Source organism: Curcuma longa, chromosome 15 (genome assembly GCF_044706935.1).
Source record: "Curcuma longa cultivar G26 ecotype Majalengka, Jawa Barat chromosome 15, ITB_CL_G26_1.1, whole genome shotgun sequence".
Taxonomy (NCBI): Eukaryota; Viridiplantae; Streptophyta; class Magnoliopsida; order Zingiberales; family Zingiberaceae; genus Curcuma; species Curcuma longa.
Genome location: NC_133875.1, coordinates 6,697,886 through 6,768,922, shown reverse-complemented (window position 1 = coordinate 6,768,922; position 71,037 = coordinate 6,697,886). Strand labels below are relative to the sequence as shown.

At 36.9% G+C, this 71,037-nt stretch overlaps 6 protein-coding genes, 1 long non-coding RNA gene and 1 pseudogene across 9 annotated transcripts; 3 read left to right on the top strand and 5 right to left on the bottom strand.

Moving 5' to 3' along the window:
• Nucleotides 1-28: 28 nt before the first annotated feature.
• On the bottom strand, nucleotides 29-11,809 carry LOC141846434 (nudix hydrolase 16, mitochondrial-like). 3 transcript variants are annotated; one of them, XR_012603337.1, is made up of 5 exons: nucleotides 11,487-11,809; nucleotides 7,188-7,302; nucleotides 5,154-5,237; nucleotides 828-1,164; nucleotides 29-741 (listed from the first exon to the last, which is right to left on the bottom strand). XR_012603337.1 is itself a non-coding variant. In XM_074734480.1 (5 exons), the coding sequence occupies exons 1-4, from the start codon at nucleotides 11,555-11,557 to the stop codon at nucleotides 883-885; spliced, it is 552 nt and encodes a 183-aa protein (XP_074590581.1). In that variant the 5' UTR covers nucleotides 11,558-11,809; the 3' UTR covers nucleotides 29-741; nucleotides 844-882. The 3 variants fall into 3 exon arrangements, 2 of the variants coding, with proteins under 2 accessions (XP_074590581.1, XP_074590580.1); XM_074734480.1 differs by having other exon boundaries at nucleotides 844-1,164; XM_074734479.1 differs by lacking the exon at nucleotides 29-741 and having other exon boundaries at nucleotides 748-1,164.
• Nucleotides 11,810-15,839: 4,030 nt separating this feature from the next.
• Nucleotides 15,840-20,881, bottom strand: LOC141846639 (cytochrome b-c1 complex subunit Rieske, mitochondrial-like; annotated as a pseudogene).
• A 4,855-nt stretch (nucleotides 20,882-25,736) lies between these two features.
• Nucleotides 25,737-26,930, top strand: LOC141845777 (inactive leucine-rich repeat receptor-like protein kinase CORYNE). The gene has a single exon (XM_074733784.1). It carries the CDS (start codon nucleotides 25,752-25,754, stop codon nucleotides 26,928-26,930), a length of 1,179 nt encoding a protein of 392 aa, XP_074589885.1. The 5' UTR covers nucleotides 25,737-25,751.
• Nucleotides 26,931-27,926: 996 nt separating this feature from the next.
• LOC141845929 (protein DETOXIFICATION 20-like) lies at nucleotides 27,927-40,113 on the top strand. The gene is made up of 9 exons (XM_074733926.1): nucleotides 27,927-28,181; nucleotides 37,383-37,664; nucleotides 38,318-38,859; nucleotides 38,928-39,014; nucleotides 39,096-39,152; nucleotides 39,232-39,470; nucleotides 39,557-39,675; nucleotides 39,772-39,858; nucleotides 39,948-40,113. The coding sequence occupies exons 1-9, from the start codon at nucleotides 27,927-27,929 to the stop codon at nucleotides 40,023-40,025; spliced, it is 1,746 nt and encodes a 581-aa protein (XP_074590027.1). The 3' UTR covers nucleotides 40,026-40,113.
• Nucleotides 40,114-43,850: 3,737 nt separating this feature from the next.
• On the bottom strand, nucleotides 43,851-44,311 carry LOC141846277 (uncharacterized). Its single transcript, XM_074734287.1, has one exon. The coding sequence runs from the start codon at nucleotides 44,182-44,184 to the stop codon at nucleotides 43,972-43,974; it is 213 nt and encodes a 70-aa protein (XP_074590388.1). The 5' UTR covers nucleotides 44,185-44,311; the 3' UTR covers nucleotides 43,851-43,971.
• Nucleotides 44,312-46,025: 1,714 nt separating this feature from the next.
• Nucleotides 46,026-51,883, top strand: LOC141846693 (uncharacterized). Its single transcript, XR_012603352.1, has 3 exons — nucleotides 46,026-46,240; nucleotides 51,287-51,377; nucleotides 51,827-51,883. It is a non-coding gene; the product is annotated as an uncharacterized LOC141846693 (long non-coding RNA).
• On the bottom strand, nucleotides 48,077-52,207 carry LOC141846692 (65-kDa microtubule-associated protein 8). Its single transcript, XM_074734726.1, has 11 exons — nucleotides 52,109-52,207; nucleotides 51,819-52,022; nucleotides 51,495-51,740; nucleotides 51,189-51,407; nucleotides 50,660-50,815; nucleotides 50,433-50,592; nucleotides 50,198-50,349; nucleotides 50,010-50,097; nucleotides 49,873-49,946; nucleotides 48,485-48,559; nucleotides 48,077-48,385 (listed from the first exon to the last, which is right to left on the bottom strand). Exons 1-11 carry the CDS (start codon nucleotides 52,190-52,192, stop codon nucleotides 48,077-48,079), a joined length of 1,767 nt encoding a protein of 588 aa, XP_074590827.1. The 5' UTR covers nucleotides 52,193-52,207.
• Nucleotides 52,208-57,294: 5,087 nt separating this feature from the next.
• On the bottom strand, nucleotides 57,295-67,608 carry LOC141846090 (uridine/cytidine kinase UKL1, chloroplastic-like). The gene is made up of 14 exons (XM_074734073.1): nucleotides 67,391-67,608; nucleotides 67,206-67,297; nucleotides 65,722-65,791; nucleotides 65,455-65,573; nucleotides 64,865-64,961; nucleotides 63,481-63,560; nucleotides 60,807-61,001; nucleotides 60,630-60,713; nucleotides 60,454-60,514; nucleotides 59,375-59,435; nucleotides 58,945-59,038; nucleotides 58,767-58,839; nucleotides 57,601-57,683; nucleotides 57,295-57,535 (listed from the first exon to the last, which is right to left on the bottom strand). Exons 1-14 carry the CDS (start codon nucleotides 67,587-67,589, stop codon nucleotides 57,389-57,391), a joined length of 1,455 nt encoding a protein of 484 aa, XP_074590174.1. The 5' UTR covers nucleotides 67,590-67,608; the 3' UTR covers nucleotides 57,295-57,388.
• Between the last annotated feature and the right edge of the window lie 3,429 nt (nucleotides 67,609-71,037).

Below are 71,037 nucleotides of genomic sequence, written 5' to 3'. Positions count from 1 at the left end.
GTGCTCATCTCACCCCAAATCCCTCAGAATCTGTCCTCAAGTTATGTGAAAGGAGATAAATCACAAAATCAACTTATAACTGACCGTCAAATAACTAGAGGATGGGAAAGGAATTTTTCCTTTGCTCCATTGTAGTAAGTATACCATGCTCTAATCAATTGGACACCCTGTGAGGACAAGACATGATTTATACAATGATCGTAGTAAATGGTCCACGAATGGATTTTGAAGATCGAATCATTTCAGGATCAACATGCAAAGCTTGTACTTGATGTTCAGACTCCATTGGCAGGTGGTACAGAACAGTCCATCAGCATCACAATCAGAGGAGACTTCTGCGCCACTTAATCTGAGAAGTGCAGTACAACAAAACTTGCCATATCTATACAATGATGATTACAGAATCTACCAATCAGTCGCAAATTTCGGCATCGAGAGAAAACTACAAAAGTGAGTTCACAAAGCTGTCCATATACGTTTTCAGATAAGGACAAACTAAGTTGGCAAATGAAATCTGTTGACTCTGCTCCTGAAGGTTAACTCAGCCGACTGCCAATCTGCCTTGTGAAGGTTCGAGTTTGCTGGTCAATGGAGGAGTGTCAGAGCACATTAGCCATGGAACACAAGATTAATACCCGAAGAAGAATTCTTGAAATTATCAAAATTTGGAGTAAATCAACAGACACAATCTTGCTTTCCTCCAAATCCACATACGCTGAGCTTTTGAACACTCTTGTATGGCTGCCAAATTTAAAAATGCATGTATTGGCAATATGGAAGACTAAATTAAAGAAAGTAGCAAAAGGAAAAATGACCATTAGAGAGACTTTAATCCTCAACGACTTTGAACCAATTGGAGCCTGTTTAGGTTTCAGAAAAGGATCAACTTTCATCGTTAGGAGCGGTTTCGGCATCAAGCCTACTTAGGATACTGTCATGCCATTTTGAGAAACCGTCACGGAGAGCAACCCGCATCCAAGGATGCCTACATTGCTCCATAGCTTCAGATAAGGTAACCCATGATTTGTGGCGGGTGCTTTGCTCTGGCCATGATTCGAGCTCCTCCCTCACTTGCATTGCAAAAACAGCCGCTTTGCACAAACCTTCGGGGCTGAATTCATCTTGAAGGGTTTTGCTTTTGAAGAAATAATCCCCCAAAAATGACTGACAAGAAAATGTAAGTTAGCTGCGGAGAAAATAAATAGAAGGAACTAATCATGCATCCAATAAAGAAAGACATGAGAAAGTTTAAGCTTCTCCTACCATATGAGAAGCATCATAATTGAAGAATAGCATTGTTTTCGTTCTTTCTTATGTAAAATTATAGTTTTTCTTCCTTTAAATTTAGGATCTTCAACTCTTCTGTTAGATCTTTCATTTACTTTCCAGAATTACAAGTAGCTAGCATTAGCCAAATGCCCATTTGTATGATAAGATTGTTAGTTGTAATAGCACAAACCAATCAGGCTGTGCCACATAAGATATTCTGAATTATTTAACAAGGCAGAGCAAACCACGTCAATGTTGGTCCCAAGCTCGGATGAAAAAGGGCGAGGGTTGCACGTTATGTTACCAATCAATGTGGACTTTCAAATAAATATTCAATGAATGAATCCATCAAACTATTATGCTAATGGTAGATTATTCCCCGGAAGAAATGCATTGCAGACGTCTTGGCAAGAACCGCTATAACTCCATGAGAACTTGAGTGTAGTATTAAATATACAAAAGTTCGCCTTGCAAGGTTCGATTGTAACATATTGACAAGAATCACTACATCTCCATGAAAACTTGAGTATAATATTAAATATGCAAGAATTCTCACACTATAGGTTAGCTAAGAATAAATATTATTGGAAAATTAGTTGTCTAAGATTTAGAACATGGAATCTAAGAATGCTCACTGGTAAAGCCATGGAGATAGTAGATACGATGATTAAGAGAAGAATTAATATTCTGTGTGTACATGAGATAAAATGGATAGGAGAGAAGATAAAAATAATAGAGAATTTGAGTTTTAAGCTATAGTACACGGGAAAGAATAAAACAAAAAATGGAATAGGTATTATCGTAGATAGTTCGCTAAAGGATAAGTAATAGTAGTTAAAAAGGATATAGGATTATAGCTTTCAAGATAGTGGTAGCAAAATAAACTATTAATGTAATTAGTATATATGCATCTCAAGTAGGAATAGATGCAAACACCAAATCTAAGTTTTGAGACAACCTAGATGAGGTATTATAAAATATTCCATTAAACGATATGATTTTAATAGGAGTCTAATTGGGCATGTCAGAGTGAAAAATGAGGAGTATGATAGGGTGCATGGGGGTTATAGGTTTGAAACAAAAAATGAAGAAAGAAAAACTATATTGGATTTTACAATAGCATATACTAGTAAATACATTTTTCAAGAAAAAAGAACACTTGATCACCTTCAAAAGTGGAAATAATAAGTTGTAAATTAATTTCTTATAGTTAGAAGAAGGATAGAAAGATTTGTAAAGATTGTACGATCATCCTTGGAAAAACTTAACTACCCAACATAGGTTAGTAGTATTGGGTATGCACCTTAAACATAGTATCAATACAAGGCAAATGTGCACGACTCCTAAAATTAAATAGTGGAAGTTAAAGGATGAAAAACAAAACATATTTAGAAAGAGGGCAAGAGAACAAGTATTAGAAGAAATATACGGCGACTCAAATACGATGTAGGATAAGATAAAATTAGAGTTGAAAATAGTAACCAAGAATGTACTCGATGAGTCAACGGGTCGTGCACCACCAAGTAAAGAATCTTGGTGGTGAAATGAAAAAGTACAGAAAAAAGCAAAGAAAAAATAAATAGCCTATAAGGTATTATAGGCTTGTAAGAATAAAAAAAATTTAAAAAGTATACAGTAGCCAAGAAAATAGTGAATCAAGCAAAAAATGAAACCTATGAACACTTATATCAAAAATTGAATATAAAAGAAGGGGAAAATAATATTTACAGAACAGTTAAAGCGAGAGAGAAGAAGATAATAAATCTTATACAAATAAGATGTATTAAAAATGAATGCAATAGAGTACTATTGAATAATGAGAAAATAAAAGGACGATGGAAGAAGTATTTTCATCAACTTTTTAATGAAAGTTTAGGTGAAAAATTTAACTTAGGTAATTTAAGTAGGTCAAAGGAGTATAGAAATTTAAATTTTTATCGTAAAATTCAAACTTCAAAAATAGAATAAGTTTTAAATGGAATACAAAATGGAAAAGTAATTAGATCTAATGATATTCCGATAGAGGTATGGAAGTGCCTAGGAAAATAAGATATTGAATGGTTTACAAAGTTATTCAATTTGATATTGAAAACGAAAAAAATATTTGATTGATGGAGGGTAAGTATTCTAGTTCTCTTATATAATAACAAAGAAGATATACAAGATTGTGCGAATTATAAAAGTATTAAACTAATAAGTCATATCATGAAACTTTAAGAGAAAGTAATAGAAAAAAGACTAAGGAAAGAGACCACGATGATCGAAAATCAATTTTGATTTATGCTTGGAAAGTCGACAACAGAAATTATACACTTCTCAGACAACTAATTAAAAAGCATCGAGAACAGAAGCAAGACTTACACATGGTATTCGTTGAACTAATTAAGGATATGTATGAGGATGTAATGACAAGAGTGAAGACTTCATACAGATTAACTGAAATGTTTCACATAAGAATAGGGTTACATCAAGGATAAGCTCTGAGTCCTATCTTTTTACACTAATTATGGACGAACTCATTGGACACATCTAAGATACGATACCGTGGTGCTTGTTGTTTGCAAATAATATTATTTTGATAGATGAGACCTGCGAAGGAGTAAATGCTAAACTCGAATTATGACAGGAAACACTAGAAGTAAAAAGTTTTAGGCTTAATAGAGTAAAGACAGAATATATGAAATTTAAGTTTAGTAATATTAAACGTAATAAGACAATTGTTAAGATAAAAGATGATGAATTGTTTGTAACTGAGAATTTTAAGTATTTATAATCATGTTTGCAAAAAATGGTAGGATTGAGAAAGATGTCTTACATAGAATACAAGTGGACGGTTGAAATACAAGATAGCATCAAGTGTTCTTTGTGATCGTAAAGTACCTTTAAGGTTAAAAGGAAAGTTTTATAAAATAGCAGTTAGACCTATTATGTTATACGGAACTAAATATTAGGCTATAACCCGAGCACATAAGCAGAAGATGAGAGTTACAGAGATGAGGATGTTAAGGTGGATGTGTGGGCATACAAGGATGAACAAGATAAGAAATGAAAATATTAAAAAGAAATTTAAGATTGCACTTATTGAGGGAAACCTCCGAGAGACATTTTAAAATGGTACAAATATATATGTAGGTGACCAATAGATGCTCCAGTTAAGTGATGTAAAACTATAATAAATGTACATATTAAACGAGAAAAACCAAAGAAGACTTTAACAACAATAAAATAAAATAAAATTTACTTAAATATAAATGATATAGTAGGGGATAGAACTCAATGGCATAGAAGGATTCATATAACCAACCCCATGTAATAAGATGAGGCTTGATTGTTGTTATTGTTGGTGTAGTATTCAACAAGGCAGAGCAAAGAGATGGACTAGATAGAAAGGGCATAAAAATTAAAAGTAGAATTAAAAGACCTAATTATTTGGGGTCAGATGCATGTACATTTATCATCCTAAACTTGTTGCGGACAAACGTCTTGTAGTAAAACTATAAGGAAAAAGAATCGTTTCCTGACCAGACTTCTTAGATCCATAGCACATGACTCATGACATTACTCCAAATTAACTCACCATGTTCCACAACCATTCCTACATTGTCGAGCAATGTTCTTGACAATTAGAAGCAGATTTGCATCCGTAAGCTAATAATGTGCCTTTTAGCTAATGCTATTGGAGATTATGATAATTGTGTTTTTGAAAATTATTGATTATTTTACTCGAAACTGCATATCAAAGAATGTTGATTAAAACCTTGCAACTGTGTACTTCTGAGCGCTGGTATAATGAATGCCAATTAAATTCAATAAAAGTTTTTCCTCTTCCAGATAATAATTCCACTCAAAAATTTAATAAGGACATGGATATATGTTAAATTTACCACTATATCTCCTCTCACTCCTGCTTCTTCAAGAGCCTCCCTTGCGGCTGCCTCTTCAACTGTTTCATCATTCTCCCATCCTCCCTGTGAAAGGAGAAAAAAGATAGAAATCATAAAATAAATGCATATCTACTGAATAGCCATTCATATGGATACAAAAGAAAATTGGACTTTACAAGCATAGAATATTTTAGACAAGACAAAATAAAGATTTGATTGGAAAAAGGCAAGTGATTCTACACAACTCTACATCATAGATACCTCCACAGAGCCTGTATATCCATCACCATATGTGACTTGGTAGAAATCGCTTAATTTAATTTTAATTTCACTGAGCAATAAAATAAAACTTTAGGGTGGGTGCAAAATGAACCATCAGCAGCAAGCTTCAGACTATAAACCAAACAAAACTGAAGATTCATGATTAAGACTGGATATCTGTTTCGTCAATAAAGAAAACTATAGATATATGTTTCACAAATTTAATACGATGTGCATCAGTTTGGTTAAGTTATCTAAGAAGCAACAATTAGAGACATTATCAGGAAAGCAACTAAAGGTATAATGAAGTAAATAAAAGACCTTCAGGGTGCAGCCACTACTATGAATAAGATGCACATCTTCACTTACCAAAAACAAAAATTGTTGTCGATTAGTTTGTTCGACCAAAAAGAAACAGGAAACATATGCCTTCGCATAAGGGTGAGCAAAGAACCAATCCAGTACATAACCAATCTGAACTGACCCAAAATTCTGAACATTTTGCCTTTTGGGTTGAAAAATATAATATATTCTGCTATTGTGGGATTTGGATATCATTATCAAGCAGTGTAGCGGTGCGTTTGTTTTAACTATTTGTAGTTGGCTATGACTCTCCTACTTCATTGAGCTCTATGCAAAACTAATTAATTAATTAATTTATATTGAGTAATGTTTTATTTGATGTCCTTTATTCTTTAGTTTTTATATTTTCCACACTTATAAATTCAACTTTTTGAACATTGGAATCTATTGAACATGTCCATAATATTTCAACCTATTTCCTCCCATGTTAACAACCAGTTACACCTTAGTATTTGTTTATTTTTATCCATTCTAATATTTTCTATATATAATTCATGATACCAATAAACCTAAATCAACCCACGTTTAATAATGTAAATATATCATTTATTGAAAACTTAATTAAATAGATTGTTACCGTTCACCAGTCATTGCTATCTCTAATTAACAAGAGTAATTTATTCCATCAATTAGTACTTATTGTTGAATTCTAAAAACACTAATTGTAGGAAAAGAGTGCTATTAAATTTGAGAAAAAAGTAATTTGGACTTGGATGTTGAATTTTAGTCTTTGATATGCTATTGCATAGTCTGACTAATATGTTTATACTTATGTATGGATTTTAGTTACAGATTTTTTTGACTTTTAATATCAGAATCAAAATTTTGCATCACTGAGCAAATAGTCTTATTGATAGTAAGTGCTTTGGCAATAAACTAAAACCTTGGCGACCAACTTAACCTAACCCAGCCAAAGTTGGATAGAATTTCCTATACTTGGTTTTAGGTTCCAGTAAAATTTTCTTGATCCAAAAAACTTGGATCAAGTCAATTTTTGGAACCAATCCAATCAGACTCCCTTACTCTGTTTTACAAAACTTTGGTAGAACATAATTATGGTACTCGCAATATTAGATAATTGCTAATAAGAATTTGTGAAGCTTTAAAATTAGCTAAAAGAACGGTTTTAAAGATAAATCAATGGGTTGCTTGATCAACGATCACCAGTGTTAAAAGAGAAGTAAAATACAGGAAACCTGATTGTGCTAATTGGTGACCTGGTAAGATCTTTCTTACAACTGAAGTACTAATATAGAATGCTTGGTGCTCTAACAAGAGTGAAGATATATAATTTATGATTATGTTACTAAGCAATATAACTTGTAAATATATAGTAAATTACCTATGCACTAGTTTTATAACATCAAGGAATTCCATATTTTCAAATGCAGTCCACGTGAATTTTCATACCTTTGGAAACAGAAGCCCTGGTCCACTGGGTGAGTTTATCATAAGAACTTCAACCTCCTTGTCAAGTTTATCATATGAAGTATCATCACAGTTCCGATAACGAAATGGAATACACCTACAAATATGTTGCATGTTAGTTCATTGATGGACAGAACTGCATAAAAAATACGTAAATAACCAAAGATCATCACTAATCACACAATTGCAGTCTAGAAAACATGGAAGCTCTATCAAGTACTAACACAAAAACTATCATTACTTCCTACATAGAAATTCATAGAATGATAAGCATATGGTTCGAGTGAAGTTAAGGTTTCTTGCAAGCACACATAACTTTATGAATACAGAATCAACAAGGGGAAAAATGGGGTAAAAAATATGAACCAAAAACGCATGTAATTCTACTATTAAAATAAGCAATGTTCTTTCGTGGTTAAGAAAAAAAGTGAAGTAAATTCACAAAACATGAGGAGAAACGTCTGTAAAATAGAGAAATAAATATTTTTTGAGGACCTATATTCATGATAGATCAAAGAAATTCACTAGTTTCATATAGAGGGTGATAGATCTTTGGAAAAAGGAAGAAACCAGATATCCGTAATTCATGTGCATTTCTCTTCTTCAGAATGATATCGAAATTAACATTTAAATAGTTTGCTGTCTCTAATTCACTCCAATAAATTTTCTTTGATCTTACCTATGACTAGAGTGGCAGCATGCCTATGAAAGTAACGTAAACTCATACCTTTGTCAGACATGAACTTTGAGGTCATTATCTGGTATATTCCTCAAGATCTCCCAATAATGTGTAACTCTAGGTAGTGATGGTGGAACATACTAGGAATAGAAGAAGTTGTCCAACGTGTATATCTTTTTCTTCATTTGTAAAAGCTTGAATTTAAAGGCTTTTATATTAATTAATTTGAAAGGAAGCTCTGTTTACTCTAGCACAAATCTAACTATGCGTGCAATGGTTCTTTGCTAAAGGAATCCCTCATCTTAAGGATAAAATGTTTATATCAATGGATGTATGGAACAAAGTATATGGACTATGGATCTATAGATGCTATGTTCATGTGAGCCTAAATGGTGATCCAATCATATCGATCAATATTACCATGGCACAGTGAACTATTTGCACTAATCTAATGTGCGATCCCATAGAATGAGGGGACAAGGTCCAAGAAGAGAGGAACAACATGGAATAAATGTAACAATCTTGGAAGAATGAGTAAACATCAAACCATCAAATGAGAAGAATAATTCCATGTAGAAACATTCCATAGAATAGGTCAATTTTGAAGACCATAAAAGACAGGAAACTGAATCTTGTAGACCATTGACTTGTAGACCATCAAAGAAGTAATTTAACACCCCCCCCCCCCCCCCCCCCCCCCCTCTCTCTCTCGCACACAACTACACCCCCTTGTGGAAGGTGGCTCCCAAAGAGAAAAAGAAGGTTCCTGCATCCAATCACGAGCCAAACTCGCTGCCGCTTCATCTGTGGACTTGATCCTATGCATGTGCCCCCAATAAAATGATATCAAGGTCAATTTTGAAGTCTACAAAAGACAGGAAACTGAATCTTGTAGACCATCGAAGAAGTAATTTAATCCCCTCTTCTCTCTCGCACACACAGACTGATTTGTTCCACCTCTGTACCAGCAGCACCCTGCCACCTTGCACAACTGAATGCACCTTTCTTCCCTCGGTTCAACTACACCCCTTTGTGGAAGGTGGCTCCCAAAGGGAAAAAGAAGGTTAAGGTTCTTGCATCCAATCATGAGCCAAACTCGCTGCCACTTCGCCTGTGGACTTGATCCTGCATGTGTCCCCAACAAAATGATATCAAGGTCAACTATAGGCAATGACATCCAACAACACCGACAATGGCAAACACACTTGCAGAGGAGTTCTAAAATCAACACTAAGCAATTGTACTAATATGTTAGAGGAAAGTCACACAGCACAGTTCTAAAATGTTAGAGGAAAGTCACACACCACAGTCACCTTATTTAGAACAACATTTCTAGATCATGAACGAGGGATAAAACATAAGAAGCGGGGGGTGGAGGTCAACTATAGGCAATGACATCCAACAACACCGACAATGGCAAACAAACTTGCAGAGGAGTTCTAAAATCAACACTAAGCAATTGTACTAATATGTTAGAGAAAAGTCACACACCACAGTCACCTTATTTAGAACAACATTTCTAGATCATGAACGAGGGATAAAACATAAGGAGGGGGGGGGGGGGGGGGGGGGGGGGGGGGGGGGGGGGGTGGTGTTCTGCCCATCTTTTTTTCATAGAAGGAATTCTAAGAACCATGTCATGCTCTCTTTGGACCCTTGGAAAGGTGAGCAAATTGGGGGATGGCCAAGCTCCACCAGATAGATATGTTAAGGAGTATTTAAGTGAATTTAAGAATCTCCATACCCACGGCTCTTAGGAGGTAGATCATTTTATCTCAAGACTACTTTGAATCTACAAATAGAATTAAAGGTGCATTATCCAAGTCTTCAAGTGTGGCCTGCAAGGATGTGAGGGTCTAAAATGTCTCAATTGATAGAGCCAACCAACAACTGAAGTTCATCACTTGCCATCCAAGCTTAACCAATGTCGAGATGACCAAACAACATGAAATTGCAACCATGAGTGCAAGCAGTTATGAAGAAGCAACAACAGACCAAATAGTTCCTTAATGTCAAATAATGCAAGTGTTAGCTATCATCCGCTCACATCTTGTTTTTGGCATCATTAACTCAAGAAGCACAAACAACTTTATCATTACACATCTAGCCAACCAATAGGTGCATCTTGTAGTAGACATGGAATGTATAATACTTGATTTCTTATTCTTCCCCAACTAAAATTTGATGTTATACTAAGAATGAAGTGGTTGAGCATGTTGGATCCCATCCTCTTGAAATTCAATGTCATGACCATGAAAATCACAAAACAAAACACAGAATGTAAGTAAAGCAGGAAGGGATCCAACAACGGAAGCGATCAAAATCTCTGAGGAACAAACAAAAATCAATTTAACAAATGACAACATTAGTAGCAAAGAATGATCACTAACTCCAAGAGTCAAGGAGACCATCATCACCCAAAGAGTCGTCCAAGGAAGAAGCTAAGAAACCAAACAGGTAGCCAAATCTCAAGCTCGAGGACAAGCATGATCTTGATGGATGGGTAGGAAATATGATCCCTGTAGAATCGGAGCGACACAGTCTAAGAAGGGAGGATCGACATAGAACAAGTCTCAAAAGGGTCAACATGGAACAAGTCTCAAAAGAATGAGCAAATATTAAGTTGCTCGATAAGATGAATAATTCCATGCAAAAATATTGATTAATTCCTATCAGGTCCGCATCCATGACATCTAATTCCTATCAAACAAGTATAACTAGACAATTAAAATCAAATCAATCTCATCTTTAGAAGTTGATCTCAGAAAGTGAAAATAATCTCGATTAGGTCTTCATTTCTACCGCAGATTCATCACCGATAGACAATGAATAAAAATGATTCTTCAAATTGGTGACTATTTCAGGATGCCTCTATGCTAACACATCCTCATGCTGGAGGAAACAAAATGGAAGAAGACGAACTTTTGGTTCACTTGATCAGGAACGAATATAATTCCGCAGTGCGATGATATGTGGAGGTGAAAAGCGGCAAACTCTCCCTCCTTCCAAGTCAACTTTTATATGCAAATGTCAAAGCGAATGGGGCATCAATCATGCAGTCACTGTAATGAAATATTATAGATCTAACAAATGCCCTTATTCCACCAAAGCGAAATCACCACTATCATGCTCAACTTCCAAGTTGCAATGTACCATGAGAGAGTAATCAAAATGATCACTTTCGTGCAACAAAACCATCGTATTTCCCAGGTAACACACTAATAAAGAACAGGCACCAAATATCGATCCATACCCGGGCGAAAGCTACATGAGAACTAAAATAAACCCTTTTGGTAAATTTACTGCTCCCCGTATCTCACACAAAACTACAGAGCGACGGATTCGTATTCGCTCAGTGGTTCTAATCTATGATAAGTAGATCAAGCACGCTGGCAAGGAATGCCGAAAGCAACGGGAATCAGATCAATCAGCATATGAAAAATGCAGCGATGAGGCAGCGATGAAGCAAGCAAGCAAGCAAACAAACAAACAAAGTTAAAACTTGGAAACACGAAGACACTCAATTACGAGATCCACAAAAGAAAGCTTCCACTAGAAACACCAAAAAAAGAAATGCGAGGAAGCGTCGTAGGAGGACGAACCCGGCAACAAGGCGACAACCGGCCTCGTATCGCTGCTGATGTCGACCGGTGCGGGCCACCAAATCGCACATGCTCTCTTCCCCTTCCGTGTTCCCTTTCTTCCACACTCTTTCTCAGCGACCCTTGCTCGCCTTTTTTTCTTCCAACCCTGCTGCTGCCTCTTTGTTCGTCTTCTCTAGTAGCGACCCGGAGGGAGGAGGAGACTCCAGATTGGATTGGAATCAGAAGAAGGTCGAGCGACGAGGAGAGGAGGGAAATGGGAAGGGAGAAGCGCAGCCGGGGGAACGGAGTACCGGCGGCAAGGGAGAGGGGAAATGAGTAAAAGCCAGAAATGGCAAGGGGGGTGTGAGCGCAGCGCAGGGGTGTCCTTTTCTGTTTTCTATTTTTGGGTTTGTTTGTGTGGTGAGGACGTGGCTCTCGACCGGCCGTTGGTCAGTGCTCGACCGAGGTGGGGGCGCGCTCCACGGCCGTTGCGTAGAAGAAATAAGGGCATTTTTGGTAATAAATTTTAAAGAAAGAATTAGAATAATTCTTTTTTTAATAATAAATAAATAATTTAATAATATTATTCAAGATATAAAAAGGCCACAAAGCCATTCACATATAGCAAGAAGTAATTATGTCTTGGACATGATTGAGTTGGTTACTACAAAATAAACTTATTAAAGTGAATAAATAACGGTCGAATCTTGACGAAGTCGAAATAATATCTTTTCTGTAATAGTCAACTATAATTTGTCGATTTATCTCCTCAAAGATGATTATATAATTGATGAGACTGCTAAAGTGGCAGATTTCATTTTTTTTTAAGTAGTTATCATGCTTAGAATTTAGAATAATAATAGTATTTGATTCTTGGAATCATTTGATAGGTGTATTATTTTAAGAAACAATCATAATAAGTATAAAATGAAATTGAAGTCTCAAAACTATTTCACACTATATCAAGAACCCTAGATATTAGAGTTAAATACATTTTAAAAGAAATTAAAAATGCAGCTCTTATTTTACAAGCTTAAGCTTGATTTGAGCTATCAAACTTTTAATTCAAACTTATTTAAAATTTTTATATTTTTAAATTTATTTTATTGGTTACTAACTTTCTCATTTTATTCATTAATTATGTGCTCACTATAATAGTTAGGACAATAGAAAATAAAAAGATAAAATATAAAAATAGAATACAAGCACACAACATGTCAATTATTTTACATGTTCAAAACCTTGAGATTCATTCTCTACGATCTAGAGTCCTATCACAATCACTATTATTTTTTTCCTTATCGGACATCATCCAAAGGCAGAGAAATTTTTTTATAAGACCTATTATTACAAACAACACAAACAAAAATACTAAAATATAAATGATAATAAATTCAATGCAAATGAATAATTTTATAAATGAATCTTTGTTTTGCTCACTTTTTTATTGTTAAAGGCTTGGAATGCAGCAATACTTGCTCACGAACCCTCAAGTATTGGTGTATCAAAATTTTCATGAAATCCTCTTTTTATATTGTTAATGATTGAATCTTGCTTATCAATTAGCTGATTTCCTAGAATTCAAATGTTACTCAACGACTTCTTCTAGCTCAACATCTTGATCACTAGTTGATTGCATGTCTCTTTATCAATTGGTAGACCTTCATCAATCAAAGTCAACATCCAATCAACTTTGACCAGTCAAGACTTGACCATTTTCAAACATTCATTCCTCCTTGACAACGACAGAGACAAAAATTTTATAACCTCCGGGTTGATCCCAAGCAGGTTGATCGAAAAAAAGCCCCTAGACTACCTTCCTCTCTTACACACACACATTCTTCCCTGCCACTTTGATGTTATACAGAGATCCTCCTCTTCAAGATTGTCGCCCCCTCCTCCCCCCTCCCCCACATTCCCCCCCCCCCCCCCCCCCCACAGCTAAAGTACGGGTAGGGTAATATGTGGCTCCGCTCTTACTCCTTTTGGACTTTCATTCACATGGCTAATATTTGACACTGCATGACCTGTTAGGACTTCCTAACTTTCATTCACATTATTAAAATTTTAATACCAATATCCTAAATGACAAAACCCTCAATAGGTCATTAAACATATTGTTTATGCCTAAATTACTCAATCAAGGCCAATATTGACTAAATAATGATGTTAACATGTCCAAAGACATTGCTGTATATCGTTATAAAGCGAGAGATTCGAAGTTTTAATTCAGAGGTTGTTGTTATCTTCTTAGAGTAGATCTGAGACTTGTGAGAGTTTGTATTCATAGAATTCTTGCTCGACCACTTATTGACAGTGGGATGCACTGAGAATGCATGAACAGACAAAAGATAAACTTCACTTCTTAATTAGTCTTAATATTCTAAATTAATTGTGTTCTCTATTTTCAATTCTATGTGGTGTAAAATTCAATTATTCATCTTTTATTGTCCATGCACAACATGTTATCATCATCTTCTAGGATATGAGCTCTCCTAGAAGAGTCTATGAGCAACACTCAGGAGGGCTTGAGGACATTTTAACTTTGACAGTCAATGATAGACACAGTGCATCATATACAATTGATCGATCGATCAATCGAACTCACTTGCTCGTCGGGATAGTCATCTATGAGTGAACTCACTCCATCAAGTGCGTTAAGTTTTCAAGTTACATTAACTTTCACAAAGCCATCACACAGTACAAGCTGTGTCAATCCTAGCTACACCAAAACAACTCCTCCTTGGTTTGCACTTTAATTAAGAATCCGATTCTAGCTACATAAAAACACATACTTTGCTCTCAGAGATACTTGTGTCACAGTGTAGGTGTCCTCCCTTTAAGAACCTTTGGAGTGATGAATAATTTACTTGCAAGGAAAGAAGCTTTGAACGCTGCATCGACGCTTTGCCTGTAAATTTCTGAGGCAGAAAACTGGGGGCATCTTTACAACCTTAGCTGCCAAGGCAAACACACTTCATCCTTTACAGCAAAGGCCTCATCACTGCACCTATTTCTCCCTTAGAGCTTCTGATGCAATCTTGGAATTGAACTAATTTAATTGAATCGGCAGCTTTCCATGGCTCCTATAAGTTTCCTGCCAACCCAAGCCATGAAATTTCCAGTCCAAAATAGAGCAATGCACACAAAAAGCATGGCGGATTGGATGAGTTGGGTGTTCGTCATCTCCATCTTAGCGTCCACCCTGCATTTACAAGCCGAACCCGATGATAACTCGTCGCTATGCATCAGCAAGTGTGATACATGCCCAATGATCTGTTCACCGGCATCACCACCTCCTCCTCCTCCATCACCACTGCCGCCACCGCCACTTTCATTACCTCCGCCGCCTGATGATAGTTCCTTTTTATGCATTAGTAAGTGTGAGACGTGTCCTGTGATATGCACACCGCCGCCACCTCCACTATCGCCGCCTCCTGCAATCTATGTTTGGACGAGTCATCCACCTCCATCACCAGCCAAAGAAGCCCATGCACCACCACCAAAATCAGCACCCCAACCGCCGGAGGGAGGACAAAAAGGAGGCCTATCGTACCCATACTACTACTTCTATACTTCAGGAGCTAAGAGATTGTGTGTGCTCCCCGGAATTCTCTTCACGTTTCTCACAGTTGTGATGTCCATGTTTCTTCTGTCCTGAAAAAGGAAGAGTTCGGCTTGTGCTTTCAGTCTATTTATTTATATAGGATTGTAACGATTGTGAGTAGAAAGTTGTCAGTTGTCTAGATACAATTGAAAATGTTCAATTGATTGCCTTCAAAAAAGTTTATGTAATCCAATCTTCTTGGCCATTAGGAATGGATTTACTCATTGGCTAAATGATTCTTGGCACAATTCTCATAATTAAACATGGTAAACTGGACAAAAACATGTACATGAAGAGAAACTTGGGGAAAGTTTCATTTTGTGGCATATATTGAGTTATATCTACTATCAAAAACCCTCACTTTCTTTAAGGTTCCATATCATTCATGAGCCTAACTCCATTAGGCCTGTTTGTGTGCGGTGATATCCATCTACAAGTTAGGCTTAAATCTTAAATACAGATTACAAAATAGACACTATTGAGGGTAAAGAGTACATAGTGCCTGGGAACATATCACAGTATAATGAATTTGAATAAACAGAAACACTTGGATCAAAATGTAGGTGAGATAGCATTCCTCAAGTAAACTACTGTTTGGAAAGGGATTGCCAAGTACTAATGTTATAGTTATTAATCTTAAATACAATCCGAACCTCCAGGGGAAATATATTTATTTGTAATCACTGTCTAGTGTTCTAGCAGAAAAAAATATTGATGGAATTTTAACATAACTGATGGGAAAAGTGAGTAGGCAAACCTGGGACTCAACCGATAAGCAGCTTGTTTTCATCCAAGAAGGTATACTGAGGCACCTCTAGGTTAAACGGCGCAGGACCCTTTCGAATCCAAGAAGGTATACTGAGTCAGCTGGATATCTTTCTCTGTTTGGCGTCTAATAAAAACCAGTTTGCTGCGCCACTTAACAGTCACTGTGGACCTGGTTCTATGCCAGAGAGATTCACTTCCAAAGAAGCTAGAGCAAGGACATCTTTGCTGGGAGACATGCTCAACACAAACTTGAGAATCAGGAGACGAAGATGAAGTAACGAGGCATACACAAATCGCCCACCAGTCAAAACAAAGTACACAAATGCTCGCTTGCTCGGGTCACCTGGGGGGTATCGGCGTCACTCATGGTTGTGTTCATCATAAACAATATTTGCAGTTGGATTCTTAATAGCAGACAGTAGCAGGAAGGTCATATGAACCCAAATCCTGATGCCTATGAACAAGGGACTCAGAAGCGTACCCTACATATTTGTTAGCAGATAGTGCGTTAGGATACAGAAAGCAATGCAAAGTAATATCAATTAAGGACCATCAATAATAATACTACAAGATAACAGAAATCAGTATCAGTTACTAAAAATTGAATAATAACAAAATGTAAGATCCATCTACTGTAGTAGGAAGGAATATCCTAAAGAATATAGAAGGTGAAAACTCTTAATTGAATTTTGCATGTGTGAAAAAAACTCAATAATCCGAAACAAGAAAATATGATCTTGCATCAATGATGAGGAATTATCCTTCAGATACTCAGGTTTAGAGCCATTTCAAGACTGTTCAAATTTAGCCCTCACTTTAAAATTGTTTTACTGATTTAAACATAGTTGATTTTCTTTTGTTTTAGTACTTATGGCCAATGGTTGACAAAATGGCAAGTGTTTAGATGAACCACACCAATTAGGGCTGTAAATGGAAGCTTAATGTTTGGCTTAGGACTTGTTTATGTTAGTTCAACACCTACAAGATCAATTAAATGAATAAACTTGACCTCATTAAACTAAATTAATAAGTTTGAACATGCATGTGCTCAACTCGTTAATGTACGTGATAGAAATTATGAACTATTTATGAACAATGACTATGAAGAAAAGCTTATGAACCATGTTGATTAATAAAAAAACATTTTAAAACTTATGTAAATAAACAAATAAAAGGAAAAAACAATCATACAATTATGCTAACCATCCAAACAAGTTTAACAATGTAAAAGCTTCAATCAATCAAACAAGCTCAAATTAAGAGTTTGATAACATTTAAATGAATCAAACTCAAACCAAGCTCAAGCTCAAGAAACAAAAACCAAGCCAAGCTTGATCAACCATTTGCTTGGTAAATTTTAAAATTGGTTTGGTTTGGCTTGGCTAGATTACTTACCACAACGCTTGATTCGTCTTGACTTGTTTATGACCCTAGACACCAATGACATATTCAATCAATGCATGGCTGGCTGGTAATTATATTCAGACTTATATTCAAATATGCTAACTTGATATGAAAAACAAAAATGTCAAATTTGGATATTAACCATAACTTTTAGCAGATGTGGCATATGATGACCTGCCAAATGTGCCATATGTGATATCCACATAAAGAGGAATAATGTTCTTGTTAACCTAGGCCATAAATGAAATGAAACTCCAAGTTTGTGTACAATTGGAATGAAAACATACATAAATAGATAAACTTAAGCCATTCTACATCAACTGTACAACCATTGAAGTTGATAATGTACTTAAATATAGAAAGTACACCAAAGCTATTTCACACTATAAAATCAAAAAGAGTATTGCTAACTAGGTAGTAGACACCAACACATGGATCATAATAAAGGTGGCATATGGTTCATAGGGCACAAGTTTCAACTGAGAACGAACTCAAAATATTCTCCATAAAAATGAAAATAGAAGTGTAGAAATTTATAAAAATAAATTTTCTACAAACTATAGTGACATTCTAACACAAATACCAGTACCAGATTAGAATGGGCATACAAGGACTTCAGCACAGCAAGCATTCAAGAAGTTAGGCACAACATACTAGTGACATCTTTATCAAACCATTTGTCACATAAAGTATACCAAGTTGTGTTGTAATTAAGCTGCTCAAACTCAACCAACCATTTCCTTGTACCATTTTGATAAGTGGAAGCCTCTCACTGCTTCCTCTGCCTGCCGCCCACTGATACATCAAGTCAGAGTCAGGGAAAGCTCTGCCCACTGCAATCCAACAGCTCTCCATCCCAACCTACGAAATCAGGAATGTGAGGGAGACAAGGGAAAGAATCTGAAACTAGAGAGAAGGGAGGGGATGGACCAATTCTATGGGTCAGATGGATGTGGCTTATTGGAACCAGTTAGGAGTGGAATAGGATGGGGAATTCTCTCCCTCACATTCCTAACCTCGAAATTGTTACGCTGGCTCTGTAAGACAATGGTTGGGATGGCATGCTGCACGACCAACAGATTGGTCGGAAGTGAGTGGAGATTCCCATGGCTGCAGAATGACAACAAACAGAGGAAGCCGCAAGAGACTGTGGCTCTTGTCACAGCGTGAAGCAGAAGTGTTGGAGAGAGTGAGAGGGAAGAAGAGAGTTGTATCACTACGATGTTACTACAAAGTTTGACTCCTCTCCTTTTATAGACTCACAAATTGACACTTTCTAAGGATTTATTCTACTTGTTGAATGATTTTGGCATTTGATTCATTCTTCCAAGACTCATTCCTTCTTGATCCCTCCAAGACTTCCATGTTAATCCCCTTCCAGCTCTGTTGGAGATGGCAATAAACCAAATCCAAGATTATGAATATGGCCTAAACGGACGCAAACAATTCGAACTAGAAAAGAGATTATATCATCATTTTAAGTTCTCAGCGATCATATAAGGAGGTGCTGCATAGCACAAACATTTCAAATTTCTGAATGGGTCAAGTTATTTCAAATAGTAAACTCTGATCAATTTTCTTCTTTAAGGAAAAAATTATTTGGACTCATGCAAGCTTCAGGATTTCTAAATGGGTCAAATTATTTCAAATAGTACACTTTGATCAGTTTGCTTCTTTAAGGAAAATACTGTTAGGATCCATGTGAGCTAGAGGAGAAGGGTGAATAGCTCCGATCGTTTATCGTCTTGATTGTGAACTCATCGTTTGAATGTGTAGTAGAAACCTTAACTCAAACTTGACGCCACATGCACAACTCTAGAATTTTACTTGATATCATCCCCTTCTTAAAATAACTAATTCAAGGCATACTCCTAGCGATCTACCACCACTATAATCTTCTCCTTTTCGGATACCTTCCGGAGATGGAGAACCCTCTTCTTACAACAAATTCTTACAAGAACATAATAAGAAAACAAATACAATTGTAATTTACAATGAAAGTAAACTACTTTGCACGTATCTTGCTTTCAGCACTTTCTTGTTGCTTGAAATTGTCTTTTGTTAATCTGAAAATACACCAGCACTTCATTCTCAAACCTCCAAGAATCGACGATGAAAAACTCCTCGAAACTCTTCTTTTAAAATTTTTAGGTCGGGGTTGATTTCCGCCTATCAATCGACTGATCTTACCCATCATTCGATTGATATTGTTTCCGACACTATTCTTACCGTTGAACGACCTTTTAACCTTCTGATATCTATCGAATTTTATCGATTATTTGAACATCAATCGATTGATATGTCTGATCAATCGATTGATGACAATCAGTTGAATCTCACATTCGAATAAACCTGTTTCTGTTCGACTTTGAACGACATCAATCGATTTATATTGAACATCAATCGATTGATGCCATCAGTCGAGTTTCACTATTGAATCGATAAATTTTTGTTCGATTTCTGATCGACTTCAGTCTACTAATATTTTGATCCGAACCAGAAGTCTTCCTTCTTTTTTCATAGTATCAGTCGATTGATTCCTGTATCAATCAACTGATATCGTATTTTCAACCATTCTAAAGCTAAGAACTTGTCTTGCCTAATATCCGGTTGACCTCAACCTATTAGGACTTCCTTCACTCAACATCTAATTACCCTATGACCTGTCAAGATTTTCCGTTGTCCAACATCTAATCAACTTCAACCTGTCAGAACTTCGTCATTGCCTAATTGACCTCAACCAACTAGGACTTTTCGTTGTCCAATATCCGATCAACCTTGACCTGCCAGGACTTCATCATTGTTAATATTCAGTCACCCTTAATCTGTCGGGACTTCATCATTACCTAACATCTATTTACTCTTAACCTATTACGACTTTATCCATATGCTAAGTGTTTGATCTTCATGATCCACCTGGACTTCACTTCTCGTATCAACTTCTTGTTGGATTTTCGATCATCAAGTATCTGATTAATCATAATCCACTTCGACTTTTCGTTTTATGCCAAGTGTCTGGTCCTCCATGATCCACTTGAACTTCTTCTTGCATTGTCAAACGTCCGGTTAACTGTAATCCACTTGGACTTCTCGTCTCGTCAAGTATCCAGTCAACCTTGACCTACTTAACTCTTATTCACCATCAAATATCCGATCAACTTTGACCTACTTAACATCTAACTAACATATTGATCAAACATTGAAACCCCAACTCGAGTCAACTTGTGCTTGATCAACCTGGTCAACCTTGATCAATAGTCGATTGCACCAATAAAGAATGACCACATATATTCAGTATCAAACTCATTTTATATTTACCCCCGCCGAACAAATCAAAATCTACTTTCAAAGATTTTGAGCCCAGCAAACTACAAATTACACCAATGAGCAGATACAAGGTGTCACTTTTACACGGACGAGGTCAAAAAAAAAAAGATAAAGATAAAACAGGGAGAAAGCTCTCACCTTTCACAAACCCCAAAAAGGGCGATTGAAAGGCCAACCGAGAGGGGAAATCATCGACGGGAGGCAAATCTGCCAATCCGAGAGCAGAACCCTGCGAGAAGAATGAGCAGGCGGCGGTCACCGGCTGGCATCAGACCCCAGATAACCTTCTTCCTGCAAGCCTCAGCATTGCTTCCCACCACCTTCAATTCCTGCGAGGCATCGGAGAGAGGAAAAAGTAATTTTGTCGTCGGATTGGTTTTGTTTTGCATTTTTGAGTTTCTGATAATTTTTAATTTTTTTAATAAAATGTAATTAATGTGTACACTATTTATAATTTCAAAATGAAAACTTATTAAATAGTTTGTTTTAAACAATAATTCAATATTTTGACGTTTAGATTTTTATAAATTTGTAGTTTAAATTAATATTATTATTTTATAGTATTTAATTATAAATTCATGACAAATTTGACTAGATCTCGTTAATAAACAAATATTATAATAAAAAAGAAAATAAAAACAAAAAATGTACTATAACTTCCCTTCAAATGTTTGAGAGACTCTAATAATTGTAGCTTTTCGATTTATCTTTTTACAAATAATCGTGGGGTCGACCGTGTGGAACCGAGATAGCGGATTCTATTTTTTGTTGGATACTCCATCGAGAGTTTTGTTGAGTCGAAAAAAGTAGAGATGCTTTGAGACAGGATTTAAATGTCATTGTGCAAATTTAAGTTTAAGAAGGTGGAAGGGTAAGAGGGATGAAGGTTTGCACCTCTCATGCCTTCGTTGAGGAATCTGTAAATCTCTATCATGTCATTGTTGATTCATTGAGTGATGTTGAAGTTTTTTTTTTATATTTGATTTGCCTCAATCATGTGATTTTAGTGTTTGAAGATGGATTTCTAAGGGAAGACTAATGAATAAGGAAATTCACCTCCAAGAACTCAAGTCAACATTAATATTTTTTAAGAGTTCGAGATAATTATCAGAGCCCCTTCTCGAGACACTTTTTAAGGTTAGTCATTCTTTTCTTGAACCCGTGAGAGCACTAGCACTAATCTTCTTTTAAAATGTTTGGTTCAAATTATCATATATAATTTTGATTATATGATTATTAGATAATCACATAATCAAAATTATGGAGTATAAAATATAATCTAATATTGTTTGGTTCAATTTATTTATTTTGAGAGAATAAAATATAATTAATTTAATATTTACTATATTACTCTTGATTCAATTTATTTTTAGAATAAATTAAATTAAATTAATAATATTAATATTAATGATGATAATAAATTGATAATATATAAAATAAATAAATATAATTTATTTACAATTTTTTAAATTTAAAATAAATATATATATATTAATAAAATAATTTATTAAAATAATTATTTTAATAAAATAATTCATTAAATTAATAAATATAATTTATTACTTTTATTTTTTAAAAATTAAAATAATTTTTTATATATTTTAATAGAATAATTCATTAAAATAATTATTTTACTAAAATAATATGTTAAATTAATAAATATAATTCGTTATTTTTATTTTTTAAATTTATAAGTATTTAAATTAAAATTATTAAATTAATTAACTCGATTTCAATTAGGTTTTAAGGTATATTTCAATTAATTCAGTTTCAAAATCGAAAGATAATCATGAAAAAATTTTGTTAACCTCCGAAATTACAGAAAATCTTAGCTGCATGCTAAAGTAATAGCATTCCATATTTATAATTTATTTGCTGATGTTTTACTGATGTGGCAGTGATACTGCATTATTTGGGAATCGATTCATAACATAAATTAAATAATTAAGATTATCGTTGATAAACTTGGATAGATAATCATGCATGTTATCAACGATAACCCTGAATCAAACACACCCTAAATGCCCTTATTCCCAACGTTCTTTTGAGAAAAAAATTAATAATTTTTAAATCTTAATTGACTTTATCTCTCACTCAATTTGATCATACATAATTTGAATATTAAAATCCTAATGGTACACTATTCAGATAGTTGAAGAACATATATTATTTGTAACATCTAATATACACCTAATTTCAGTCATATCACTAACACATTAAAAGTTGCACATAAATTGAACCAATATGAATTAAAGATGCTACCTTTCCAATATAATGTGAACAACTTTGGAATTGATTCATCTTCATATATTAATTGTTCCTATCTCTTCGTCTCAAGCCAATAACTTATTCATTACTACAAAATTAGCATTAGCAGCTTTATCAAAGTATCAAAAAAAGAAAAAAAAATGCTATAACTTTTGAAAATGTTATCCAAGTTTAATGTTGGGTTTGTATTAGTCTTGTCTAATTTGGTCAACCACAATGAAATAATCTGACAAAAAAATGTACAATTTTTTTAAAAAAATATCTTTGGAAAATATTGCTTAGAATTTATTTATTTATTATTTATATATGCTAATAATTTTTGTGTGTGCGCGCAAGAATTTCATTGATTAAATTTTTTTTTAAATATGATGATATCTTTATAGATAAATTCTAAGAGCATTTTTTGACACTGAAGAAATTCTAATGATAATTTTGCAATTAAAAAATAGTATATATTTTGATATTTATGTATTATATTTTTTCTCAAAAGGGAAAAGAAAGAAAATCGATAATTTATTGAACCACGAAATCAACTTTTCATAATCAAAATGTGTACCCAAATTTCCTATTTATCAAAATATGTACTTATTTTTCATTATACCTCTCCTTCACAAACAATCGACTATTATATGGATAGTCAACTATCAAAAATCTATAACTATAAGGAGTACAATAAACTTAGTTTAAAGTTTTTAAGGTGCCTCAATCTTAATACTCCAATCCATATTTGAGATATGGTTATACTCAGGAAGCTATCAAGAATGCAATGAATTTAATTTAAGGTATCTTAGAATCACTTCAAATCAGAACCATTACACTCTTAAAAGTCTCTTGAGTGTAAGTCTACTTTCAGACTTGGATTTCACAATCTATATTAGGAGTTGTGGATTTTAAAATATTTATAATTTTAAAATAATTTGACACAAGCTCATTAAAGAGCCTAGGCCTATCATACTTACTCACCAATACCACCAAAGGATTATTAAGACTCCTCTAGTTCATGTTAGTGCAATCGATCTCAGGTCAAAGTTGACTAAGTTCAAGTTGACTTGAGTTTGAATTTAGATGTTTGATCAATATGTTAGTTAGATATCAAGTAGGTTAAGGTTGATCGGATATTTGACGGTAATGAAAAGTCCAAGTGAATCATAGAGGATCGAACACTTAATATGAGATGAAAAGTCTAAGTAGGTCATAGAGGATCGGACACTTAGCACAAATAAAAAGTCCAAGTGGATTATAGTTGACCAGACACTTGGTGATGAAGATAATAGAAATACAAGTGAGTCATGGAGGACCGACACTTGACATGCAAGAAGAAGTCTAGATGAATCATGGAGGATCAGACATTTAGCATGAGATAGAAAATCAAAGTGGGATATGGAAGACCAGACACTTGGCATGAGACGAAAAGTTTAAGCGGATCATGATTGACTCGACATTTGGTGACAATGATGAAATCCTGGTTAGTCAAGGTTGATCAGATGCTAGACAACGAGGAAGTCCCAGCAAGTCAAGGTTAATCAAATGTTAGACAATTGAAAATTTTGACAAATTAAGATTGATCGAATATCGGACAAAGAAAATCTTGATAAGTTAAAGTCAATTGGATACTGGACAAGATGAGAATTCAACTTTGATAAGACTGAAATAAAAGTATTTTTTAAATATTAGGTAAATTTTTACAGTCAATTTTGACACAAGCTCATTAGATACATAATAATCTACTGAAGATGAATGAGCAGTGACTGCAAGTTAGGTATGATAGAAAGTTAGATATAATAATCGAAAATAGATATGTATTTTTTAAAATATAAAACTTAGATATGCAATTTAGGTATTAGAGAAAGTTAGCTATGCAATCCAATAAATTATCGAAAATCTTGCCTTTGTTTCACCTCTTTTGAAGTTGATATGCGCTTTGCTCATAATTAATTAAATTGATCTTTTAAGGCTAAGAGAGATAATTAAGCATTTAAAATATTCTTCAATACATAAATGAAAATGATATAGACTTTTAACATATTTGACTCCAATACTAAATATATATTCCTTTTAACTTCTTAAAAACAAGGGCGTTTTTTTCTACGATTTGAATAATTAAGGGTGTCTTTTTTATTTTGTCTAATAAAATTATATCTTTTTATTAAATCTTAAACTATCTTCTACACTTAAATAATTATCAGATGTCATTTTTTAAATAAAATTTAGTTATACATTTTAAAAAATTACCAAATACAAATTACCGCGAGTCAATCGTCGCTGTCTGTCAGAAGGACCGCCAGTTTGTGTCCCAGCTCCAGCTCCGCCAATGGCGAATCCGCGCCCTAATTCCAACGCAGAGGAGCGAGGGAGAGGCAACGCTTAACGCACCTTCATCGTACACAGACGGAAACAGAGTTAACACCAGGCACCATGCGCTCGTTGCCTTGCTGAAAGCCTAGAACAGTGCTTCAAATCGAAGAATTAATTCTCAGCGGCGGCGAAAAAGCAGCGGAATCTGCCATGGCCGCGCGAGAAGAGAAGAAGACGGAGGACAACTTGTAGCAGGCTCACAGGAAACGCAGCTGCGCGCCAACCCATGCCTTTTCTCTTTGAGAATGTTAAAGATGAGATTTTTTTTTTCTCAGGGAGAATGTTAAAGATGAGATTTTTTTTCTTTCTCGGTAAGCATTCGTCTGGTTTTGTTGTTGCCTCGCTTGCCTGCTCGTTTCAAGCAACCTCGTCGCCGGCTTCTTGTTTCGAGCTTGTTGCTTGATTCGCGCTTCGCGGATGGTCTTGTGCGATCTCTGGTTCTGCTTCTCCTCTCTGTGGCTTCGTTTTCCGTCCGAATCAGTGGTAAAAATTCCATCTTGGGGAAGCTCTGTTGTTCTTTTCTGAGTCCTCGCAGTTGTTTTGGTGGTTTCCCCATGGACAGCCAGAGCCCTAGCAAAACCCTCATCTTCCTCGCCTTGTTCGCCATCCAAGCTTTCTCGCAGATCGCGCCCTCCGAGCCCGTCCTCTCGGCGTCGCCGGCGCCTTCTCCGCTTACCGAGGCGCCGCAATTCGCCCGCAATGTCCGCCTTCGCCGGATGATCCTCGGCGCCCTCTTTGGCTCCGTCACCGGCTTCCTCGCCTCCCTCCTCTTCCTCCTCTCCATCCGCCTCCTCCTCCTCTGCTCCTGCCGCGCGCCCGTTCTCCAAGGCCCCGTCGTCTTCTCCCCCGCCATCTCCCCCAAAACCCTCCAGTCCGCTCTCTCCGCCGACGCCCAATTGATCCCCAACGGGAAGTACCGCCGCCTTATCCTCGACGACGCCGGGCTCGCCGTGGCCGCCAAGATGCTCGAGCTGGGGGCCCCCGCCGCGGGCCCGCTGGCGAACTCCGACTCCCACAAGCGCCGAGTGCAGCGCGAGCTGGAACTGCTTGCGAGGGTGAAGCACCGGAACGTGATGAGCCTGATGGCTTACATCCGCGAGCAAGAGCACGTCTGGGTGGTCTACGACCTCATCGCCGGAGGAAGCCTGGAGGAGGCACTCGTGCGGGTGCGCGCGCAGCAGCTGAAGCTTGGCTGGGACGCCAGGCATCGGATCGCGGTCGGCGTGGCGAAAGGGCTGAGGCATCTCCACTTCGAGTGCTCCCAGAGGATTCTGCACCATGGCTTGAAACCATCGAATGTGATGCTCGAGGAAGGGTTTGAGCCAAGACTGGCAGACTTTGGACTGCCGACGCTCGTAAGCTCACGGACGGATGCACCAAGCACTGCTCACTACGCCGCCCCTGAATCTTTCCAAAGTGGCAGGTACACAGACAAGAGTGACATATATAGCTTCGGAATGATCCTCGGCGTGCTTCTCACCGGAAAAGATCCGTCCGATCCGTTCTTCGCCGGAGACACAGGGAGAGGCAGCTTGGGCAGATGGATCAGGCACCTGCAGCAAGCTGGAGATGCGCGAGATGCCTTGGACAGGGCTTTGTTGGGCGAAGAGCTGGAGGAGGAAGAAATGCTGATGGCAATCAGAATTGCCATTGTCTGCGTGTCGGATTTGCCAGCCGACCGACCGTCGAGCGACGAGCTGGTGGCGATGCTTACCCAACTACATGGCTTCTGAAATCGCCCTATCCACTGTGATAGTGATGATCCAGAACCTCTGAATTCCAACGCTGGACGTGTTCTTCTTTAGCTCCTCGTGTATACAATCTGAATGCATTGCCGATGATCAATTGGGAGCTTTGTTTGGTGCTTGGCATTGTAGGGATGCAGAATGCTTGTGTTCTATCATATCTTTCGGTCGATCCACTCTTAGTCATAATTTTTTTTTAGCAACTTTGAGAGATTTCGATTCAAAGTTTTCTCCTTCACTCTAGTTATCGTCTGCCTCAGTTCTCATATGTCTTCATGAGTTCATGGGTACTAAAAAATAAGAGCTTTTCATAGATGATGTATGTTCGGTCAAATACCGTTAATGGTCAAATCATTGATCAACGAACAGGTTAATGTGCACGATCTTTGAATAGTCGTGAGAAGGGATGAAGAGAAAGCACTTTAAAAGAGAGTTAGAATGACACTAGAGATGGATCCCAATTGCGACGTTCAAGTTAGAATTTCGTGAACACTTGAAGAAAATTAGGATTTTGAGTACGCATACCTGTGCCCACAACGGTGGACAACTTTTTAAAGAGATGTTAATATGCTTGTTCTCCGAAATGTACACCTTTATTTAAGGTATGTTTGAGGATACGCGTGATCGTTTATAGTCTGTTTTGAGATACCCCGCTCTCGTAGTCCACATCCTCTGAGATATACGATATTATTTCCTCCTCTTTCTAGAAGAGACAGTTTCGCAGATGAATTGGTCATATAGGCTCAAATCAGGAGTGGACGGGGATAGACTGAGACAGAGCTAAGGTCGACGTCTGAGACCAAGATAGAGTCGAGATATGAATCCGAGATCGAGGTGGAGCCTAGGTCAACGTCCGAAACTGAGATAGAGCCAGGGTATGCATCCGAGATCAAAGTGGAGCTGAGGTCGATACCCGAGATCGAGCTAGAGTTGAAGTTGGAATCCGAGATCGAGGTAGAGCTGAGGTCGTCATCTAAGACTAAGATGGAGTTGAGATTGACGTCCGGGACCAAGATGAAGCCGAGATCAAAATCTGAGATGGAAGTGGAGCTGAGGTTGACATCCAGGATCGAGATGGAGCTGAGGTTGGAATCTGAGACCGAGGTGGAGTTGAGGTTGGCGCCCAAGACTAAAATGGAGTTGAGGTTGACCCTCGAGATCGAAATGGAGCTAACATCGACGTCCGAGATCAAGATGGAACTGAGGTCGACGCTCGAGATCGAGATGTGTTGGTGCAAGGTGCACTAAAATCTTGCCTAGAGTTTCGATGTTTGACAATACACCTAAGTCTGGTCAGTTTGACCAAGGGGTGATCCAAACAGGACTTGATATTTGGATGTGTGGAAGTGAGCGAGAAGACCTAGTCGGTTAGATTAGGCAGTGGAAGTCCTGGTGAGTGAAGCTGGGCAAGGGAAAGTCCTAGTTGTAGGCTAAGCAAAGGGAAGTCCTGATTTGGAGGATCAGGCGGAAGTCTTGGCAGAGTCAAGTGCACCAGGTGAAGTCTGGGCTGGTCTAGGTGACCTAGTCGCAACAGAAGTCTGGGTTGGTCTAGGTGACCGAGTCGCAGCAGAAGTCTGGACTGGTCTGGGTGACCGAGTCGCAGCAGAAGTCTGGGTTGGTTAGAGAGAACCGAACCGCAGCAAAAATCCTAGGGGGCTAGGACAGAGCCGAGCACAAGTCCAACAAGTCTGGAGGACTTGGTTGGCATAAATTCTCCTGAGTGGAGTGGGTAGGGGTGCGTTTCTGGAGTGGAATAGGAGGCGTCAGACTAACCCAGGATTTCGGTAGAAATCCAAAGTTAGACCCACAAGGTAAAGCTAGGTTGGCTTGGTTGTTTTCATGCTTGTTTTGCAAGAACCATAATGCAGGGTCAACTTCAATGGGTCATAACTTTTGACTCAGGACTCGAAACGAGGCACAGTCGGATGCGTTGTGAAGCCCTTTCAGAGATCTACAAAAAAGGTTTCTGGAGTCGACTCAGATTCTGGCTGGAGTCGACTCAGAAGGGCACTTGAGTCGACTCAGAAGGGCACTTGAGTCGACTCGGACAGCAGATAACGAGCAGGATGAAGTTTTATTTGCCACGCAAGCTGGAGTCGACCCAGATAGGCATCTGAGTCGACTCAGGAGCAGTATAAAGCATGTCAGCGTGCAGAAATAATTCATTCAAGCCAAAAACTTTCCTTCTCAACTAGGGGTGTCGTTGAACGCAACCGAGGCCAAACGCTTGCAACCGGGGAAGTTCCAGGAGTGCGGGACGCCCAGGACTTCCGGATCGGCTCTACATAAGTGTTTGCTTTTATTATTGTTGTCTTAATTCTGTCTATTATTTGTATTACTTACACGGACTGTAAGACAGGTTTCTCCGCCTCTGAACAACTTCAGAAAGGAGACCACTAGTGGACGGGCGCCTCCCGAATTAGGCCTTGGACGTACTAATCCTGGGGGTTAGGAACCAAGTAAATCCCGTGGGTCCTTCTGTGTTATTTACTAATTCCGTTGAAAGTGCTTTGTTAGAAAACGAACGAAAAGAAAAAAGGCGACACGCGCTATTCACCCCCTCCTCTAGCGCGTACATCGATCCTACAAGACGGAGCTGAGGTTGGAATCCAAGATCGAGGTGAAGCTGAGGTCAAAATTCAAGACTGAGGTAGAGTTGAGGTCAGCGCCCGAGATCAAGATGGAGCTAAGGTCGGCATGTTGAGACCGAGATGGAGCTAAGATTAATGTCGAGATCGATGTGAGGTAGACTTAACTTCAATTGTTAATGTGTCGAGGTTAAGTCCCCTCGGGGTCTAATCATCGTTCGAAAAGGATATAATCTATCTTGATTTTGATTTTGACAATTCAGCACCTTTCCGAATCTACTGGCTCATGTGGCATCTGAAAGGTTCCACTATATCATCGTACAATAGTTTTGTCTTGATTTCTTTGTGATTTATGATAATATTGCATATATTTATGATGAACTTTATTGCATCATTATTGTGTATTTTTGGGATATTGTTTTTTTACTTATGAGATTGGTCCAACCAATGATTATTTGCTAACATAGAACTAAGTTGATAATTGAGTTGAATTCAATCCAATGGTAAGGGGTAAGATATTTTTTTTTCAAATAATCAAAGTTTAAAATTTATGTAGCATATATGCATGCAGTATTTAAATAATTAGTGATATTGAAATGTCATATCATGAATTATTTTACTTTTTTGATTTACTCGAGTGGAATATGCAATCGAATCGTCCATCTTAAAATTAATATAAACATTCAATTGATATAAAAATATTAAAAATAAATAAGATTTAGTGGGTTGAATTGCCTACGATATGATAGTATACAACCTAGCTCAGTTTAGATTGTGCCTAGTAAAACTGGGATTAGACATTATAGGTTGGGTTGGATGAAAGTGGCCTGGGCTATTAGAGTGGCCTGGGCTATTAGGCTGGGCACAACCTAATTATGAGCCATCTTGAGCACTACATGGATCTTGCCAATGGTCCATGGGTTGAGACTTGTTCACACATTAAAAATATTCAAAAAATAAAAATTTATTTTAAATATATATATATATATATATATATATATAAATATATGATATGTCAAATGATATGTTGCATATCCCGTAAACATCTAATATAAAATATTTTTTTTTTTTTAATTTAGAATTTAATATATAGATTAAAGTAAGTAAAAATTTAAAATATATATATATTTTATTTATATAGGTACTCACAAGGTGTGCAATATAAAATGTGTAGTATATCAAGTCCATATATATATATATATATATATATATATATATATATACTTTATTATTTTATTTAAGAAAAATCTAATCGAGTCATGTGCCGAGCATCAAATTAGGCCATTGTAGAATGGATTAAACATGACCCATGATAATTTGTGCCTAACCTAATGTATCGCCTATTAATCGAGTAGAACGAGAAAGATGACATTTAAAGTGAACTGAGACTTTGGTGCATTCGAGAGATAATAAGTTTCACAAAAGAAGATCTCATGGCAAAAGACATTTGCTAGTAAGTTGAGAGTTAAAAACATTTGTACTTGGATAAGGATGACTTTCTATCTAGGTGAACTCAATCATTCGATGAGTCTAGATGAGTCGTAATTGACGTACCAATTAATTGATGATTGCGTTGACTGTGTAGTAAATTAAAAAACTTACTATGAGTTTATTTTTGTTTGGACAATAACAAATTATCTACGATCAATCGTGTGAGCATTCGAATGTTGACTAGTCAATTAGTTGTTAATAATTAAATGACTAATGTAGGTTGGATGAAACAGAGAATTGAATAATTTATTATAATCCATTGAATTTGCTATGGGCTAATCAACTGATGGTGATTATTAATCGATTAGTGAACTTCAAATGAAATAATCATCGAGGGAAAATACAAAAAGCGATCATGAGCTATCGGAGTCAACTAAAAAACAACTAGTTAATAAATTAATCAATGTTGATTGTCTAACTAATGTAATTGCCAACACACTTTAAGGAAGCATGTTTATAAAACTCCAAGATGTGAATCTAAGAAGTAAATTTAGTAGCTTGTTCGGCTTACAATCTATATAGTAATCAATTAGTTGAGTGCAATTTGATTGTAGTACGGTGTAGTGATAAAATATTTTTTTAAAAAATAAATAAAAAGATCATAGTTTCAATTTTAATAGAGATGAATATTTAAAAAAATGATCTGTGTACATAAGTTGTGTTTCAATTTTTTTTAGTAGATGAATTAAAAGGAAAGATCGTCTATTGTCAGGATTAGTATGATGAAGTGTGGATATTTGAATTATATAAAAAAATAGAAGTAAATACCAATATCTCAAAAAAGTGATCAAATAAAGCTTATGGAGCTTTTAGGGACTTATCATTTTCTTTGTTTCTCATAGATTCAAATTTGCTTAGCTTTTCTGATGGCAAACTTTCAAGTAATGTTTTGAAAACTAAGACTAGATCAGCTTCAGCATTTGCACCCGAGTTGAACCGAGTTGAGTTGCGGGAACAAATCTCGGATAGCTGCAAGAAGCAACTAACATCAATAACTGATTTATGAAAAGAAAATTTGATAAGTTTAGCTTGATTGATTGGATAAAAGGCAGGAAAAAAGTTTTTTTTCTCCTTTAGATAGATGAAGATAATGCTATTGAAATTACAGGTTTAACTTTAGTGCTTTTGTCTCTTCTTGTTGTAGTTGTTGTGGAGTGCAAACTCAGTGTTCTCAATTGAAAGGCTTCTTTTGTAGCAATAAAGTTTCTGTTTTTGAAAAAAAAAATATTTGTTTTCTAAAGATATCTTTTCTAAAAGAAACCAAACACTGCTAATTGTCTATTATATTTTACTTTCTGTGCTGTTTTCTTTTAGAAAAGATATATTTTTCTTTAAAAAGCTAAAAACTCATTATTGTAAAGGACAAAAAATTTATTCTTCCTATATTCTTAAACTTTTATTTTTTAAAAATACTCCAAACAACAGGATTATCCTAACAACACTTATAAATTTCAAATAAATATTTATTCTCATAAGTTATTGTTTATGTCACAGTAAAATCAAGTGAAAACAAGGGTTAGAAATTTGATGGAAACAAGAGAAATGAAAAGGAAAAACAAGTTGGATATTTGAATGGAAATAAGAGAAATGAAAAACAAGGAGACTCCATTGTGAGTATGATTTTAATCTCATCTCATGTTGAAAGTTTTATGGTATTATGGTTAGTTTATAATATATTATAAGTATTAAAGTTGTGAACATATACATGATAAGAAACTCTCTCTCATGCATGATCTTGCAAGAGGTGCACATCTAAAGTTTGGATTATACCGAACCAAGTTGACTCGTATGCAAGCACAACTTGTACAGGTTGAATGTCGGACTGATCGAGATAAAATTTACCCAATTGAATCAACTAACATTTTCCCATCCAAATATGCTTTTTAACTTGCTACTCAAAAGTAACCGATACATTAATATGCAATTAATGGAGAATACATAACTGTCTGAGTGAAATGGACCACCGTTGATGGTCGATGGCTACCGTTTCAACTCGGACAAGTAAAGGTGATAAATGGCCTTTATTCGACCATTTACTACAATAGAGACATAGAACTTCTATATAAAGAGGTCATGACCTTAGCAAGTAGGAGCAAATGCAATAGCAAAGAGATCTTTCCACCTTCATTTTCCTCATCTTCTCTCTGTCGTGTGCTCTGCTTGATGAATCTACATATGATAGCATTCAGATATTGCTCAGTTAGCCATGAATTGCCAATGTTTGGTTGTCTGCGTGGTTTTCCCATTGTATCCTAGGAAACTGATGTTCAAATGTAACCTAGAAGTATAGCCGGAAGGGACAAATCTGTTTTAAAGAAACTATACCAAACATAAGCCTCGACTTTTCCTTTTCTTGACTTGGCGTCTCAAGTTCCCACTTGGACTTAGCAATCAGCGTCGCTCTCCCGATTTAGCTAACTTGGTAGTTGGGCAATGTATCCACTCGGGAGTATTCGGCGACTCGACAACTAGTTTAGGCATTCATCGTCCCAATTCAACAACCTACTCGGGGCGCTAGAACTATTGGTGCAATTGATCTCAGGTCAAGGTTCATCAAACTCGGTTTAACTCAAGTTGGATTTTGATGTTTCATTAATATGTTAGTGTCAGTAGGCCAAGGTTGTCGGATACTTGATGGTGAAGAAAAGTAGGCCAATTTGACGGTTGGATCACGATTGACCGAACATTTGATATGAGATAAAAACTTCAAGAAGTCATGGATGATCGGACAGTTGACACAAAGAAAGAAAGTCAAGTAAGTCCAAACACTTAGTGATTAGAGAAGTCCAAGTGGGTCATAAAGGATTAGACACTTAGCACGAGGTGAAAAGTCTAAGTGGGTCATAGATGATCGGATACTTAATGAGGATGGAAGTCTCAATAGGTTACGGATGACTGAATTTTGGGCAGATGAAGTCCCTACAGGTCAAAGTTGATCGGATATTAAACAACAAAAATACCAGTATGTCACGAATGACTAAATGTTGAGCAGAGAAAGTTCTGGAAAGTTAAGATTAATCAGATACCAAGCAAGATGTGAATTCAACCTTGTAAAGGCTAAAATTATAGTTAGTAATTGATTGGTATGATGTAGCAATCAATTGGTAAACCCTAAACTCGAAATTCTATGTTTGCTGCATGACCAATCAATTGGAACACTCTAAACCCAGAATTTAGGGTTTGGGGTTGGCTATTAATCAATTGGTGTCAAGCAATCGATTGCTCGACTGTAGCCATTGAACAAAAGGCTTCAGAATCAATTGGCTCATTCAATTAGGAGTTTCCAATCAATTAGTGCAATTGATTGGTCAAGCAAAATAGTTGTTCTACAAGTTTAAACAGTTAGATCCAACAAGTCAATCAATTGGTGAGTAAGGCCAATCAATTAGTAGGAGGATTTCAGCTCGATGTCAACCATAGAAAAGGAGGTTTCGTGTAGAGGAGAAGGGGTCGATTCTCGGAGATTCTGAGACGAAGTGGTAGTGCATTTCTAAATCAACAAGAGGTTATTCCAAACAACAAGAAAGCATTCAAAGCAAGATTTCATTTGTAAAGTTATTTTTGCTTTCATTTGTATTCATATTTGTTTTCTTATTGTGTTCTTGTAAGAACAATGTTGTAAGAAGCTTCTTCGCCTTTGGAAGGTATCCGAAAAAGAGAAGTTCATAGTGTTGGGACCTTGCGAGCTAGAGGGGGGTGGAGGTTGAATAGCTCACTTCGTTTCTTTGTTGGGATTTGGCAATGGAAACTTGAAGTGAAGATACATCGCAACACACACAAGTTAACATGTTGATTTTTCTTGGTATTCGCCTCCTTGAGGTGACTAATCCAAGGATCCACTCCGAGCTATCCACCTTCATTAAACCTGCTCCTTTTCTGACCAAAATCGAAGGTAGAGAAACCTTTTTACAGTAAGATTACAATGGTATTACAAGAGAAATAGTAGAAAAAATAAGGAAGAAGAAGACTTTTACCAGGATTTTGAGAGTTTTGCTTCCTTTTCTTCAAAAGATTACTCCAAGTTGAGTGGGAGAACACCAGAGTGCTTGTTGAGCACTTGAGCATGAACACTTAGAAGCTTTAAGTATGAATAACAACCCTACAACAGCTAATTTTCTCCTTTTATATTTGCTCAGCTTTTTTTGAAACCCATTCGATAGATTTTTCTACCAGTTGACTGATTTAGTTAATAACCAAATAACGACTTCTGAATCTTTTAAAATTCTATCTGATTTTATCAATTTTTTAAATATCAATCGAATCGATTTGTCAATCAGTCGACTGACTTGACTGATCAAATGATCAGTCGAATTAATTATCTTGTGTTTGCTTTTGAAATAGAACTAGATGACTGGTTACCCTTATTAGTTGTATCAATTTTCATTTGTTTACTTCTAAAATAGCACCAGTCAATTAATGACCATAATCAGTCGAATCGATTATCTTCTGTTCGCTTCTTAAACAACACCAATCGATTGATGACCCTGATCAGTTGAATTGATTCTCTTTTGTTTGCTTCTAAAATAACACCAATTGACTAATGATCCTGATCAGTCGAATTAATTCACTTTTGTTAGATTCTAAAATTGAATCAATTCAACTAATCTAAATTCTGTCGCTAAATGATATCAACGACCAAAAATATAATGACGGAACAATTCTGTCGCTATTCGATCGTTAATGCCATTTAGCAACCGAATAGTAATGAAAAATTTCGTCGCTAATGTCGAATATTTTCGTAGTGTGAGAGTGGGAACGATGCCAATGGAGGGGAAATTTGATTTATACCTAGTGTCGACTAAAGGAAATGCTGAAGTAGGCGAAGACAGATAAATTAATATGGCCATGAGAAAGGTGACGATGGGCAACAAGATCTTGAGGGTTCATGGAAGGGTGGAGGTGACATGGAGAGTATATTGCAACAACTAAGTGCAATATCATATTCCATATGATAAAAAATTAATATGATATTCCATTTGATGAAAAATTAATATTTATGATCAATTAGTGGAGTAACATCCACTGTTGGATATATCGTTAGACATGATGATTTGAACTATAAATTACTATTTCAGCATTATATTGTGATAAAAGAGGAAATTTTTACTCCAAGAGCCCCTCTAAAAGGCAAAGTATAATAAGTTAATTAAAAAATATATAATGGATAGTGATTATCTAGTGCTGTGGCCTGTGGGATAACAATCCTTTTTGATCACCGATCCTGACTTACCTAATTTAAATGTGTCAGCAAAACTGTTACACGTTACATCAAACCAACTCCCAACTTGGCCTAGACTTTTGAGTACTTGGCATGACTTAGACTCGACATCTGAAGCGCTAGGCAGTTTGAGCCTGTTTCAGCATCTCCGAGTGCTTGAGTGCTCGAGATGTTTAATTGAGAATTATCATTGATAATTTTGATTATCTATCTAAGATTATGAACGATAATTTTGATTATCTGTCCAAAGCGATGAACAATAATCTTATTTGATTCAGATTATGATCGATTCTCAAGTAATGTAGTATCATCGTCATACCAATAAATAGGTTATAATCCAAAAATATAATTAACGATTTTTTTTCATGATTACCCTTTGATTTTAAAACTGAATTAATTGTAATATACTGTAAAACCTAATTGAAACTGAGTTAATTAATTTAATAAATTTTAATTTAAATATTTATAAATTTAAAAGAGATAATTTATTTTAAATTTTAAAAAATAAAATTAACTAATTATATTTATTAATTTAATAAATTATTTTATTAAAATAATTATTTTAAATAATTATTTGATATATATATATATTTATTTATTTTAAATTTTAAAAAATAAAATTAACAAAATATATTTATTAATTTAATAAATTATTTTATTAAAATAATTATTTTAAGAAATTATTTTATTAAAATATATAACTTTATTTTAAATTTAAAAATATATATATTTATTTTTATATATTATCAATTTATTATCATCATTAGTATTATTAATATTAATATTATTGATTTAATTTATTTAAAATAAATTAAATCAAGGATAATATAGTAATATTAAATTTATTATATTTTACTTTTTTCAAATAAATAAATTAACCAAATTATATTAAATTATATTTTATATTCTATAATCTTGATTATATGATTATTTAATAAGCCCAATTGGACAAAGACCATAGGCCATAGGGCACATGAACACGAATAGATGCTGATTGTGCCAACCACAATGGCATTCCACTACAAAAGCTTCTATATATATATTATGGAAATGAGCCACTTCCAATATTCCAAAAGAGAGAGAGAATGTCGATGTGCATAAACGAGTGGCCTTGTTAAATTAAGATAGTGCATGTTCTTGCAGATCAAGATCAAAGTGATGGAGAGTGCAACAGTAGAGAAGGAGGATGTTCAGCTTTCCAACTGCAATAACAAGGTTGAAGGAGGAGGAGAAAGTTTAGTCAGGCAGGTGCTGCAAGAATCAAAGAAGTTGTGGAGGATCGGAGGACCGGCCGTGATCATCAGGCTCTCAACCTTCGGTAGCTTTATTGTGACTCAATCATATATTGGCCATTGCGGCGACACCGAGCTCGCCTCTTATGCTCTTGTTCTATCACTCGTCATCCGACTTTGCCATGGAATTATGGTAATCTATCTATGGAGAAATGCTACGTTGTGCGACGAGGAATCCGCGACTCGTGCGCGACACCCGCGATCCACCGCCGCTACCGCTGCTCTCGCCACGCCGTCCGGCCGCCGCCTCGGGCGCGATCGATGCGCCGCTCGCCGGCGCTCCGTCCGACGTCGGATTCCGGCCGGATAGTGGTCGGAATCCGACGGAATTCGGCCGGAAACAGGGTCGGCAGTGGCAGCGTTGTTTCCGGCCAAATCGCGGTCGGAGACCGGCCGAGGAAGGACCGGCGTCCTCGGCCGGTCTCCGGCCACGATTTTGCCGGAATTCGATCGCGATTTGGTTGGAAACGGCGCGGCCACTATGGACGCGCAGTGGGGGCGGCTGTTTCCGGCCAAATTCGTCGGATTCCGACTGGAATCCGGTGCCGGCCGAAGCGCCGGCGAGTGGCGCATCGATCGCGCCCGAGGCGGCGGCCGGACGGCGCGGCGAGGGCAGCGGTGATTGGATGGCGCGGCGAGGACGGCGGCAGCGGTGGTGGGTGAGGGAGTCACGCACGGGTCGCACACGGGATTGTCGCGCAGCATAGCAATCTCGTCTATCTATGATCTTGATCCTCAAGCGGAATTTATCAGTTTCTATCTCATTGCACATCGTTGAGCTTCTAGGTGGGAATCAGCAGTGCCACAGAGACTCTCTGCGGTCAAGCGTTTGGAGCCAAGAAATACCAAGCAATGGGCATCTACCTCCAGCGGTCGTGGGTAGTCTTCAGCGCCGTGGCCACCCTGCTCCTCCCCTTCTTCCTCTTCGCCTCTCCATTCTTCAAAGCGCTGGGACAGAGCCACGAGCTCTCCGATGCCGCCCGCTCCATCGCCCTCATGTTCATCCCCTACCACTACGCCAGCATCTTCTTCCTTTCCATGCAGATGTTCCTGCAATCCCAGCTCAAGAACTTCGTCATCGCACTGCTGGCCCTGCCCTTCTTCCTCCTCCACTTGCTGCTCTCGTGGGTCGCCGTCGTCAAGCTCAAGTGGGGAGTCGCCGGAGCTACAGCCTCGATGAACGCCTACGGATGGGCTTTGGTCCTCGGCGAGTTCATCTACGTGTGCGGCGGCGGGTGCCCGCGGACCTGGACGGGCTTCAGCAGGGAAGCCTTCCGCGAGCTGATGCCGGTGCTCAAGCTCTCGATGTCTTCTGGCATAATGATCTGGTACGCCAGCTCCCTCCCCCCCCTCGCATGAGGAACACAATTTCTGAGCTGCTTCATGCTGCACGCAGTTTGCAAATATGGTACAACGCCGCCGTCGTGTTCTTGGCAGGGTACATGAAGAACGCCAAGAGTTCCCTCGCCGCTTTGTCTATATGGTAGATTTCATCTCCTATTCGATTGCCCTATCAAATTAAAGGCCCTAACTCACGGCCATGCATGTCCTTCCTCAAATCCAGCATTAATATCTCCACATGGGCGCTGATGATGATGCTAGGCTTGTTGACTGCCACAAGGTGCATATATATACTTTATCCATGGCCTTCTTCTATTTTCAACATCTCATACATGTCTGCTTGCTCTGTTCGCGTCAAGCGTCCGCGTATCGAACGAGCTCGGCAAGGGGAATGCTAAGTCTGCCAAGTTCGCCATCAAGGTCGCGACTCTGAACTCGTCGATCCTCGGCTGCTTCTTCCTCGTTCTGTTCCTCATCATCGGCAAGAGAGTCTCTTACCTCTTCACCGACAGCGAGGAGGTGGCAAAGTACGTGTCCAGCATGCACCTTCTGCTGGTGCTCTCTGTTCTGCCCTTCATGTTTCAGACAATACTTGCAGGTCAGTAGTGTCCCATTAATTTCTTCCACCCAAACGCCAAACTCTGCCATGGCCAGCAATATAATCAATCTCGACATGATCGCCAGGTGCAGCCATTGGTGCTGGCTATCAAAGAGCCGTGGCTTATGTGAACTTACTGTGCTACTACATCATAGGCTTCCCTTTGGGGATCATTCTGGGATTGAAGACCCACTTGCATGTCAAGGTGAGGCATGAATCAAATCGACAAACAGCAACTGTTTACATAAAATGATAGTTTTGGTTCTCTGCTCTGTGATTCACTTGCAATCTTGCATGGCAGGGCATTTGGATTGGAGCTCTATGCGGATCAGCAGTGCAAATACTCATACTTGCCAGAATGACTATCAAAACTGATTGGGAGCAGCAGGTAGAATGGTTTGGCAATCTGAATAAGATTCTTTGTTTTTGTGGTTCTAATAAAATTAGTGCAGTGATGCTCGCCATTTCCTTGAGCAGGTGGAGAATGCAAAAGCAAGGTTAAGCAGGTGGCAAGTGCCATCACAAGGTGAAGAAACTAATGATCGGATGATATAGGCCCAAGGGTTTAATTGGAAGAGGAGTATCACTATTTGATGCATATATTGAAGTAGAATAATAGATACTCTACGTTATTGTTTTCTGAGCAAAAATTAAAAATTTAATAAATAGTCAAATGAGGGTCTTTTTATAAAGATCATCCAATAAGTGTCCCACTATATATTTTGTAATGAGAATATTCTAACTTTCAACACTATTATAGTAACTATCTACAATGTATAATAGTTAGTCGTAATTGTTATAATGTGATAAAATATAATATTTTATTTTAATTGATACGGTGGAGTCTTGTACTGACACGTAGTTGCTGATGGAATATCATGTGGCTATAAAACTGGAATCAATAAGAAAGATTAGAAATATTCAAGAGACAGACAATAAAAAAATCGACACTCCCAGTCATGATGGTAGTTATCCCTAAGGTTTAAGGCCTAACATTTGCACCTACTCACCTACATGTATTAACCTCATCTCGGTCTCAAGTCCTAATCTCAAGTTTCAGTCTCAGCTCTCACTCAGCATCACACATCAACTACATTTCGACCTCGAGTCCCGACCTCGAGCTCCGGTCTCAACACTTACTTGGCATCACGTGGCGACCCTATCTCGGTCTTGAGTCTCGACCTCGAGTTTCAATCTTCAACACTCATTCAGTATAACGTGCCGATCCCATCTCGGTCTCGAGTCTCGATCTCAACACTCACTCTCAGCACTCACATGCCGATCCCATCTTGACCTCGAGTCCTGACCTCGAGCTCCGATCTCAGCACTCACTCGGCATCACGCGCCGACCCCATTTCGATCTCGAATTCCAACCTCAAGCTTCAATCTCAACACTCACTTAACATCACGCGCTCACCTTATTTCGACCTCGAGTCCCGATCTCAGCACTTACTCGACATCACACACTAATCCCATCTTGGCCTCAAGTCCCGATCTTAGCACTCACTCGGCATCACACGCCGACCCTATCTCGGCCTCCAGTCTCGACTTCAAGTTCCGGTCTCAGCACTCACCCGGCATCACATGCCGACCCCATCTTGAAATTGAGTTTCGATCTCAGCACTCACTCGGCATCACACGTTGACCCCATCTCGACCTCGAGTCTCGACCTCGAGTTCCGGTCTTAGTACTCACTCAGCATCACACGCTGACCCCCATCTTGATCTTGAATCTCAGCACTCACTCAACATCACACCTCGAGTTTTGGTCTCGAGCATCTCACACTCACTTGGCATCACACGTCAACGTCCATCTCGACCTCGCGTTTTGGTCTTAGCATTCACTCGGCATCATGCGCTGACCCCATCTTGGCCTCGAATCTTGATCTCGAGCTTCGGATTTCAGCACTCACTCGGCATCACGCGCTGACCCCCTCTCTGCCTCAAGTCTCAACATCAAGTTTCGGTCTCAGCACTCACTTAACATCACGCGCCGACCCCATATCGACCTCGAGTTTCAGTCTCAGCACTCACTCGGCATTACGCGCCGACCCCATCTCGGCCTCGAGTCTCGACATCGAGTTTCAGTCTCAGCACTCAGTCAGAATTATATGACGATCCCATCTTAACCTCGAGTTCCAGTCTTATCACTCACTCGGCATCACACATCGACCCCATCTCGCCATCGAATCTTGACCTCAAATTTCAATCTCAGCACTCACTCGGTGTCACGCACCGACCCCATCTCGACCTCGAGTTTCGGTCTTAGCACTCACTCGGCATCATGCACCGACCCCATCTTGGCCTCGAGTCTCGACCTCGAGTTTGGATCTCAGCACTCACTCAACATCACCCGCCGACCTCCTCTTTGCCTCGAGTCTCGACTTCAAGTTCCGGTCTCAACACTCATTTGACATCACACGCCGATCCCATATCGGTCTCAAGTCTCAACCTCGAGTTCTAGTCTCAGCACTCACTCAGCATCATGCGTCGATCTCATCTCGGCCTCGAGTCTCGACCTCGAGTTTCAATCTCAGCACTCACTCAGCATCACGCACCGACATTATCTTGGCCTCAAGTCTCAACCTTGAGTTCCAGTCTCAGCACTCACTCGATATCACACGCTGACCTCATCTCGGCCTTGAGTCTTGACCTCAAGTTTCAATCTCAGTACTCACTCGGCATCATGCGATGACCCCATCACGGCCTCAGGTCCCAATCTTAGAGCCTACTTAATCTTAGGAATTGATTGGCTAGCGCAATTAGGAGAGCCTAAGATTGTTTCTTCCAAAAAATAGAAAAATATTTCAAAAAGATATGGACGATCATGATCTTTTTAAAAATAGAATGGATATTTTACAATAATATCTTAAACGGATATTAACAATTCTATAAAAAGGTTATACCCATGGACATAGGTATGCATACACATCAACCCTAATTTTCATAAGTCATAAAACTCTTTATGCAAAATCCTAACTTGAGCATCAGAGAGGTTTGTCAAGACCCACCCCCGGCGCCAACTCTCTTTTTGAGTGCTTTTCAGGTCTTTTCATCTCTCTGGGCGACTATCTTCAAGGAACATGCACGTTAACAGTTCGTTGACTAGTGGCTTGATCATCCATAGTGTATTGGCCGAAAAACTAATCAAAATTATTATACATAGACTACTATTATATCAAAATATTCTTTACCAACTTAATAAAATTATTTAAACTCTATCAAAATTATTTTAACTTGTTAAAATTATTTTAAATTTTTTATAACAACTATTAAATAGCTACTATAATATTATAATAGTTATCACAACAATTGTACTAGCTATCTAAAAATTGCTACACAATTATAGTCTCTATCTAGATATTGTACAATAGCTATTCCACTATTATATTACATACTTAGCGGTTGCTAAAAAATTTCAAATTAATTTTAATTAAGTTAAAATTATTTTGATAGAGTTTAAATAATTTTGATTAAATTAAAAAAATATTTTATATAATAATTTTGATTAGAGTGAAACATTATATTTTATAATATTGTAATAATTACAGTGTAAGTAGTTGCAAAAATAAAAATTTTTTGAAATAAAAAAATATTCATGTGAGAATTCGTTAAATGCGAAAGGTTCTTTTCATTTATGTCCTTAATTTTTTAAAAATATTTAATTATCTTATTTTATTTTAAGAAAATTATAAATAAAAAATAAAAACAAAATAGGCACACTCATATGCCCCACCGTTGTACTCCACTTCAATTATTTCCGCTCCTTCCTGTCTCTTTCCCATCATCGCCGACCAGTTTGTCTGTGCTTCTTCTGCTCCGCACTTGTCGGCGTCGCCAGTGATCACCGGATCTGCATCGCGGCCGCCATCAAGGGGGAAACGATAACCGGAAGTGAAACCTCATGGCAGACTGGGCGCCGGTGGTGGTGGGGGTGATTCTGTTCGTTTTGCTCTCGCCTGGGCTCATCTTGGAGGCCCCCGGCACCCACCGCCCGGTGGAGTTCGGAAGCATGCGGACGAACGGAAAGGCCGTCGCCCTCCACACCCTCATCTTCTTCGCCATCTACTCCATCATCATCGTGGCCCTTCGTCTCCATATCTACACCGGCTAATCCCGTCCAACCAACCATCTGCTCCTAGGGTTTTCCAGGTCCTCTTTCAACTCATCTGCAGAGTCTACTTATGTAATAAAAAACCAAAAACTGTTTTTTTTTTAGTTTTCTGGGTAGCAATCGAATGCTTGTTGCCGTGAATTTGCGATCAGATTTCTATGGGCGAAGGCCGAACCTTAGATTTTTCTAGTTCTCCGACGCCCTTTTACTCGCGACGAAGATCCAAATATTACCTTGTGCAAAGGGAATTACAAAATGGAGAAAAGGAAAAAGATTGCTGCTGATTTGTTATGATCAATTTTTGTGAGCTACAACAAACTGGAAACTGGTGAGAAGAAACAAATATTTTTTTGCCCTGTGCGAATTAAGGCGAAGTGCCCATGTTGGATCAAGCGGCATGGATATGGATTCCGATGGCGATGATCAAGATGGTGAAGATGCAGAAGAAGAGGATGCTGTGGACGAGGATGGAGATGCCGCTGGTGCCCATGTTGCCGAACTCCACCACCCGTGTGCGCGCCGGCAGCTGGAAGAGAAGGCCTGGGGAGAGGAGGATGAAGAGGATGGACGCGACGATGACAGGCCCCCAGTCGGTAGACATAGTTTGGATTCAGCTTAGGGGAGGTCTCAGGTGGAATCGAGTTGCATGAGCTTATAAGAAGGTGGTTGCACAAGGAAGAAGGAAGGAAGCATGGACATGCTTAAGGACTAAGATATGCCATGACAGATTTCAGAAGCTAAGGGGAAGAAGGAATTGAGTTGTTTGCTAAATCTAAATCTTAGTTTTAGATTATTAAAACTCATTCTTTTCATTTTTGATAATCTAGATGTGGACTTTGCTACGGTCTTCTATCAATTTACCTATTTAAGTAAATTTAGAGGAAGAAGAGGACAAGGGTTCGAATCTCGCAAGTCAAACAATACCCTTTTCGTCGTGATCAATTGTAGTTTCTTGATTTATCTCATCACAAATAGTCTTGGGGCCGATCATATGGGACCGTTGAGGTGGCGGATTTCACTTTTTGCAGAATAGAGGATAGTGATGCATGCCTTCCACATGAGAACCCTTGCTTGTTAAGGGATTGGGCATCTCCAAATGTGTTTCGCTTGAGTCCCAAGTCATCACATGTTCTTTGATTAGGTTTAGGTATATTGAGTATGTACTATATTTGCCATCCGAGCTCGACTAGATCCAACATTGCTCGAGCTCGCACTCATCCTGATTATGCGGCCGCGCCTTCGATTAGCAATCTCGATCGAGTAGAATGCAACTTAGAGCATCCGCAACGCCATGTTAAAAGGCGTTCAAAAGGCGTTATAACGCCTCGAATGAACGGCGGCCGCGTTGCGGCGCGTTAAAAGTTTTTAACCCGTTCAGAGTCTTGAACGCGTTTTAACGAATGTGGTGGGCTCCATTGATATATTAAATTAATTTTTAATTTATTAAATTAATTTTCAGCTGGTCGACCACCACATGGTGGTCGACCAGTGATCGACCACGAGCTGGTGGTCGATCAGCTGGTCGACCACTTTATCTTTCTGCAACTTGATTTTTCTTGTAGGAATCCTTGATTTCTTGTTCGTCTGGGCGCTTTTACCTTGTTTCTTAACTAATAATCTGCCATTGAGGTTTAAGGAACAAAGCGTTTTTACATTTCTTTTTATTTGGTTTATCAGATTGATGCTTCTAATTAGGTTGTTAACATGACGTGCTTCACAAGAGTAATTTTTTGAGAAAAGATACTCTGTTTTTGTCAGTTTAGGGCGATTATTTCAGAAGTTGAGATCATTCATGTTGACCAGTGGTCCCAGCGCAGCTGGTCGACCACGATGTGGTGGTCGATCAGCTGATCGACCACGAGCTGGTGGTCGATCAGCTGGTCGACCACCACATGGTGGTCGACCAGTGGTCCCCGCGCAGCTGGTTAACGTTATTAACGTTAAATGCGTTGTGGGGTGAAAAATGTAACATATTATAATGCAGATGTGGCAGTGGACCCCAGCGTTCTGATGAGATGGAGGTGTTATAACGTTGCAGATGCTCTTAGGGGTTAGTCCCAATTTGACATTCCTTCACATAGTCGAGATAGTCGAGATTCAATTCCCGTGTAAAGTAACTACGCTGGTAGTGTTAAAAAACCTGAATAAAATCGTCTGTTGGGTAAGGAACCGCTGTGCTTCCGAATTTATTCGAGGAACAAATTGAGAAAAATCATCCACCTCTGGAACTAATTAGACCGAAAGCCCGAATTATCACAAAGATTATTTTCTTATTGATTATTAATTGTCCTTATGATCAAAGGCGTAGTCCTTCCCGATTTCAGGTCATATTTTATGGACGTGAGTTAATCCGCCCCGTTATCCTTAAATCCTAGACCCAGAACCCGTGCCCTTCCCCCTTGAAGATCTCCCGCGAGTCGCGACTGCGGCGCGACTTCGTCGTTGTGAGCCGACGACCTCCGATGGTCGCTCTTCCGTCTCGTGCATCGACCTTTTGCCACTTGGAATTGCTCCTCTTTCTTGCTTGTTAACCGATGGTTCCCTGAACCCACCCTTGATTCTTCGCGGATTGGGCAGCGAATCGCGGTTGTGCAGCCTCCGTCACGTGGTATTTGGTGCCCAGACCAGCGATAGCTTCAATGGAAGGATCTTAACAGGTATTAAGCGAATGCTGATTGGCATATTAGTGCGTTTTTGCTTTGAGCAGCAATCAATAGCTTCAAAAGGAAAAGGAATTTCCAAATACTCAAACGTGGTTAAGAGGCAGGATCCTTGCTTCTAGATATATGCTTGAGGCGAATAATAGCATCATTGAATTTGAAAACTAAGTGATTGTGTTGAGGAGCACTTAGCTATTGGGTTTCATAGAGATTTATACCGTGGATTAATGTTGGAGACCTCCTTGCTTGTTTTTTGAATGCTTTGCTATTTGATATCTTTTAATATTTCAGTTTGTAAATAAATAAATACCTATCAATAAAATATGTTAGTATGTCTGATTCCTTATAGGCTTTATCATATTTATTTAAGATTTGAGGCGTTCAAAAGCGTATAGGTGTTATGGGGCTTGAGGCGTACGACGCAAGGTGAGGCGAACACCTTACTGAAGAAGGACGCTTCATGCTTTGGATATAAATTTTTACAATTCAAACATATTTCTATCTACATATTTCACTAACAAAATTATTATCCATAAAATGTTAAACAATAATGTAAATATAAAATTCACTAATAAAAAATACATTATATACATAATTTAAATTTTTTAAAAAATCTTCATCATCTTTCTCAATCATATCATTATCATCAACACTAGATGTCTCAGATTTATATAACTGAATCTTCATCGATTTTTTCAAGACTGATTTCTTCCTCTTCATTAATAAGTTGACTTGTAGAAGATCTTCGCTTAGTTCCTTTTGATGTAGTTGCCCTTACTTCTTTTAAAGAAGATGAAACTCGAGATCTAAAACTATAGGCATCTTAACTAACTCTAAAAGCTCATGAAACTCGAGATCTAAAACTATAGGCATCTTAACTAACTCTAAAAGCTCGTGCAACTTCACTCCAAGTCAAATTGTTATCATCAAATACTAAATTAGTTTTTTCATCAGTGTTATAATTCAATCACCTCATCAATCATTCATTGCTATCGTCTATCTCATTCAAATAAATAGGATCGACAGTGTCATGCATATCATATCGACGCCTCAAAGCCCAATTATACTAATAAAAACTAAATCATTTAATCTTTTTTCCTTGAACCTATTGCTTCTTTTAGAATGAAGCTTCTCACAAAATAAAAAATTATTTTGATTTTATTTTTGATAATAAATTTATGTAATATTTCCTTAAATATGTATACGTGCATGTTCAAAAACACTCCAGTTTCATTCGTAAGCAAAGAAGTAAGTATCGCATGTATGCTATATAATTAATTAAAAGGACAATTAAAGGTATAAACTAAGCTGTAAAAAGTTTTTTTGGGGTCTGATTTGCATTTATACGTCTCGCTTCAATGGGGCGAAAAAAATCGCTCTTGTCGCCACTCACAAGGTGCTCACTTAAGGCAACTAGACGCAAGAGGCTCACATACTAACGAGCGTCTTTAATAACTATGAGATTTATGTTGGTGAGTAGCTACAAGTTGGGTCTTGTGCATGCATTTTATAATGCCCTTGTCACATGGACCAACAACCGCTATAGGTGATTTCAATGGAATTATTCTGGTAGAAAATGGATCTCATACTGTCCATTAGGGTCAAAAGCCATTTGGATCCTGATAACCCATAATCCAACTCGTGTAATTGCTACTCTATCTTTAAGAACTAGTGAGGTTTTGTTAATTGGCAGGATGTAGCATCAAATATATCTCAACAGTTATTATACTTTGTAACCTTGACTGTTTAACTGAAAACTTTTGCCATTCCTTTCACACATCAAATAATATTGGATGCACAATCTTCGTTAGTATCAAAGAAAGGTTTGTGAATTTAGCCAGAAAATGTTATGGTGATCTTGGATGGCACATCTTGTTTAGTACTAGGGCTGTGCCTATAGTTGATCAGCGTCTTCTGTTTTTGCAACATACTACGCCCTTTGTATACCGTTGCTCCCTGCTTTACTGAATTCTTTATCAAACCTTCACTTTCCTTGATGGTTGCTTGCCTCCTAATTGAATGGGAAGCACTGACAAAACTGTTATTTAAGCTATTGTTTGAAGAACGGCTAGAGCTTGTGTTTGGTCTTGAGAAAAGTGAGTTTTCCTGTCTCGCTGCTAGCTGAATTTGCAATTTCCTATCCTGCAGAGATGATATTGTTTTTTTTTCTCTTTCAGTAAATTCTTCGTGGAGGAGTGACATTATATGTTCATGTATTTATCATACCCCACTATAACTTACCCTTTGCCTTTGTTTTTCCTCCTCGTTTTCCTGCCTCAATAGAATGTACTCTTCAAGCATTGCCAATAGAGGGACCTGCATGATTTCAATGATGAATGACAGTGGATGAAACATTGCATATGCCTCAATTTTTGTTATATTATGAGATATGAGTGATGTGCTATTTGAAGGAAAGTAATAACTCCAGCCATGAGATCCATGTTACTGTCTATTACTTTATGTACCTTACTCAATGTTTCTCACTCTCAGTCCTCTAAAAAAAATTCTTTTACAAATATTTGTCATCATTAATTTATCTTTCCTTGATGACACTTGGTACTTAAATTGGCACACCGTTGAATACATTCTTCTTTCTTTCATTAGCCTATTGTGGTTCATAACACTTAAAATAACAATCAAGGTCTATCTCCCAACATGGATTGTAGCTCGTCAGTTGGCTCAATATAAGATTATATCATTAGAAATTTCTTGGTCATTTTCCTCTATTAATTATGTTAATTTCCTATATCCTCTCTCTACCTTTCACACATTTAATTCTATTTGATTGAACTTGTCTAACTAAAATCTTTTGGTCATCCTTGAACATTTTTGTGCTACCTTAATGTATTTTTCTGACATTCTATTATCTGTTGGGATTATGTTACACTTATTTATTTGCAAAGATTAACATGCTTTGTTTTATTTCTAATAGCAACCTTACACGCTTCTAATTGCTCCATCTTTATTACATGTTTTTTTGTTCTTTATTATCTGCCCGACACATTGGGTCATAAAGCATGACTAGTCATTCTGTTATCTTATATTTATTTTTTTTGGTAATTCCAGTGAGCATATGGTGAATGCATAAAAGTCCAGAAACACTTCTACTATTTAACCATCCCAATCAGTATTCTATGGCTGAGAATTTATTTTCCTCAATCTCTCAGGTTGAGTAATCGATCTGAAATTTCCAAGTTTGTCTCAACAATTCAAATTTCAAATTTGTTTTGACTGAACCATCTTCAATTAACATAATATGAATATCAAATAGGAGATTGTGCATGTTTACCTTGATCCTTAAACACCATTACCTATTGATACTAATCTTTGATCAAGAAAAGCACTGATTTAAATAGTACATTCTTTAGGTTGCTCTGTTTGATGTATTTGAAGCGTGGACATGTTAATTTCTTAATCTTTCTTGTGCATTAATCAAAATAAAAGTACTCAAGCATAATCATTTGTGAGAAATGAAGCAAAGGATAATTTATTGCATTTCTTTTGATACTTTTGTAAGTATCTGTTTGTGTCTTCTTGATAAATGACCTGGGAGGTTTCTTATATGGACTTGGTAGATTTCCTAGTAGAATAAAGATAAACAAGAAAAGAGGTAAATTGTCTTGTCTAACCTCATCAAACAAGAAAGTCTTCTTTCTCTCCTGTTCCCATGTCTTTGTCTTTGCTATCAATAAGTACACCAAAGCTGTATTTTTGTATTTGTAGTTTAGTTTCCATTATAATCATTAGCCATATAGCCAACTCTTACCTGGAATTTTGTTCACAATTGCTCTAGCACATTCTGCACGTTTCAAGTTCTTGTGAGCTCCTCTTCTAACTGAATAACGTTTTTCATCCTGTAAGGACTCATGTTAGAACTAAAATTTTTGTCTATATAATTTAGTGAGATATGATGCTATAGGCATATGAGTTGATGAATTTTTAGATGACCCTGACCCTGCTGTATTCTTCCAACCACTGTTCTTCTTCACATGAAACCATCCATTTTTCGACTTTCTCCATTATTTCCTTCCGGCTGCATGCTTCTTCTTTTGCCTTGGATATATACTCCTCCATTATCACTAGGAGTTCATCATGGTCCATCTCTCCTTTTAATTCAAGGTTTAACCTTTATCAGTTGCCGGAAATATCATAAGAACTTTTAATGATGAATATAACTCAAGAGACATACCAGAAACGATAAGGTTCATGATCTTGTGCATCTCTGCTTCTGAAGGTACCTCCAAGTGTGATTTGTTGCATATTTCTTGAAGTTCACTTTGCTTCTTGAGAAAGAGTTCTTTCATTTTGGTTGACTTTAACTGATCTAGTCTCTCTACTTCAGACTCGATCTGGATTACATTTGCAGTTCATTGTGTTATTTTAAGCTTAAATTTCTGGAATGATGCTTGTTTGTACCTGGTGGATTACGTCAACTGAAAGGCTTCCTGGTCCTAACTCATGATCTACTGAGGCTGATGATGTAAATATATCCATATAAGAGAACTTCTGTCGGTCAACTGATGTGTCCATGAGATTCCACAAGTTTGTCAATGCTTTCCCAAGCTTGTGAAGCTGCGAACTCAGTCAGAACTAATACAGCATATATATGAAGCAAAAAGGTTAAAAGAACAATTAAAGTGGATGGACAAAAACTTACTGCAGCTAACAGATTTAGATAGCTATTATTTAACCTCAAGAACTCGACGAGGATATTTGTCATCAAATAAAGATTGGTTGGTTATAAACTATAATGGATTGGAACTTCAAGTTTTGAAAGTCACACAGGTTAAAATGGAAAGTTTTATGAACAGCAAAATGACCAACTGCATTATCCTGTTGTCAAGGCTCAGTGTTGTGAATTGTAGAAAAAGTAGGTACAGTAGATTTCATGTTATGTATTGCCTGCAATAACTGGATGTTGGAAATTCAGACCATATATATATACCTTTGCCATCCTCTTTTGCTTTTCGTCTTTGAGTTGTTCCACTTTGCTGTTCAATCTCTCTAAAACAGTGTCACTTATGGTCTTTGATTGCCCTCCAGTTGAGCCACCAAGCAAGCTTGGGTGAATGTCACCGATGATTTCTGTCGAATCCATTCCCATTGTTTCCGCAAGGTTCTTCACCACCACCAGGTATTCTTCTACCTTCCTGAGTCTATCGTTCTTTCATAGCGTAAAATTGGTGAGAAGTCAATAGGTTCATAGATGAAGCTAATTAAGCTACCTCCCAAAGGTAGAAAGAAACTGTACCTTTTCCTTATGAAGCCTATGGAGTTCATTTTGGTACTCCTCGAGTTTCTTTATGGAGAGGTCCCCTTCATTCAGCACCACATTGCTATCCTCTTGTTTATCTGCTATTTCAGAAGAAATTCTTTGAATTTGCATTAGAACCTCCTGAAACTGCTTCACCCTCTCTTCTCTCCTTAGTTGCATTTCGTGAAGTGCTGGAGTGATCGCATCGAGCTGTTCCTTTAATGTACCTGTCAATTTTTCGGGCTGCCCCAAGATATATATTCTAGCTATTTTAGTTCAGTTGACGATCAATTATGAGATTTCATTTCATTTAAATCTCACCCTTCCAGGGAATGACCGCTCTCCCAAGGAAAGTAGAAGATTAGTAAACTCAGCTTCTGATTCAGCCAAAGCCTGATGCAGTCGAACTCTCAAGATATTAGCACTGTCAACTTTTCTCCTATAGATATCTATACATTCCTGTTCCAGTTCTAGTAGAATTCTCTCTCTTTCTAGTTGATCTTGTCCCACTTCATCCCAAATGAGCTGTAGTTTTGTGGGAATCCCAGAGACAGTTTAGTAGGAATCAGATGCATGCTGCAAGAATGATGAATCTAACAGAAAGCACATACCTTCAGCTCTTGGAGTAAATATCCGCAAGATGATTCAGGAATTGCTGAGCTTGAAAAACTAGGAAGCGTTCCGAAAGATCCCATCTTGCAAATGTTCAGTGTATCAGAGATATGAATATCCAAGGCAGAAATAAGAACTCTGAATGGAAGAAAAAGAGAACAGTGGGAAGGATGTGGATGGATGGTGAAATTGGATTTGCTTATTGGTTTTGCTTTGAAGACAAGCAGCATAACTGGTAGTTGCTTTGATGAGCTTGGGAAAGCTTGAAGCTTAAAGAAGAAGATGACAACCTCCCTAGCTAGTTCCTCTTTCTCAAGGGTCCATCCTATTTTTCAATCAGTATGTGTAAGTTATTCACTCTCTTTATTCTCTGTGACACAAGGTGTTTTCTCACTGATGATTTCCACATTCCACCTTTTGGAAATGCTGCATTTGGAAGCTTCACCCTGAAGCTGTAGTTGTTGGCAAATCTCGAGTACATGGAATAGCCCTATCAAGTTTATGCACTCTTTTACTTCAAGGAGAGCCATTTTTCAATCATTGTGATCTTTGGAAAATAATTGAAATTCGAAAAGTTTGCTGCATGCAAGAAAGAAATTGCAGTCTGATCACAATCCAGTTGATGTGATGGTAAGCTTAATTTGCTTTCATCATTGTGAAAACTAAGCCTGAACTATTTTATTTTCTGATTAAATTGCATTTCTGTTTATGAAGTTTGATGTCGTCTTCATGTAGGGTGTGGTTTTGCTTTGATGTGGGGTAAGAGAAGTATGAAAATGAAAAGTATATGCAGATAGAACGCTTAAGGATAAGAAGGATAAGGATCGACATTTTAAAAACTGTCGAATCGACGATTCTAAATCGTGGTCTGGTCTAAGCAAAACCCATGGAAGTGTTGTTTCGCTTATGGGACAATCCTTTTCTCTGTAAATCTCCTTTCTTCTTCTCTGTTCACAAAGATGAAATGTAGGATTAGTACAAATAGTTGTTAGTTCTTTGTGGAAGAAAGACTAGACTTATTTTATCTGCTTATTGTTACCATCTTTTTTGTAAAAGGTGGAATTCGTCATCCCAACGGTCTCACACGGTCGGTCCGACGACCATCTGTAAGGAGGTAAATTGAAAAACTACAGTTGATCACGACGGAAGAGGGTATTACTCGGCTTCGTCGAGATTCGAATCCCTGCTTATTGTTACCATTGGTCTTATATAATTGTTCTGATGATATGGATATTCCTTAACACAATAGGCAATCAAAAGGCTCTTGAATGGTTCACTAAATTATGAGAGTCAGGATGTTTAGAAAATGAATTCTTATTTGAAGAGTGCATAATAGCATAGATAATCTCAAACTAACTCATCAATTTGAATTCAATTTAGTTTTTACTTGGGAGGTATTGAGAAGGAATTATAATGGAATAATTATTAGTATAATCATACCTTAAATGGTAGATCATATGGTTGATAAAGGTTTAAATTAGGTTAATTTTGTGTTGTGATGTGTGTTGAGTGTGCAATGCTTGAGAGATTGAACATGGAGATGAAAAAGTTCAAAAAAGTGAGATCAAGACTTGGCAAGTTGCAAAGCTCATGACTAAATGAGGATATGTTGGAAGATTAGAAATCCAAGAGGTTATGGTCGATCAAAAAAGTTTAATAGGTTGCTCAGAAGGTCGAGGACAATTAAGAACTTGATAGGTTGCTCATAACTTGACAAGGTTGAGTTGAAAGACCAAGAGGTTAAATTTGATTAGGAACTTCTTAGGTTGCTTGTGGAGCAAGAAAGTTTGTAACTCAATAAGATTGAGTGGTGCTCACATGATTAAGTAAGTGTTGGTGCAATCGATTTTGAGTCAAGGTCGATCAAGCTTGAGTTGGATTTTGATATTTGATCAATATGTTTGATGGTTAAGTGAAACATCAAGTCGGTCAAGGTTAATTGGATACTTCAAAGTGGAGAAGTTCAAGTGAATCAAAGGTGATCGAACACTTAATAATTAGAAGTCCAATAGGGAGTTGACAAGGGTGAAATCTTGGTGGATCATGGTTGATCAGATACTTAACAGTTGGAAGTTTAACATAAAGTTAGTAAGGATGAAGTCCAAGTGAGTCATGGTTGATCGGACACTTAGCAATGGAAAGTCCAATAAGGAGTTGACAAGGATAAAGCTTAAGTGGGGACATTTAATAATGGTCGAAGTCCTGACAAGTCATGGAGAATCGAATATTAGGTGTGAGAATGGAAGTTTAAACAAGTCAAGGAAGACTGAATGTTTTGCAATTGTGAAATCTTAGCAGGTCAAAATCAATCAAATATTAGGCATGAGACGAGAAGTCTAAATAAATCAAGGAAGATCGGATGTTTGGTAATGGAGAAGTCTTGGCAGGTCAAGATTGATCAGATACTAGATAAAGGAGAAGTCCTGATAGATTAGAGTCAATCGAATACTAGCCAAGGTGAGAATTCAACCTTGGTAAGTGTGAAGCAAAGATATCAGTCAGTCAACTGCTATAGGATTATTAGTCGATTGAAATCAGAGACTTGGCATCGATAATATTGAAGATTTGAAGATATGCTAACTGTGAGAGATTATGGGAGTTATAATCTTGGATTGCTTTTCTAAGTAGAGTGCACCACTACCGTGGGTTCTCAATTATAGTCAGCGTTTTAGCTTGATCTCGAATTAAGTCAAGATCATCGAACAGATCCAATCTTTTGAAGGATTTGAAGGTCATTCTCAATCAATTGAAGTATCGAGTCTACTATAGATGTTTTGTTCGGTAATAGAAAGGTTTTATTTTGGTGCCATTTGATTGGAGGATGAATTAAGTCGACGTTATTGAGCCGACTAAACCATCAATTATTATGAGACAAGATATAAGTTATATTTCTTCTAAAAAATATATATAATAAAAAAATTGATGGCCTCAACATGATTACTTTCTGGATTTATCCTGATGATGATTGATAAAAATTTTGTTATGAGGTCGAGTTTCTCACTTCAAAATTAGTCACTAAATTAAAAAATATTATCAAAAAAATAAAGAAAAAACATAATAATAATCTTGGGTTTGAAATACAATCAAGAGAATATGAATATTTAGTTTCAACTTAATTTCTTAACTTCAATATAATTTTCTATTTATCCTTAGAAAAATTTAATAATTAACCCACTCCAATGGCTCAATAGAACTCAGAACACATTTATTTTATAAGTGTGTTTTTTTTTCTAGCATCAAATTTTATGTAGCTTCGAAAAACTATGAATAAAAAATAAATAAATATCTTGCAAAAAGAAATGCAAAAGAAAAATTAAGAGTTTATTTTGTTTTCTTTTTCAATTAAATATTATTAAGACAGTGTATTAAATTGTATATATTATTTATATTTTAGTGTATAAATGTATTAGATGATTTGGAATAGATTCAATGATATGTAAAAAAAATCTATATATTAAAAAATAATAATAAAATAGTATTTTTAATTCATTTAAGAATGTGAATTCTTTTATACATATAAACTTGTAGGTAATGTTTATGGAATTAGTTTTGAAGTGGATCGACTCGACTAGTTAGATCACTAGTTTGAATTATCAACTTGATTTTTTTTTTGTCATTTGCTAAATAGCCTAATTGCTAAACACTTGGATAATTAATATGTAATAAAAGATTGCAAATACGAAATTTAAAGTTACAATGAAGAACGTCTAGCACCTATTTAACCATCCTTGTTCAATTTATGCATTGCAATCACTTGGTTTATCTTACTCATCGTAATTGGTTCGGTTAGTTCGTTAGATCCTCTTAGTTCATTATCTAGTTTGCTCATCCTATCCGTTTTACCAAGCCCATCTTGCACAGTCCTATTAGATTTTCTAGTTTACGCGGTTTATCTGACTTGTCTAGTTCACTCAACCCATTAGTTGCTATTAATTAATCGACTTACTTTGTTTCACTTGGCTCACTTAACTCGCCCACCTCACTCGTCTTATCCTGCTCAGCTTTTCTATCCTACTTGGTTTTGTCTAGCTCCTTTTGGCTTAGTCGTCTCGCTTAGCCTATTCGATGCATTCGTCTAGCAAATCAATGTTATCCATAACCTGCTCGACCTATCCAACTTGACAACCTACCCGACTCAAGTCACTCATCCTACTCGACCCATCTAGTATACTAACTTATCGAACTTATTTGTATGCTTAACTAGTTCACTCACTTCAACTGAAAGAGCATGGATATATATATATGAGTTCGTGCATGCCCGTAAGTGACACGCGATCCACCGTCCATCACGCGATCGTGCGCCAAATTTAGACCATTCAAATGTGAGAATACATAGTGTTCTGCCCGACCCACCATCCCGCATGCCGCCAGCAACCGCCCGCCGACCTCGGTCCGACGACCGACTGGCAGGAGCCACCTTCCGACCGATCAGGACCTGGACTTCGATCGAATTTTGATCAAAATCAAGCCCGCAATCGGGCACGCGCGCACTGCCAACCGCGATCGGGCTGGAAACCAAATCACGATCGAAGACCGATCGAGGAAGGACCGACATGCTTCCTCGATCGATCTCCGATCACGATTTGGCCAGAATCCGACCTGATCACGGTCAACAGTGGTCACACCATTGCCGGTCACGTGATTTAGCTGTTTCTGACCAAATTACGTCAAATTTCGACCACTATCTAGCTGAAATCCAACGCCGGACGAAGATCCGACGAGCGACGCGTCGATCACGCCTGATCCGATGGCCGGCGGTAGCTGGACGACACGACAAAACCAACGACAATGGCGGTGGATCAGCAATGTCGCTCACAGACACACACAAATCCGTCGCGCAGTATATCAAATCTATACACACACATTGAAAAAGTTGAATGAAATAAGTATTCCATTAGAATAAAAACATGATTATTCCTATGAATCAAACATGTCATAACATTACAAAGTTAACTGATCAAAAGAGTTAAGTTAAACCATATTTAACCAGTAATAGCAACTTACTAATTTTGAGTAAGTTTAATCAAAATAAATAAAAGGAGACCAAACTTTCTCTGTGATTATCTCGTTCTACAGAAGATCTACACCATGCAGACACTACGCATTCGAGACTCGATAGATATATAGCAACTCAAATAAGAATCAAAAGAAATGCAATTGAATTAAAAAAATACTGTATGAATTCATGGCATGTCATATTATTTTATTTTATTTTACTTTGAATAACGAATAGCTCATCAAAAAAACATTTTATGCACTTGGATCAAAAATTGAAGTGTTCATCTATCAGTGCCAAAATAGCGATCGCCAAATTCGCCCAACCCTGGGATAACTCGATAGTCTTCGTTTAGTGAAACATCAATCTCGGAGGTGACGATCTTCAACGACGGAAATCGTTTGCAGACGCAGCGTATTCCCTCAGGTGCCTGTGCGGACAGAATCCAGTAAGATAGAATCCAAGCCTAAAAGAACACAAAATGAAAGATCTCACCGATATCAGGTTAAGAAAAATTATTCGCTTCTCAGGAACTCCTTTCTGTAAAAGGAGTTCTATGGCTTCGTTTGCGGAATTACCTGAGGATTTAACTTGCATCAGGGAAAAGTAAATAGAATGAAAGATGGAACAGAACAAACTCTAGATGTAGAACGGCAAATGTGTCTTCTTATATTTCCTACTATCGAGTTATGGTCATAGCCAGTCAAGAGCTTATATGACTCAAATAGTTGCTTCAAGAGCTAAGATTTGAAGAAGTTACACAAATGTCACTTATATGTGACAATCAAGCCGCCATGCATATCGTCTCGAATTTAGTTTTTCATGAGAGTACAAAGTATATTGAAGTCGACTGTCACTTTGTCAGAAAGAAAATCATATCTGGTGAAATATCTATTAGTTTTGTTAATTCATATGATCAACTAGCAGATATATTCACTAAGTCACTGAGAGATCCTTGAATTAACTATATATGTAACAAGCTGAGTACATATAGTTTATATTCTCTAACTTGAGGGGGAGTGTTAGAATATTTAAGGATATTAGCCTATAAAATATATATATATATATTTTGTATAGAATAGTTGTCCCCGGGGCAATGGTGCCGCGGTAGGACATCCAGGTCGTCACCCAGGCACCCGCGGTTCGATCCCCAGCTATGGCGTATTTGCAAGAATTTTCCTTCAAATGGAGAGCGTAATCAAAGGATGCTGGACGTCTGGGTTGGCTGCTGCGTGCGTTTCCCGATTTACCCTGGTGGTCGGTGGAAAACTTCCGTGCGGCCGGGCCGGTCACTCCAGGGATAGTCAATGAGACTAACTGGGATTATCATTTTTTTTGTATAGAATAGTTCTCTTAAAATAGATCCCTAAATTGGTGTATAAATAGGATCTTGTTTCTTGTAATAAAATAAGATTTCCTATATTATTTTACACCTACATTCTAGTAAATGGCAATTGCATGCATACTAATGTGGTTTTTTCATGGAAAGCTACATCCTCAAACCAACACATCCTTCAAAATTAGTCATTTTTGGTTTCACTGTATATGAAAAATTAAGAGGAGAAATATAAACTATTGATCTTTCCTTGGAAAAGTCAACTAGATATTCTGAAATTTTTTCTAGAGAGAAGGTGAAGTGCACATGAACACATTATACCGACCTGTAGCAAGAACAGGATCTAAAAGTAGCACATGACGTTCATGAATGTCCTTTGGAAGTTTCTCATATATGAGCTGAAGGAAGAAAAATATCTCAATATATCATGCATCATTAACAGAAATATATATCAAGTTATTGGTGACCAACCCTGACTAAGGATCAAATATTTGAATTCCTACCTGCTTTCCGTTGTCTCCATCACGATGGATGAGAATTTTACCAATCTTTATTCCTTTACAGCATGCCCGCAGTGCGTTCTCCATGCTTTCACCACTGCAACCAACCAGGAAAGTTGAAGCTCAATAAACAGAAGGTATTCATTCTGGATATCATTTTTGTCGAAAATATACCCTGCACTTTTCTTAAATTTTAGCCCTCTATAAAAGTGTGATTATAAACTGAACCAAAACAATGAAAATGGATGGAAAATGACAAGGGAACACGGAAACTCAAAAAGTGTAGAAAGTATGGGTTATCAGATTGGCCTTCTGATAATTAAATTAAGAAATGAAATCTTTGCTGAAGTAACATATAAACAGTCCATTTATTTTGCATAGATTTAAGAATCTGCATTCTTAAAACATAAGCAATACCTGAATCAAATCTCACCTTCGAACAATAGACACCCCACAAAGTTTCTTGCAGAAGTTGACACCTGTGTATGTAGATCCTATACCAAAAAAGGCCCAAAATCATGAGTTCACACAAACTTATAATCAATAACAAAATAGCCATTTAAAAGTAGGTCAGCTTGTGTATCTTCAATTAACTCCTGGTTTCAGTGTCATATTTTATCTTAATCTCCACCCGGAGTAAAGCATCTCAACTGGGTATTGCATTATCATCATAATGCATATAGTGATTTGCGTATCTCAACACAACTTGATTTTTTTTGTCTTATTCTCCAACCCAAAAAAGCATACCGTGTGAATTTTTTTTATCTTAATCTCCACACAGAGTGAATCGTTCCAACTGGGTATTGCATTATCATCACAATGCATTTAGCTTACTCATCCAATCAAGATGTTGATCTCCCAGACAACATTACTACTGTACATGTACTGACCAAAATCATGAAACTATAATTCTTTTGCAAGTACCCTGTTTGGCATCTGAACATTCTCTATTTATCTGACCGAAAACAACTTGCAGCTGCAAACCAAGGCAAAGAATCCTCTCTGGCTAAGGATGCGCTATGGACCTATGAAAATAAGGCTCTTTAACAGTGCTATAAATCAAGCATGGAATAAGATGTCCAGCTAAATCTTTTAATCCAAAACTTTCAAGTAGCAATCATCAGTATCCAATCCAAAATAGTCAAATAGGATTAGGATCATTGACAATATGGAAACATGACATGAAGTGCACAGTCGCAACATGGAAACAAACATGAACAATATATGGAAGAATAGTAGGAAAGTGGATAAAATGCAAGCCTTCTAAGCTTAAAATAGGCGTACACCTCTCTTGCCTTACATAAAATCTTATAAGTTCCTGCACGCCATTATGCTTATAGAAATGGTATCCCTAATTCTATAAATCCTCTTTTTAAAACTTCTTATGTATTGCATATCTTGTAGGGTTGATTTAATTTAATGATTTTATCCCATTAGGAATGAACTAAATTGTCAGTGGCAAATAACATACTATAATTTTCAACACAGAACTTGTAAAGCACAAAAAGGCACCTGTTGGTGTGAGCACCTGCTTCTCGGTAAATGGTAAATGACCGAGGCCATGCTCCACAACCTGGAATACTACTTTGTGTTACAACAAAGAGAAGATACTTCTATGATAGGAAAAATTGCATCACAACTGTGACAATCCATAGCTTTAAGAAAAATAGAAAACAAGTTCAGAATACCAGTCTTATGAGCCGATCTGAATAGAAGACAAAATCAGGTGTTGCTATGTCCCTATCACGAATAAGTGTATGCATTCCTCGTATCTGTTAAGATTAGTATTAGAAACCCTAGGAGCTCATTTTCTTATACGTGCATCTAGCTGAATATAACATTTATGCGATCTTTAGAAGTGTTACCTGGAATGTTGACTGAATAACAAATACATTAGAATAGATTTTGCACAAGTCATGTTGACCAAGCTTAGTTCGGATATGCTGTACAATGAGATCTATTGCAACAATGTTATCACCTCCACGTGGTATGATTACATCAGCATACTTCTTTGATGGAAGAATAAAATCATCAAAAGAAGGCTTGACAAACTTCCCGTACTGCAAATCAATGAACATTTGCCAATGTATTATTTAGATCATAAATTGATTATTAAAGCAAAGTTTGCATCATTTTACCAGAGTAGAAAAGGCTCGAGTAGTGTTAAAACCATGAACAAATAGTCATAAATAAATTTAATTCTTTAATTTTCAGGTTCTAATTCTAGTAATAAAGCCTCTGAAACATGATAATGGAATAATCACATATATTTGATAGACTTAAAAAAGATACTCCAATTACCATAGTTTGTATTTTAAGCTTAGGTTGCTAAATAAGTATATGAAAGTGGCAAACATTTCAATGCCACTCATCCACGTAATTATTAATTTAACAATGAATGAGTTAATTTAGTGGTCAAGAACTACATTATAGTACTAAATAACAAAATTATCACCATTTTAAAATAAAAGTTTTGATATAAATATTTATAAAAATGATTTTCTAGAATATTTCAGAATATAAATCTTTTATGAGAAAAAATATTCCTACTTATTAAAAGATAAATTATTAGATTATATCTTTAGCAATAGTAAAAAATATATTTTTTTAACCAACTAATAGTGCTTGAAGGAATATTTTGGGCTCAAGCAATTCCAGTATATATATATATATATAGAGAGAGAGAGAGAGGAGCGCATAAACAAAGATCTAATATAAAATTTTGAATTAATTCAAAGATAGAATTTAATATATGTTAATTTCAGTTGTATATGATTGATTTTTAGCATCTTTGCACATACATTTAAGTTAATTTCATACGTTTATGAATTTTCACTAACGGTATAACTTCTTTTTTTTTTAAACAGTGGTGTTGCAAATATTTTAAATAACAAAACAAGTTTAATAGAATGACCCAATCAAGAAAATGATCATATCTATTCATATGAAAATGTATCAAATTTTTAACTAGAAGCCATGAAATAATGCAGATAATAACTTTAATTTAACCCTTGATATAGGAAAGTCAAGAAAGATAAATCTCTTCAAAATATTTTCCAATAATCAAAACTATACTAAACTAAGCTCATGCATGTAAACATCTGGAGAAGTTCTTCTGAACAAAATTATTAGTTGGAAAGGGAAGACCTCACACAAGGGTGAGATAAGCATAGAAACTTATTTTCCACTATATATACCCCATATTGTCTAAAGTGATATTTTGAATTCCATGTGTAATTAACAGGAACTATTGTCAAAATTTAACTACTTAGTAGGATGCTCTAATCTCAACATGCATGAAATGAAATAATAAAAGGGCAGTCCGGTGCATCAAGCTCTCATCAATAAGGGGTCTTGAGAAAGGGTCTATTATACACAGTCTTACCTTGCATTGCAAGAGACTATTTCCGTGACTCAAACCCGTGACTTCAAGATCACACAGCGGCAACTTTACCATTGCGCCAAGGCTCCCCGTCAAAAGGCATAGGTGAAAAGTATTAAAAGACAATTTTCGAGTAATAGGTAGTTTACCGACTCCCTAGTGCCTAGGTGGTAGGTGAGCACCTAAGAGGTTGACCTTAAAATAATATTAAAAAAGAAATAATTTAATTATTAACATTAATATGTATATAATAATTGTATCAATAAAAATAAATTTACAATTACAAATAATCAAGTCGTAATTGATAAATAATCAGTAATCTCATAAAAACAATAAACTATTTCATATTTCACATTGCAACTAAAAAAATTCAATCACAAATCTAAAAATATTTGACACATGCTAAGATTAAATGATAAAAAATCAATAATACATGAGAAAATAAGATAAGAGAAGAGGAAGAACATACCTAAGGAGAGATAAAAGAAAAAATGATCAAAATTCAATACAAGTCACCAACAACGGGTGAAAAAGGAAAGGTGAAAGTACAAAGTGGGAGGCCCACACAAACAAAGGGGTGCCAAATGGGCTAATAAGAAGAATTAAAATTACTTTCTAATATCAAAGGAGTTAGCAATTTATAAAAAAAAAAAAAAAAAACTTTTTTTAGGCGGTTTTTTTTCTTTAGACCCACCTGGACTTCCTAGGTGGTCCGCTTGGGCCACTTAAAAGGATCGCCACAGAGGGACCACCTAGAGTTAGGTGAAGTGGTGCCTTGCCGAAACCTCTAGGCCACGGCCTTTTAAAACAATGAGAAAGATGTCAACGGAATCATTCTATTTAGCTAAAACAAAAGAGAATATCTAGCAAATAATAATTTGAATATCTGATTTTCAAAAAGGATAGGCAACCCCTGCATCCACCTGCATCATTGTGTTTGATAATCATATACTAGTAAAAAATCAACATAAATATTTCAGTGCATTGCAATGTTTCGAATAATTTATACTGTACCATTAAATAAATGATGCTACAGGAAATAGGCCAGAATGCATGTAGAAAGCAAAGAAGCAAACTATGGGTGTCATGAGAAGAAGTAAAGAAGATAAAATGTAAATTTCCAAGTAAAAAGTTAAATCCCAAATAAAAGGAAGTACCTGCTCAAGAACTGAGTTAACATCTCTGCCTCTCTCAATAGTATCACGCTTTATTCTTCTAGCAAGCCTTATATCAGGATCTAAACAATGCATCGAAGATAAGAGAAGGAAAACTTAGGTATCAAAATAAAATAATGCAGGTAAGTTTACAGATCCACGTCAAAATTTTCCTAGTTTGTTGGACATTGATATTCATCGAACTACAAGTAGGAGATATTAAAGTAATGCTAAACTATAGACAACTGAGGGCCATTTTCAATATAACTTCTTGGTGTCTTTCAATATTCCAGATATAACTAATAAGGGATCTCCAATCCTTAAATTGAAGCTGACCTTAGTTCAAGGTATACAAAGACTTCCAAAGATTTCTTCTAGACAACTGGAAAGGAATAGATCCTTGCACCTGTGGATTAAGACTGCATAGCCCATTACTGTCTACTGACTAGTTAGGCTAGCCAATAGGAATTAAGTGTGGACTTGTCTCGATGTTCTTTCAAAGTTTCTAGGACTCTCATAAAGAATTCTGTACAACAAAAGGGAGTTCATATGCTTGGATATTGCAGTATACCATTCCTAAACGAGAAGATACTGAAGTCATTGATACAAGAAGCTCGAGATTCTGGTCCATAGGCTACCAACAGTATTTAAATTCCTTCAGTAGCTGCTTAGTATTAAAAAAATTGAAAGTCCAAAGTCAAACTAATGATGTCTGGTTATTTAAAAACTCTAGGACTAGTAACATAATGTCATAAGTGAAAAAGGCTAACATAATGCCATAACTGAAAAGGCTGTTGTATTAAAATGTCTAGGAATTATTTTTGCTCTCCTTATATTTCTGCTTGCCTCTACTCTTTTTCCTTATTGCTTCTCTACCCTGCAAGTCTCTCATACTGAATAAACAATACACTTATCCATGATGAACAAGTTACTTGATTGAGACACCTCGACTTTTAATAAACATATTTCCAATAGGAAAGCATATTCATTGAATAAGCAGTGATATTCTACTAAATGCAGCAAAAAGAAAATGACATAATAATATCTTCAATCATAACAAAAAATGGGTAAATTTTACTAGAAGGATCTGGACCTCTAAAGAATCCATAAACCTTTTAATCATTGTATAAACACAATGAACTCTGAGAGTTCTAATTCCTCTAAAATATGTTAATTGTGAAGAAAAAACATTTAAAGAACTTCAAATAGAACTGTGTTCAATAAATCTAAATTGATTAAGGCCGTTGGTCGTGCCACATGAATTGTGGCTCCATGATACAAGAAAATAAACATATAATAAATAGCTGAAAATCAGATCTTTGGATCGGGTTCTTCTGTTTAGAAGCAGTTTCAAGCGCATATGAAATGAAGAAAACAAATTATCTACCTGTGTCAACAAATATCTTCATGTTCATCAAGTCACGAACTCGAGAATCATGAAAAACAAGGATACCCTCCAAAATAATGACATCTGATGCATTTACCTGGGAAACAATGATTGAGTCTGAATATCTAGATATTCCAAGCCAATGGATATTAAAGAACAATGGATTCTTAAACTGACAAATAGCTATTCAATAATTACACAATCATTTAAATGATAATATCCTAAAAATTTAAGTTGGAATTTATGCATAATCTTATACATATTTACAGAATAAGAAGGCAAAAGGAGTCAGATTAAAGCCAAAGCTTCAAATCAAATTAAACCAAATAACAGATCAGGGGTTCAAGAACACAAGATATATGGATTTGGGGCTTGAAAAGGTTTGTACAAAGTGTGTGGCAGTGGTCGGAGTCGACTACTATATAACACATATCTAGTATGAGGCTGCATTAAAGATTTCCATTATAAATATTAAGATCATTAAAATTGTAATGATGGTAAAGCAACATCAAACTTCAAAATACTTTATTTCGGAACAAGCATAATACTTGAATAGCAATAACTAGCATTCTAGTGTAATCTGTAGATACCTTCCTGAAGTTTTCAGGGCAACGCTGGTGCTTCTTAAAATCATAAATGGGAACATTGACAGAATAGCCACTTTTTAGCTTTTTCATGCACTCTAAAAGTTGTTCGGTATCAAAGGCATCTACCAAAAATAAATGAGAAGGTATTAGAAGCTACTATGAAGAGATCATAAATTCCTATAGGTAGAAACATTACCTATGCTTAGTGCTATCTATAAAGTTTGATACAATTAGTATGTGATGAGTAACACAAGATAATAGAATAATTACCAGGATGATCAAAATTGTAGTCCTGGGCATGCTTAGATTCTTCAGCAGTTAGCCCACAATAAAATGAATCCTAAGTCATAAGAATCATAGATTTAGATAACAAGGAAAGCAATGATTAAAATGACCAAGTTCAGATGGTCCTTGCTAGAACATGTATCTTATAATAGACAATGAGGATCCATCATGCACAAGAAGCAAATTTGACTTTCAACATAACAAAGTTCATACAAACTCAAAGAAGAAAGTGGGAAAGATGTGTTCATATTCAACTGCAATACAACCTTGAACATTATCGATAGTTAATTAGAGGGCAGTCCGGTGCATGAAGTTCCCACCAATGTGGGGTCCCGGGGAAGAGTCGGACCACATTGGGTCTATTATATGCAGCCTTATCCTGCATTGCAAGAAATTGTTTCCGCGACTTGAACCTATGACGACAAGGTCACAAGAGGTTGTTTCTGCGACTTTAACCCGTGACCACAAGGTCACATAGTCAGCAACTTTACAGTTGCGCCAAGCCTCCCCTTCACATTTTTTATACTTAATTCCCTCTATTAAAAAAGAAAATGTGTAGGCCATGAAGGCTGGTTCAGCTTTATTAGCATCGTGATGCCTATAGGAATCTCTTTACAATTTGATTGTGGGAAACCATCTCTAGGAGGATGGTGAAGCATGGAAATTCACATGGGGATGCAAAATTTTGTTCTTTCTGGAGTAAAACTTTTCAGGAAATGGATAGAGCAAGTTCTAGCAACACTGTAAGTTAACGTTCAATCTTTGTATGCCAATTCTGTACCATCTCTAGGAGGCTATTAATCTTTATGCAGTCAAAAGTCAATTCTATACTAACTATAAATTCCAGCCCTGCAACTATATATATATATATATATATATAAAGTCTGATGGTAAACATGAATATATCCATCTTGCCTACTGATACAGACTGAGACAAAATAAAATATCCACCTAAATCAAGAGAACAAGAAGGCACTTATTGTAATCTCAACCAATCAGACAATGTGATAATTCTTAAAATTATTAACTATTTCTCACCACAGAAGATGGCAAAGCTTGAACACATCGCAATTAGGATAGGATAACTTCATCATGCCTCAAGTTTGCAGTAAGTAGGAAGAATATACAGTCAAGGGAACTAAAACTTATGAACACTAAAGCAAGAATAAATGCTCCAGAATGTATAATGTATAATGTATACTGTCACCCTCGCAGATGAAATCAAATACAAGACTGACGCGAATACATTAACGTCTCAAATAATGCAAGCCCTAATTTAGAGTCCAATCACGTCGCCGTTGCGGTTCCCCAAACGCTGCTTCGGCAACTATCTGTGCCCACGTGTTTCATATAATGCACGTTCAGAAGACTCTCTCTCTCTCCACACGCACACAAAATAAAGAGCAATATTTGGATTTCACCGAAAGAACAAAGTGATTGTGATGGGGAAAAAAAAAACATTGTTTTACCTGATTCACTAGAACGACGCGGTGATCGTGTAGCTGCTGTATGATCCTGTCGCAGACCGTGGTCTTCCCCGAAGCCGTACCCCCGCAGACCCCTAAACGAAGAAGCAAAGTTAAAGCCAATCATAGAGGAACTATTTAACCGATCCAGATAAGAGGCGTCTTGGGTTATCATTTCAAAAGGTCACCGATGAAAAATGGCTGCTTCAGGGAAACCGCGTCGGCGGCGATGGAAGAGGGGCATTCGGGAGATCGGAGGAGCGATGCCTCGGCGGAAGAAGGCGATGACGGGGCGGAGGAAGACAGGCAGAGGGAGTCCAGGCGGAGGCTGCTGAAGTGAGTCCCGGAGGCCGCCTCGATGGCCTCTTCGATCGACTTCTCCGGCATCTGGCTAGCTGTTTCTCTTTACCCTTTTCCTCCCTCCCTCGCATGTGATTTCTCTGGCCGGTGTTAATGAACAGTATTTATAGGCGTGGCGAATTGTGGGCCTTCATGTGATTGTTCGAATTTGTGCCTCACAGCACCAAATAGAATGTGACATCTCATTTTCCTTCTTTGAATTTCTTTTTCATGTCTCATTAAATAATAAATATTTGCCTTCCTGTGGAACTTAGTACATGGTTCAATCCCCAATTAGAACATACTTTGGTTACTTGTGGAATCTCGACGAAGCAGAAATAATATTTTTTTCTATCATAATTAATTATAATTTTTTTTTATTTCCTCATTTACTTCATAAGACCGACTGTATAAGATCGTTAGGATGACAAATTCTACTTTTTATTGAAGAAAGAGTACTTAATTTGGAAGAGTAAATCTTTAGAAGGATCAACGACTGAAATATCTGGTTCGAAATCTAGATGATTTTATCGTAGATTTTACGATAGTGGAAAGAACTATAGAGGTTGGCTTGTAGTGCAGTACTACAGTATTTTTGAATTTATTTTGATAGTTGATAAAAAAAACTTCTATGAGACAAAGATGATCGTCTTTAAAATAAATTGATTCGAAGAACTGAATACCTAAGTTACAAAAAAAAAGACTAATCTAGCTCTGGCCGACACGATTTAAGTTATATTTAACTAGTGGATCAACTTGTGAAAGAGTGAATCGACCCGAATGAAATCTATCATATGGCGCAGCAAGATGACTTTATATATATATAGGTTGAATTTTGGTTAGACAGATCAAGCCTGCTAGTCAAGTTTTTCATTTTTAATTTTAAATTATGAAAAAAAAAGAGAAAAAAAATCTCAATTTGCGGGCTAACTTGAGCCCACCTATTTAAATCGCGAGGTAGCAGGCGTATAGATTTGTCTTAAAATGAATTAATAAAATTTTAATTTAGTTCATTTAAATTATTTGATGGACTCACCCATCCAATGGACCCAACTCAATGTTTAAAATGCATGGCACAACAAAAGTTATGTTGTATCAAGTTTGGTTTGACCTACAACTCGTTTGGCGAGCGAAGTTAATAAATATTTAAAAATAAATAAAAAATAAAAATTGAGCGTGGAGGATTGATGGAATCGCTAGAATCTTATAAACTCATGACAACAAATGAGTTTATAAGATCAAAAGGAATTTCAAAAGTAGAATTGTAAGGTTTAACGGTAAATTAGTAGTCAAAAATCTTAATCAGAGAGAGGAAGACAATTATTATGGTAAAATTTCTCCATCTCTTTTCAAGGACCATAATAGCTCATTTTTACTTTGAACTACATATCTAATATGAAATAATCAAAAGTTTTTAAGAGAAATATATATTATGTAGATCAAAATAGTCATTTATTTCATAGAGATAGATAATCATCTTTGTATGTTGGGATCATCACTCAGGCATGATTGAGTTGATTACTATGGGACAGACTTGTTCAGTGGACAAAGGTTGAATCTCGACAAAGTCGAGATAATACCCTCGTCGTAATGGTCAACTGTAACTTTCCGATTTACTTTTTCATAAGTAATCATGAAATCGACCGTGTGGGATCGTTGAAGTGGCCGATTTCATCTTTTGCTGCAGTAGGGGTTATCACAACATGATCATATTGATGGTGTTGTTCAAAGATTTCATATCCAATATTGCAAGACTTTCATTCTAAGTCATGTCTTAAGAATGATATTGAAAAAAGCAAATTCATGAAGAATGCATCAATTCTAGTGTTGTTGGCACATCTAAGTTGGTAGTTGGTACAAGATCTTATATTGCTATCTTGTAATTGTGCTAGGACATTATCAATCAAATCCTTGTCACGACTGTTGAAATGTTGCTAAAAGGTTTTGAGATACTTGAAGAAAAGTAGAAAACTATGAGTTAGTGAATGCATTGATGATATAAAATTAACTTTTGGATATTGTCCCAGTCAAAGGGGTGATTGGGTAAGAATTGGTGCACGACTCCGAAGACTCTAATTAAGAAAAGGATCCAAGAACACGAAGAACTCAAAATAAGGATTAGAATAAGATCAAGGCGGACTTTGACGGAGACACTCCGACGTCTAAATTAGTAAGAGATCCTCAAAGAGAGGAAAGTAGAAGGAGAATTAGTAGTTGTGCTTGTGCACATACCTGTGTCTGCGGAAGCAGACTCCTTTTTATATTACCGTTGGGAAGAAAACTTGACCCCTATGTTCAGGTCGTGGAGCTGCCATGTAGACCCACACGCCCTTCTTCGAATCTCACATCACTCCACATCCTTCCTCATTATTGTGAAGATTAATGATTGTATCCAAAGGCATTTGGCATGAATCGAGCTGAGGGAGTCGGGCGTGGCCTAGCTAGGGGAGTCGGACGCAGTCGAGCTGAGAAAATCAAATGCCACTAAGCAAAGGGAATCGGGCGTGACCGAACTGAGACGTGTCTTGACTTAGCACATCTATACCTCAATGCTTGGATTGATCTACTTCAGGTCCACTTTGTCCGAAGTTGGTCTCCTTTCGATTATAACTTAGTTTGACTTTTGACTGATCCGATGACGTCATACGTCAGCTGTCTTTCCCCGCCCCATCGTATATATTTCTCTCTTAGTTGGAGGTGCCATTTCACGGAAAAGTGTGAAACAAATGCCAATGCATGAAGCATCCATTTAAGCCAAGTGATTAAAAAATTTATATCACAACTCTGGGTATGGTTAACTCTAGAGCTTGGCCTTTAAAATCTAATGTGAAAATAACATTATTATATTTCTTTGTTAAGAATTGTTAGCACGGGAAGCACACCATCGAATCTATATTTAATGTATGGTTAAATTTAAAATTCATATGTGTATACTGATAGATGTTGTTAAATGTGCAGGAAACTTGACAAGAGGACAAATACTGATTGGAAATTAGACGGTGCAAGTCCTGATTGAAAATCAGGTAGTGGAAGTCATAGTGAAGCTAGAAAAGTATGAAGTCATGATTGAAAACTAGACAATTGACTAAGTCCTAGTGAAACTACGTAAGTGCAAAGTCTTTGTTAGGAATCAAATAGTTAGAAATCTTGGTTAGAAATCAAGCAAAAAAGTCCTAATTGAGAACTATAGGCAGAACAAGTTCAAATAGAGGTAGCTAAGAGTTGTAGCTTAACAAAATAAGTTCAAGTAGAGGTTGTTGGAAGTTGTGACTTGGTAGACAAGTCCAAGTGGAGACAGTTAGGAGCAGTATCTTAGCAAATCACACTAGATGGATGAGCTAGTAGTTGAACATCTAGCCAAGGTAAATGCGAGTAAAGCAAAATTAATATCATATTGATTACGTGTATCAAGTGCAGGGAAGCAAAGTTCGACGATTCCATGCTACCAAGAGGGAGCTTGGGCGATTGATTGGAGATAACTTTTAACTATTGGAGT

What these genes read in the sequence shown, in the direction of transcription:
- LOC141846434 (XM_074734480.1), bottom strand. Translation starts at nt 11,557, where the DNA reads ATGTGCGATTTGGTGGCCCGCACCGGTCGACATCAGCAGCGATACGAG. An exon ending in GGTTGTCGCCTTGTTGCCGG is followed by an intron (nt 7,303 to 11,486) that starts GTTCGTCCTCCT and finishes ACATATTTGTAG; the next exon opens with GTGTATTCCATTTCGTTATC. An exon ending in GAGTGAGAGGAGATATAGTG is followed by an intron (nt 1,165 to 5,153) that starts GTAAATTTAACA and finishes TTTTCTTGTCAG; the next exon opens with TCATTTTTGGGGGATTATTT.
- LOC141845777 (XM_074733784.1), top strand. Translation starts at nt 25,752, where the DNA reads ATGGACAGCCAGAGCCCTAGCAAAACCCTCATCTTCCTCGCCTTGTTC.
- LOC141845929 (XM_074733926.1), top strand. Translation starts at nt 27,927, where the DNA reads ATGGAGTTGAGATTGACGTCCGGGACCAAGATGAAGCCGAGATCAAAA. An exon ending in CTCGCCGCTTTGTCTATATG is followed by an intron (nt 39,015 to 39,095) that starts GTAGATTTCATC and finishes CCTCAAATCCAG; the next exon opens with CATTAATATCTCCACATGGG. An exon ending in GTTTCAGACAATACTTGCAG is followed by an intron (nt 39,471 to 39,556) that starts GTCAGTAGTGTC and finishes CATGATCGCCAG; the next exon opens with GTGCAGCCATTGGTGCTGGC.
- LOC141846277 (XM_074734287.1), bottom strand. Translation starts at nt 44,184, where the DNA reads ATGTCTACCGACTGGGGGCCTGTCATCGTCGCGTCCATCCTCTTCATC.
- LOC141846692 (XM_074734726.1), bottom strand. Translation starts at nt 52,192, where the DNA reads ATGGGATCTTTCGGAACGCTTCCTAGTTTTTCAAGCTCAGCAATTCCT. An exon ending in ATAGGCTTCATAAGGAAAAG is followed by an intron (nt 51,408 to 51,494) that starts GTACAGTTTCTT and finishes ACGCTATGAAAG; the next exon opens with AACGATAGACTCAGGAAGGT. An exon ending in AATTGTGAACAAAATTCCAG is followed by an intron (nt 49,947 to 50,009) that starts GTAAGAGTTGGC and finishes ACAAAAATACAG; the next exon opens with CTTTGGTGTACTTATTGATA.
- LOC141846090 (XM_074734073.1), bottom strand. Translation starts at nt 67,589, where the DNA reads ATGCCGGAGAAGTCGATCGAAGAGGCCATCGAGGCGGCCTCCGGGACT. An exon ending in GCAGGTGCTCACACCAACAG is followed by an intron (nt 59,436 to 60,453) that starts GTGCCTTTTTGT and finishes TTTTTGGTATAG; the next exon opens with GATCTACATACACAGGTGTC. An exon ending in GGGGTGTCTATTGTTCGAAG is followed by an intron (nt 59,039 to 59,374) that starts GTGAGATTTGAT and finishes GGTTGGTTGCAG; the next exon opens with TGGTGAAAGCATGGAGAACG.